Source organism: Miniopterus natalensis, chromosome 3 (assembly GCF_054644295.1).
Source record: "Miniopterus natalensis isolate mMinNat1 chromosome 3, mMinNat1.hap1, whole genome shotgun sequence".
NCBI lineage: Eukaryota > Metazoa > Chordata > Mammalia > Chiroptera > Miniopteridae > Miniopterus > Miniopterus natalensis.
The window spans coordinates 76329968-76390915 of NC_142083.1; the positions used below are offsets into that span (position 1 = coordinate 76329968).

At 53.6% G+C, this 60948-nt stretch overlaps 1 protein-coding gene across 4 annotated transcripts; it reads left to right on the forward strand.

The window, feature by feature from the left end:
• The first annotated feature begins 26249 nt into the window (after positions 1-26249).
• Positions 26250-58001, forward strand: ELN (elastin). Of its 4 annotated transcripts, none has more exons than XM_016199022.2 (36): positions 26250-26470; positions 32414-32488; positions 33624-33650; positions 34183-34215; positions 36294-36317; positions 37646-37678; positions 38178-38273; positions 38517-38573; positions 38656-38724; positions 39368-39415; positions 40333-40404; positions 40742-40771; positions 41290-41361; positions 41924-41965; positions 42379-42438; positions 42703-42750; positions 44045-44161; positions 44245-44304; positions 44824-45036; positions 46063-46116; positions 46638-46781; positions 47011-47049; positions 47467-47523; positions 48456-48512; positions 49594-49653; positions 49738-49797; positions 50350-50460; positions 50853-50891; positions 52296-52367; positions 52453-52512; positions 52785-52874; positions 53589-53624; positions 54261-54305; positions 54701-54736; positions 55312-55362; positions 56767-58001. In XM_016199022.2, exons 1-36 carry the CDS (start codon positions 26389-26391, stop codon positions 56808-56810), a joined length of 2313 nt encoding a protein of 770 aa, XP_016054508.1. In that variant the 5' UTR covers positions 26250-26388; the 3' UTR covers positions 56811-58001. The 4 variants fall into 4 exon arrangements, with proteins under 4 accessions (XP_016054508.1, XP_016054510.1, XP_016054513.1 ...); XM_016199024.2 differs by having other exon boundaries at positions 44824-45021; XM_016199027.2 differs by lacking the exon at positions 55312-55362.
• The last annotated feature ends 2947 nt before the right edge of the window (positions 58002-60948 follow it).

Consider the following 60948-nt stretch of genomic DNA (forward strand, 5'->3'; position numbering starts at 1 on the left):
CTTGGCCATGGGAAGTTGATAAAACTAGAACTAGCCTCAGGCTAAGGACCAAGGCTCAGAGCTTGGGGACAGTGAAAGGAGTAGGAAGGATTTCTATGTGAGGGCCCAGTGACATGGGAAAGCCCAGAATCGGCCTGGGGCTGGGGTCAGAGGTCACTGCAGGCCTTGGGCCAGGCCTGAGTCTGGAGTTAGGGTCAAGATTCAATCTGGGGGTCAGAGAGGGCTCTGTCCAGAATAGGGAGCAGGTGGTTAAAACAGGTCAGAGCCTCACACCCCTGGGGTTCACCCTGAGGTCAGGGTACAGCCTCTAGTGCTACTGAGGTCAAAGGTGAGCTCGGCCAAGCACTCAATCTCTAGGTCTCTGACCTGGCCTGGCTCCCATTCAAGAACCCTCCACCCTGAGGGGCAATGCTGGCCCAGACCTCACTCAGCCTTCAGGCCAGAAGGGCCTCCAGCCCAGCCCACCCTCCCCTGAGCTGGGCATGAGCCAGAGTCTTGCCCCGCCTAGTCCAGGGTGAGAATTCCGGCCACACGTCTCTGTGATGTGGTCACGTTGGAAAAATGTTAATCAAATATTCTCCTCCGTGTTTCCTTTCTTTCCCAGGCTGGATTCCTAGAAGACAGGAATTTATGGTGTGAGAGCTCCAGCCCCCGCAAACCCGAAGCCAAGGTCAACAGCGCAAGGCGGGTAGTGCTGCCAAGCCAGGAGGGGAGCAGCAACTTTGGGAGCTGATATCACAGAAAATCAAAGTACATGCATTTAAAAAATCCTTTCTCTCCCTCACATTCCCCAACTGGGGGCTCACACAGGTCCCCCAGACTGGCCCAGACGGGGCCCCTTGTCTGGGAAGAATGCCCCACTCAGAGACAGGGTCTGTGAAGCAGCCAGGGGAGGAGTCCGTTGGCCCTATAGAGGGTTGGAAAGTGGCCTCATCACTGAGACCCAAGTGTGGCAGCCCCTATCTGGCCTCGGGGGGTGGCAGGCAGCTGCCCATGGTGCCCCCATCCTCTTGGCCAACCAAGGGCAGCTGTGATCGAAAGAGACACCCTGGGCCCTGTCACAAAGCCCCCTGAGGTGGCAGCCAGATTCACCCCAGTCTCCCCTCTGCCTTCTGAGGTCTGCGGTCTTGACTGCCCACGCACATTGAGTACCCAATGCCCAGGGCCAGGGCTCCCTGTCACAGGCCCAGACCCCTAGGTCTCTGGCAGGAGAGAATAGCTTATTCCAGCCTCCTGGGTTAGCTGAGGAGAGGTGAGAAGGGGCCTGGAGACTACCTCAATTCAAATCCCAATGATTTGGTGCTGGGAACACAGCCCCTGCCCTGGTCTGAGCCCCTGCAGGTGTAGCAAACATCCAAGAGTCATCCAAGCACCTGATATTTGCTGAGCCCCATGGGATACCAGTCACCTGGGAAAGAAGAACAAAGCAGCCTCGTGCCCCAAGTGGGGTGGAGGGAAGACTAATGTGGAAATGGAGAGTGATCTTTAAGTGAGGGGCTGTGTGTCCCCCTAGAAGAGAGTGACTGCCCCAGGGTAGGAGGAAGGACATTGGTCAGGGAAAGCCTCCTGAAGGAGATGCCCCAAAGGATGGCTGGAGTTCACCAGGCAGACACAGAGCAGGAGGCGGGCCTGGAGGAAACATTCCAGCTAAGTCTGCAGCATGTGCAAAGGCCCAGAATGTTTATACCTTGGTAAGACTTTTCATATAAATAAATTCTCAAATCCAAAAAGAAAAGCCTCTGGCAAACCGCATGTCTGTTTTTCTTGCTCAGAAAATTCGGCTCTGCTCTGCCCTGCCCTGGAGCTGAGACCAGCAGCAGAGACCGTGGCCTGATAGCCCTCAGGTTCCCGTAGCTTCCACTCAAGCCCCCAACAGCACCACACCACACCATGTACCCCTAAGGGGTCTGCCTCCCACCTGCCACTGCCTGCTTCCTCCCCATCCTCTCCTGCCCAGGCCCAGGTACCACCTTCTGCCTGTTCTCCCGCCCTGTGCCAGGGTGGGAGATTGGGGAGGCACCCCAGGGTCTTTCTCTTCAGGCCTCTGCTCCCTGGATGCCTGGGATAGAGGGAATCTGAACCTCCAGTTTATATTTTATTTTTTAAATCTCTTTTTGGTTCTTGAGCAAAGTGGTTTTACTTACGTGGTCCCATTCCCTTTTGGTCCCATTCCTCTCCCCCCACAGGCAACTGTTCCAATGCACGTCCTTTCGTTTGCATGTGTTCTTATAAAATGTGGACAGCGAGTGACTGCTTAATGGGTTGGGTTTCCTTTGGGGGGATGTCGAGTCTTGGAAGTAGATAGAGGGGGTGGCTGCACAACGTGGTGAATATACTAAATACAGCTGGTTTACACACTTTAAAATAGTTAATTGTTCATGTTATGTGAATTTTGCCTCAATTAAAAAAAATGTGTATCACTGTTTTGGGGGGATTTTTATTTACATGAGTGGAATTGGGCTCTGGGCCATATTTCTTTCTTACATTTTCCACTCAGTGCTCTGTTTTTAAGATCTAACAATATAGTCTCATCTTCACCAGGCTTGTTGCTTTGAACTGTTGCATGGTATCCCAGGGTGGGCATGGCCACATTTTTCACCCACAGCCCAGTGCTGGCCACCCAGGGGCCCCTCTCCCTGCCACCACAAATAGCACTGTCATGGCCATCCCCTTGTGGGCCTAGGTGGTAGCACCTTGGGGAGGAAACCAAGAGAGGGGTTTTAAGGCAACAAAGCACTTCTAGATGGCACTCAGCGGGGCCGCTCCTGCCCACATCCCTGCCAACACTTGGCATTACCCAGCTTGCTAGTGCCTGGCAGTCTGGTGGGTATTAACCAATATCTCATTATGGTTTTAATGTGCATGTCTCTGATCATAAGTGGGTCTGAGTCTCTCTTTCATGCTCTCTAGTTGTTTAATTTTTCCTCGGCAAATTGCCCATTTCTCTGCTGGTTGTGCTGCCTTTTCCTCCTTGTTTTGCAGGCATTCCCCGTATATTCCAGATCACAGCTCCTCATTGCTTTAAAATGACAAATAGCACCACCCTCCCATCTGTCACTTTGTCCATGGCCATTCATTGAACCAAAATCCTTAATTCCAACTAAATATTTTTGAAGAACTTAATGAACTTCTTCTAAAATATATATAGAAGAATACAGATTCATGGATGGATAGGTGAGTGTGGAAAAAGAATGAAGAGGGAGAGCTTGTCCTGCCCGATGTTACTACAAAGGCGCTGAAAGGGAAGCAATACGGTGTGAGGGCAGGAACAGACACACGGGCAACGAACAGAGGCGCAGGCGCCGAGACAGCTGAACACACCACAGGCCCGCTGTTAGTGGGGTTGAGGAAATGTGTTCCCTTTATGGAGAAAAATGGCAATTGGACTCCTACCTAACATCTTATAAAAAGGTCACTCCAGATGGATTACAGTCAGACCCTAAACGTGGAGGGGATAAAAAAAAAAAGACTGAATTTGTTTTAATAAACTGTTGGAGAATATCTTTGTAACATAGGAGTGGGGAAGGACTTCTTAAAACAAAACCCCAAATGCACAAACCATAATGCAAAACCGGTGGGCCTCTGGACCTCAGGCCTTATCCACAGGAAGTGGCTTTTCCTCCCGGACACCAGCCCGGGCCCTGCCCACCTGGTGAGTCATGGGCACTCTCGAGGCTGGCGGCATGGCCCGCCCTTCCCGTCGGTACCCAGGAGAGAGCCGAGTGCAATGCCCGCCTTATCTTGCCCTCGCCCAGGCCCTGCAGACATGAGGTCAGGGCTGGAGATGTGGTGAGGGTGGGAGGCAGGAGGGAGACAGCAGAGGGGTCAGGGAGAGGTCAGGGGTCGCTGGCAAAGCTCCTGCTGCCCTTTGGAGATGGGGTGGGAGGCAAAGCAGGCCCTTGTGGGGCTGAGCCAGCCTCCAGGGCTGGGGGTGCTGAAAGGCTCTTGTCATCAGGGGGTAGCTAGGGTGAGGGGAACAGGGACATGTGAGCCAGATTAGTGGAGGAGAGGGCTCCAGATTAAGATCTCATATCTGGGACTCTATCCGCACACCCTGCCCCTCCCAGAATCCTCTCCGGTTTCTCTAACGGCTCTGGAGCCAGCCGCTTCCAGCCAAGACACACCAGACTGAGACACTGTCCAGAGAACAATCGAGGGTGTGTCTGCCTCTCCCTGCGTGTGTCTGTGCTCCACCTGGGTGTCTCCCTGGACCGCTTTAGGTATCTGTGTCTCATCCCCTTGGGTCATCCGGCAAAGGGTCACCTTGCAGGAGTGCCAGCCCCGCCCTGGAGACACTTTGAGTCAAGGATGGAATGAGACCCTCTCAACAGCAGGATAAGTGCCTGTCTTTGTTTCTGGGTCCTATGGCTCTGCTATTTCTCTGGTTGCCTGACCCCCGGATCCAAGCCTGGTGTGTAAGGGTCCACATGTGTGTGTGATCATGTGTGTGCAAATGTTCAACCGTCTGTCTGTCCCTCTTGCCTTGTCCCTGACTCAATGCTGGCTATGCAGACTGCTCTTTTTTCTAGAAGGTCCTTAATAACTGGGGAAAGACAGTGTGTCCTCCAGCCTGTCTCTGAGCATCCTGACCAGTGTGGGACAACAGAGTGTGCCCAGTGAGTTGGGCAGCAGTTAGTCAACAAATATTTATTCAGGGATTCAGGGGTGGGTAGCCTGAGGGCTTACAGCCTGGTCTGTCTCCATGTGCCAGCTCTTAAGGACTGAGAAGGTGATGTAAGTCGACCCCTCTGACCAGGGCCACTGTCTCTGCAGCTAGAGAGGACCCAGAGCCCTTCCCCTTCCCCAGGGTGCAGGTCTGTGGGGGGACATACTCCATAGTCAGTACCTCCCTCCACTCTACCCCAACAGAGAACCCAACTGTGTTTTAAGAAAAAGCATTAGCATAAATATACAGATATACAGAGATAGATGACCGATAGATGATACCTAAGCATAGATTTGTATATACACACACATACATATTTACACATACATATATTAAAATACTGCCACTAATTTTTGAACTTTTTAATCACACTATTATATTATTTATATAGAGAAGGCCACAAGTCATATGTGAACATTCATCAAATCAAATGTGAATTTTCACAAACTGAACACATTTGTGCTGACAGCACCCAGATCAACATATAGAACTCTGTCCAGACCCCCTGAAGCCCCTTATACTCCCTTCCAGTCACTACTCTCCACCCAAGATAACCACTCTTCTGACTTTTCTCACCATGGACTAGTTTCGCCCATTTCTGAATCTGACGTAAGTAGAATCCCAGAGTGTATAGCCTGTATGCCTGAGACTCTTCACAGCTGTTGCCTGCAGTTGACAGTGTTTGTGTTTGATGCACACAACACCTGTGCCTCCTCCATCTGCCCCGACCCCTCTGTCCAGACCCCTCCCGGACCCCACAGCCCCTTCCTCAGTAACCGACCTGAGTTCTCAGGAGCACACCACCAGAAAGATTCCAGAGGGAGCTTTTTGAGAGAATAGACACTTAGGACCTGCAGTCCTCCCAGAGATGGGAGTGACCTCAGGTCTTCGGCTAAGCTCCCAGACTGATGCCCCTGACACTGGGCAGGCAGCAGGGACTGAGAGCCAGCAGGGAATAGGCCCCAGGCCCTCTCTGGGCCTTTCCAGAAACATGTAGTGGGAAAGTAAGCCAGGTACAGGTGCTGGGGGCCACCTTTCGTGCAAGATGGGGATCCTCCTCAGAGCTGGGTGGGTGTGGATGGAGCACATCCTAGGCACAGCAAGACTCAAACCTCTCACTGCCTCTGTCCAAGAAAGGACACCTTTATGGGCCACTCAGCTAAGGCGGGCTCCCTCCCCAAGCCCTGTACCTGTGCCAGGTGCAGGGACAAATGGGGGCCAGACACCACTGTCCAGACATCCTTTTGCTCCTCTTTTGAAGCCCAGACTGAGCCATACCTCCTCTGAGAAGCTACCTCAACCCTCTGCCCAGACCCCTCCTGGACCCACAGCCCCTTCCTCAGTACCCCTGGTGTGGTGTCTGCACATAGGAGGCAGTGCCTCAAAGGTCTTCTAGGATGCAAATCTGATCATGTAGCCTCTCTGTTTTGAACCTCCCATGGCTCCCATTTACCTCCTTTGAACCTTTCAAACTCCTTCACCTGGCATTTCATGCCTGGCAGGATCTGGCCCCACTGGCCTCCCCACCTCGTTTCTCTCCACTGTCCTCTCTAAAGCACCCCACTCAAAGTCTAGCCTGTTGTCTTGCTTTGTGCTTTCTGAATTGTGGTTACCCTAATTGCAATGCCCACTGTATGCCTTTCAACTAGCAAACTTCTCCTTGTCCTCAAAGACTCTGCTGAAAAATATCCCCCTCTCCTCTGCCAAGAAGTCTTCTCTAACTGCCAAGGCAGGGTCAGTACCTCCTCTGGGCTCCCACAGCCTTGTGCTCCCCTCAGGGCACCCCATTCCTCCATTGTAAGAGCTTCCCCACTGGACTTTGGGCCTCCAAAAAGAGAGGCTGGCACTGAGGAGGGGCACTGTGTGGACATGTGGCAGGTGGGCCCCTGAGGACATCCTGGTAGAGACATACAGACATATTGTGCATTTGGATCTGGGGCTTGGGAAAGACATCCCTTGGCTCTGTGGGAAGGCTAATGGAATTAGGACTATGGCCCAGAAAGTGTGGCACAACAGACAGATTTGGGACTGTCACTAGTATTAGTCCACGTGGCCTGTGTTGGCACAGGGCTCTGGGTGGGTCCAGTCATGGGAAGATGTTAGAGCCCTAATAAGGACCGTTTTCCCAGGATGAGCCAGCCTCTCCTCCAAGCTGCCAGGCGGCTGTGAAAGCGGCTTAACGTTTTGGATCAGAAGCCAATCTTGGACAGCACCTCTGATCTGCACCTCCTCTGACTCCTCCAACTGCCCCTCAGGATTCCACAGCCCCCTAACAAGGCTCTCCACCTCCCCCGGCCCATTCTCCACATGGCAGTCGGAAGGTACCTGCTCACATGCAGATCTGTGATGTTCTCTGCTTCAAACACTCCATGGCTCCTCAGTGCCTCAGGGCAAAGTCTTTTGGCCTGATTCCCATGGTCTGCTGACCTCTTCAGCCTCATGTCTCAGCACCCATACCTCATCCCCAGTACTTTACTTCATCAGAGCAAACCATGGACAGGTCCTCAAACGGCCCCCTGCTCACTGAGCCTTTGACTCTGCCTGATCCATTCCCTCCATGCACCCACCCAGCCCTAGGTGCTCTACAAATGATCCTGTTTTCTCAAGAGGGGACTGACTGCTCCATCTCAGTCCCCCTGCTGCACCCCTCGCCATATGTCCTAGGCCATGAGACACTCTGGGCTCTTCTCTATCCTCACCTATCATCCCCGCTAGACTGTGGACTCAGCCAAGGCTCCGCTTGGTGCATCTCCATGCCTGGGGCCTGGCAAGCAGTATGGTTGTCCCCCCTTAGCCACAGGGATACATTCCAAGACTCCCAGTGGATGCCTAAAACCACAAACAGTACCAAACAACATATACAATGTTTTTCCTATGATAATTTAATTTATAAATTAGGAACAGCAAGAGATTAACAACAATAACTAATAATAAAATAGAACAATTATAACAATATACTGTAATAAAAGTTATGTGAATGTGGTCTCTCGCTCTGGTAACCAGTCTGATAAATGAGACAGCTACTAAGTGATTAACAAATGGATGGCCACTGGAGAAGTCTTTTGAGACCTTTGGGGATGCTTCCTGAGAACCAGGTCACTCAGGACAGCTGCTCTGCAGAGCCAAGAGTTCCTGGACAGGCCCTAGGCTCTCCTCTGGGCCCCTCTCTGCCTCCCACGCAGGATGGGACTCAGGGCGGGGTGGGCAGCCCTGGGAGGGAGTGGCATGAGCTGGGAGACAAGGGGAGAGGCAGGTTTGATTTATGAGGCAAGCAGTGATGGGACCACTTGGCAAGGTGGGCACGCACGACAGACCCTTGGAGATAAGAGCCCAGAAGTATGTGAGCGATGTAAACAGCGGGAGGTGGACACCCCAGCTCCCCAGTACCAGCAGGAGACATCGAGACCAGGGAAGGCTGAGACAACCATCTTGGACAGAAGGAAACAATCAGGACCTTGCCTGGCCGGGCTTGGCTCTGCCCACCAGCAGACCTGGACCTCTCTTTCTTCTCCACATTGCCACCTTCTCACCACTGCTCACACCATCCCTTCCTCCGCATTGAACCCTGCCCAATTTGGCATTCTCTCTCAAGGCAGACCTGCTCCAAAATTTTTCCTGACTTCCTGTCTTTCCTTTATTACTGACTGGTCAGGTCAGTCTCTCCTCCTTTGTGGCTCATCACGACCCTTCTCAAGCTCAGCCTTTCTGACCTGCTGCACTTCCCTGAGTGTGTACCACTCTTCCTACCACCTTGGGGACTTTGCACACATGATGCCTTAGCTCTAAAGTCCTCTTCCACTCTGATCTACTGGCAAACTCCTACTCAACCTTCAAAACCTATCGCAGAGTTTCCTTCCTCCAGAGTCATTCTTGCCTCTCTAATGGATGTCCTCAGTTCCCACAACCCCCACCCCATCCCAGCCTTCCCAGTCATAGTACTCAGCATTCTTGCCAGCCTTTTATGGGGGCTCTCTGGGGCAGAGACCTCGTGTGTGCCCTCTCTGTATTCCTGACTTCCACCTTGGGCCTTGAGGACTCAGAATCTTCCTGGTCAAGACTAGAGGCTCCCTTCTTTTGTGAAGATGCCAAAAGATCAGACCTCCAGCATAACTCTCACTAAACCCAGTCCTGGGCCCAGGGACATTGCCCTTTATCATGACCACAGTGGTCATGTGAAAGATATGACAAGGCCCAATTAAAGAGGAAGAAACTGAGGCAAGGGGCCTGGAAGGATATATCTATCCGAGCCCTACTCCAACAGTGGTAGAGCCCAAGCTGGTTGACTTAAATTACCCTACATCTAAAGTAGGTAGAAGACATGCCCACTTGAAGTACAGTGCAGGGCACACACCAGCTGGTGTCTTGGCAGGACACAGGGAGGGGGGGAAACACTGGTGTGTGCAAGGGCAGGGGCTACATGGGCTGCCTGCTCAGGGCTAAGGACACGTGTAGGCAGGCTCATGACACTTGTCCATGTAGGGCAGGGATAGGTACCAGCTGAGTGCCCGGGTCAGGAAACAGAAGAGGCAGGACATCAGCTGTGTGCACAAGGCTGGTGTCTGCTCTCCTGTGAGGGCAGGAGCACAGCTGTGTGCCCATGGCACGGCCAACAGGTGCTGCGTTCAGCACAGACTCCCTTGGCTGTGGGCACAGCCCAGGGACCCACATCTGCAGACTGGACTCTTCGTGCCGAAGCAGAGCCCCCGCCGCTGCAGACAGCCTCGACCCCTCCTCACTGCCCTCCCACAGGAATGCATGACTTTGGATGGAGACTGTGTCATCCAAGAAACATTCCATGTTTTCCTTGGTGCGTGCTCTGGGAACGTGGCGAGAACGGCTGTCCACCCTGCCGTCCACATACTTGGGCAGCTGCCGGAATTCCGCTGGGCTGCCCAGGCCAGCCCAGTCTAGAAGGCCTGGCCCCTGGGAAACCATCCTCCTTCCACCACCACCTGCCTGGGAAACCAGGTGGAATATTCTGGGGCTGGGATCTTGGGGGCTGGGCAAGGGTAGTTTTCAAAGAACAGAGATCAACTGCCCTCGACCCAGGCCCCAGCCCTACTGGTCAAGCACTGTCATTGAGTCTGAGAGACAAGGACATGGATGCCAGTTCCCATACGGACCACATCCATGTGACTTGGGCAAGCCACAGCTCCCCCTGAGCCTCAGTCTTACTCACCATACAATGGGTTACCCCAAGGCCTTCCCAACTCTGAGAGATCTGCAGTTAGAAACTCTGGGTCTTGGCCTGGGCAGCTCACACCAAGAGAATAGAAAGGAGCCCACCAATATTCCCACGCCCATACCCCAGAACAGCAGGGACACATCTGCCTTTGTTCCTGATGGCGTCTTATCACCCAAAGTATCTCTCCTTCCGCTCACTTTGAGCACAGAAGCCAGACACAGGGCCTCCCTGGGAAACCCACTCTGATTCCTCATCCAGCTTCTCCCCTCCTCCAGGGCTTCTAATCTCACCTGTCCCTGGCCTTGTGCTGCGGGTGACCTAGGGGTGGGGGTGGGGGTTGGAGCTGCTGTCTGTATTCCTCGCTCTCTAATGGGGAACCCAGCCCAGCCCTCAGGTGGCTCTGAAACATTGCTGGGGTGGGTGCACTTCCCTGGGACCCCCAGCAGGGGCAGGAGAGAGTCAGAGGCCCAGCAGTTCTGCAGACCCTAACCCTTCCCTCCTTTGCCCCCACCTTCCTTCAGAAAGGCCTCCACCAAGGCAGCAGGTCAGGATGTCTCTGGGCCCAGGCAGGAGGTTGGCTGACACCAAGCACCCACCTGCCAGCCAGTCCTGAACATGCCGGCCATGGAGCCACAGAGGGGGCAGCCCTAGGCCTTGGCTGCTCTGCAGGAGTTTACAGCAGTGCTTTTGATTTGGACGTGGTGGACAGAGCTTAAGGGTTTTCATGTTTCCTTAAATATTTCTGGGCTGGAGCCTGGGGCAGGGGCTGAGGACAGGTGACTCCGGGGCAAAGAGTCAGGCACCATCTGCCCCTGTCTGGTAGGCCTCAGACAAGGACAGCAGACCTGGGGTTGTCCTGGCCCACAGGTTCGTGGGGTGCCCAGATCCAAAGGGTGGTAAAGCCCAAAAGGCTTCTTTAACAAACAACGAAACTGAGGTCCACTCAGGGGAGGAGATTTCCCGCAGGGCACAGGGCACAGAGCCAGGATGAGAGCCAAGGCACCTGCCCTGGGACTGAGTAGCTTCTGAGGTGGCAGCTCTAAGGAGGCCTGTGTCCTGGGGTTCGGAGACCCTGGCTGAAATGGGCCTTTCCTTATAAACTAGGCCTTCTCCTCCCTCCCTGGGCTCAGGCCCCTGCCATTGGGACACAGGTGTATGTCTGGGGGAGGCATGTCAGGGCCATGCCCTCTGACTGGTGTTCTAATTTGGGAGATTCTGGATCTATAAATCTAACAGAGAATGACCTCTCAGGGCCCAGTGCCCAACTCTCAGGCTCAGGGCCTCAGCTGGAACCCTGGAGCTAAGAACCAGGCCAGGGTGGGCAGGGCCTTGGTCAGTCCTTGGATCCCCTGACCTGCCAGGCCCATCCTCCCTGTCTGCCCTCTGTCCAGTCCGCGTTTGCCTTGGCCTGCCTCTCACCCAGCCCTGTGGAGACCCAAGCGCCTGGATTCGGTCACATCCGGCCCAGCCGTCTAAACAGGCCTTAGGGCCTAGAGCTTGCTGAGCCCAAGGGGAGCCCAAAATAACATCTGAGTCAGCGTCCCTACAGACACCACCACCCGCCTGGGCTCACAGGGAGGGGCCTAGAGGCAGCCCAGACAGGGGACTGGGCCAGGTCAGACAGCCACCTGCTCCAGTGGGGCCCAGCCAGTGATGGGCCCAGCCCAAAGGGCAGCAAGACTATCAGGATCAGGAGAGGGAGGCTGGGAGCAGAGTCTTGAGGGAGACAGAGATATCTGCAGATGGTGGCAGTGCAGTGTGGTCAATGTCATAGCAGAAAGAGAAGTAGGGGGCTGGGGAGCCGGAGGAAGCCTGAAACCCAACTTAGGGTTAGAGAGCACCCCCAGGGGCAAGTAGTGTGGAAGGATGAGCTGGATCCGAACAGAACAGGGACAGAGGAAACACACCCCAGGCAGGGAAGTAAAATGCACAGAGCCCGGGGTACTCGGGCCTCATCCCAGAGCAAGCTGGGAACCTCCGCTCCTCTGTGCAGGCACAGACAGTCCAGGACAGCTCCTGCTCCAGCCCCCTGACGGCAATCCACCCCTCACACCATGACTCAGGGCTCGGCTTAGGAATGGGGACAGGAGCTAGGCCCCTGTCATCCACAGTTTAGTCTAGAGTGGATTCAGAGCTTGGCCTGTGCTGGGGGAGGGGGTACTCTAGGTTGTGAGACCTGGACCTATTTGAGGCAGGGGGCTGGAGGCATGTGGCCTCAACTCCTCCCGGAAGGTGATCCCCCAATCCATCTGGCCCACGTGGTGCTGTGTTCCCACATCCCTGGGTGGGTGGCTCATGTTAGTCCCTTTGTTTCATAGCCTTTGGCTGCTGTGAGGTCATCCTGCCCCTCATCTCCAGGCTGGGGCAGGAGGCGGATACCTGAATCCCCTCAGGCCTGCAGCTTAATCCCCCAGCTTTCCTGAGAACGGCTCTGCTGTTCTTGGCCAAGGGCCTCCACTGAGCCTGGCACGGCCCCGGCTTGGCCCTCACCAGCGAGTGAGGGTTTGGCAGGGGCCCAGCCAGGGGGGTGGACATGAAGAAATCACAGAACATGGGGCCCAGGCAGGCAGCAGGGACCCAGTAAGGCTCTGGTCAGCAGCTCTGCAACAGGGTTGGGGCTCAGCTCCTGGGCCCCTCTAGTCCAGTGGAGGCCCCAGCTGCCTTCTCCCAGCTTACCTGGTCCAGAAAACATTCAGACCCTCCTCCTTTATGTCTCTGAAACAAATTAGGGCTTTTCCAGAGGGAGAAAACCAGAAGATTGAGAGCAAAACCCTGGTCCTCCCTCCATAATGGGTCTTGATTGCATCTTTACCATGTCCCCAGCTCAGCACCAAGCTCTGGGTAGGGGCACAGAGATACATTTTCTAAGGAACCCTGAGGCCAGGCCACATACCTCCTCACTGCCCCAATTTCTTGGAATAGCCCTGAGCCAGTGACTTCAGTGGGGGTTATAAGGAGGGCTGGAGCTGACATTTGTTGGGCAGCTACCCTATGCCCCACATGTGCAACATGCTCCTTAGCCCCTCCCCACACCCCTCTCTCATAAAGGGGGAAACTGAGGCTCAGGGAGGGTAACTTGCCCAAGGTCAAATAGTTCAAAGTGGGACAGTAGGAACTTGAACCTTAGATATGTGAGCCCAGAACTTGGCTTTTAACTACTATGCTGGTGGGGGGGTGGGGGTGGGAGGCAGAGGCAGAGAGAAAGGGTGAGAGACTTTACATATGTTTGTGTCTATGTGTATTGTCCATGTCCATGTTTGCATGTGTCTGTGTCTGTGTTCGTTTGCGAGTGTGTGTCTGTGTGTGTGTATCTCTGTGTGTGCACATCTAGGAAAGTGCAGAGAGTCCTGAGGCCAGCTCAGAGGGAGAAAGGCCAGAACGGTGCCCAAGCAGTCCCTGCACAGTCCCGTTTTAGAAATCCCAGAGCCCCTGGTCCGTTTCATCAGCAATTAGGGTTTTCACACTCTTGTTTACAAACCTCATTTGTGACCCTCTTTCCTGCAAGTTACTTGGAGAGAAACATTTCAACTATAGAACCCTGGTTACCTATCAAGTTCTGTTTTTGTTTTTGTTTTTTAATTGTACAATAATCCTACCCCAGGGACTGGGGCTGGAGGTGGAGGAATGAGCAACAGCAGGCTCAGCAGATGATGAATGACCATCACGAGACTGCTGATTCATTCATTGTATATATTGAATATTGGCATCAAGGAAGTCATGCGGAACCTGTGATAGACCAGACTAGGTTTCATTCACCATTGTACCTCTGTGCTCAGTGCTGAAATACAATAAGTGTTCAGTCAGTGAATAAGTGCCTCTGTTGAATGGATAATACCTGAGCTTCTAAACCATCTCAATTAATTAACAGCTGAGTGCCCTTGAATGAGTCATTTAAACTCTGCTTTGAATTAATTCTAATGAGGGACCTAGACTAGATGGGAAGCATTAAAGGCACAACATGCAGGGCACAGTGCCCACCTCTGCTCCCAGGCAGACATTACCAAGCATCTGCTATACCTGGATATCCTCAGAATCCTTTCTAACACCACTTCAGGCAGCCATTGCTAATCAAATGTGGTTGGTGATGGAAACTGTTTGCCATCCTGGGAGGGGACGAGATCCTCCAGTGCATAAATCTATGAACAAGTGGAGAGAAGCAAGGAGTGGGGTAGGATCAGGTGAGGAGGCTACTTGGAGATTCTTTGTCCCAGTCTGAGGACCCTCAGAGTTGTATGAATGGGTGAGCTGGCCCCACACAGGAGGGAAAGAAAGTACATATGGAGAGAGATGGGGACCCCACTAGCTGTCTGAATCCTGACAGATTAGAACCAGCACTCGGCCTGAAAACCACAGGGAGCTCAGAGCTTTTATTAATTCTGAGGCCGGAGGAAGGGCTGGGGCCAATGAAAGAGGTAGTGCAGCTGGCGACTCAGAAGGAAAGAAGTTCCCCACCAAGCCTGGGGAAGGGTTCGGGAGGCAGGCTGAGGCCTGGCTCTGCTGAGATTTAAAATGCTCTTGTATCAAAATAGACCAGAAACTTAAAAGTGAAAGGTAAAATTATAAAGCTTTTAGAAGAATATCTACATGATGTAGGCAAAGATGTCTTTTAACAGGACAGAAAAACACTAACCACCAGAGAAAAGATTGATAAATTTGACTTTATTACTTCATTAAAATCAAGGATGTTCATCAAAAGACAACATTAAAAGAAAGGCAAATCACAGAGCAAAGACGAGGTCTTTCTAATATATATAACTAACCACAGAATTGTATCAGCATATGAGAAGAGCTGCTACAGGACAATAGGAAGATACCAAGCAACCAGATTTTCAACAATGGACAAAAGACTTGAATAGACACTTCGCTAAGATATTCAAATGCCCAAAAGGCATAGGAAAAGGTGCTCACCGTCATTAGTCACCAGGAAAATGAAAGCCAAAACAAAGTGAGAAACCCCTATATACCCACCAAAATGGCTAACATTTAAAGACTGACAATTCTGTCAACAAGATGTGGAGCAACCGGAACTCTCTTCCACTGCTGGTGGGAATGTAAAAGGCTGCAGCCACTTTAGAAACTGTCTAGAAGTTCCTCAAAATGTTAAACACATACGTAGCATTAAACCCAGCAATTCTACTCCAGGCTCTGTACCCATGAGAAATAAGAACGTGTCCCCCAAAAGACAGAAATGTTCCTAGCAGCATTATTCATGATAACAAAAAAAGGAAACAACCCAAATGTACATTAACATTAGAATGGGTAATAAATCCTGGCATGTTTCTAAGATGGAACATTGCATAGCGGTGAAAAAGAAAAACACATGACATGAATAAATTTCACAGACACGAGTAACAGAAACCAGACACGAATGAGTACACATATTGGGATTCCATTTACATGAAGTTTGTATTAGTTCCCTGGTGCTGCCTTAACAAATGATCACAAACTTGATGTCCAAACAAAAGAAATTTATTCTCTCACAATTTTGGAAGCCAGAGTCCAAAACCAAGGCGTTGGAAAAGCTGTGCTCTTCTGAAGGCTGTACGGAAGAACACTTGTATGCTTTTTTCTAGCTTTTGGTGGTTAATGGCCGTCGCTGCTACTCCTTGGCTTATAGGTGATTCACTCCAGTCTCTGCCTCGTCTTCACCTGGCCATCTCCTCCCTGTGTATCTCTGTGTTCCTGGGTCTCACATGGCCTTCTTGTGATGACACCACTCATGGGATTTAGGACCCACTTTAATCCAAGATGACATCATCTTAGTTTGATTATATCTTCAAAGACTCTATTTCCAAATAAGGCCACATTCACAGGTATTAGGGATTAGGCCCTGAATATATATGTTGAAAGACACAATCGAACCCACGACAGAGTTCAAGAATAAATGAAATTAATCTGTGGTGAGAGACATCAGCTGAGTGATTGTCTCTAGTGGGTGCTGACTAGGAAGTGGACACAGAGGAGCCTGCGGGGCTAGAAATGTTCTGTGTGTTGATGTGGGTGTGGTGCTATGCGTTACAGACTTAAAACTCCTCAAGCCGCACACCTAAGCTTTGTGCACGTTACTCTGTGTGCTATTCTTGCTTTAAAATGCTCTTGTGGAGCTGAGTTAGCTGTTGGGTAAGCAGATATCATTGTGCAAGTCAACATGACAACACACACACACCACATATCCACAGACAGACTGAAACAGACACGCACACGGACCTGCTCGCTGTCACCGACACTTCCTGCGCAGCCTCAGTCTCCTCCTCTGTGCTCAGCGGGGCTTAGCAGCGGGGCCATCCAGGCTGCTCTGGTGATTTCAAGTGTGGAGCATGAGGCAGAGGAAGGATGTGTCTCCCCCAGAGCTGAAAGCTAAAACCCATGCCGGGGAACACAGAGACCACCCCACCGGCCACACTTCCTCCTCTGGGGTCTGGAATGAGAGTTCAGGCAGCTGGGTCTGCTTAGGATAAACAACTTAATGCAAACCAAGGCACTGGAGAGCCTCAGGCCCTGCAGGAATAGATCCCCAAGAGGCAGAAGAAGATGCCAGCAGGAACATGGAGAGACTGGTGGGAGAGAGAGAGAGACACGGGGGGTGGGGGGGACGTGGAGACAGAGAGGGAGAGAGACGGAGAGCAGGGGACAGAGGACAGGGAACATCCATGCATTCACTTTCTTCCTGACCCCCAGATGTGTGCTCTGGGCCAGGCCATGGCGGTGCTGGGAGCACAGAAGGGCTGAGACAGCACCAGCCCCCAAGGATCTCCTGGAAAAAGGAAACTGAGATTCCAGCTATTCAGAGGGAGGGGGCCAGGCTTAGGGCAGGTCTGCTGCCTCCTCTTTCAAGGGGGTTTGTGTCTCATCTGCCTCCCTCCAAGCCCCCTCAAGAATCCAGAAATCCGGACTCTGCCATTACTGGCTGTGGAACCTTGGGTAAATCACTTAACTTCTCTGAGCCTCAGTTTACTCTTTGAAAAACTGGAGGAGAATGTTTTAAAATATAAGTTTTATATTTAGGTATGGTGAAGCCAACAGACAACGGCCTTTGAAAAGATAGCTTGTTACGGATCCTAAGTGAAGGTGGTGGCCACGCGCACAGGGCCACGCAGGGAAGCACAAGGGTTGGTCAGGAGGCAGAGGGAAGGGGAAACATGGGCAAGGGCCTTTATTATTGCTTCTGTGGGGAGGAATGGGCGAGGCAGGGTAAGCAGATTTAGGGTTGGCTGGTTTGAATAATTTCAAACCCTGTGGGCTCTTCAGCATAGGGATTGTCCCTGGCTGTCTGATGCCTGGCCTTAGGGTGACTAGGGCAAGTGGGGAGTGGCCCTAAGTGTGAGAGCCCATAAAGGAGGTGGTTTGGGTGTGGACTCTGGGTGGTTGTTTTATATATGAAAAGAATGCTCCCCAGCCAGTTGTTTGATTTCTCCAGGACTTAGGTGGCCCTGGGAGGGGCAGTCCTTCCAGAGTCAGCAGGGCCCCAAGACGTCAAGTCATCAAAACTACAGAATAAAAAGGTATGATTAATACAGGGGAATAACAGCACCTCTGCGTTTGTTTGGAGATTAAACCAGTTATTGCTATGGAAGCCCCCAGCATGGTGAGCAGGTAGCAGAAGCACAATACAGGCTGGACTCCAAAGCCCCTTCTCACCTCCTCTGAGAAGCCTTCCCAGACTGACTCCACTTGGCATCTCTTCCTCTTGATGCCCCTGGTTTCCGATTAGCACTGTCAGGCTTTTTTCTACACCTGTGAACTCTTACACACATGTTTCTGGGGGACCAGAGGTCTTACCAGGTTGAGTTGATGGGAAAAGAGTGGGCAGCTCAGTGTGAATCAAAGAATATTTTGAAAGAAATAGATGAGAACAGTCATACAGCTGCTTGGATACTCAGACCACCTGGCAATACAATGTGACCAGGAAAGACCCCTCAGAGAAGTCAGTGCAGGGGAGGGGTCTTCTCTCCTATATGGGGCATTTGCATATTGTTTCAAGAAGTGCACACACCTCCTCAAGCCCACCCCTCAATAATCAGAACCAGGAGGGCTGCTTTCAGGTGAGCAATGAGCTTGTCGATGGTCAGAAAAGAAACCGGAGAATCTGGAGGGCTTAGTTCCAGAATGTTCCCTCTTCTAGGCGCCCTCCAAGTCCTTTGTTATGAACTGATTTGTGTTCTCTCCCCCAAATTAATATGATGAGGCTCTAACTCCCAGTACCTCAGAATGGGACTATATTTGGAAATAGGGTCTTTAAATAGGTAATTAAGTTAAAACAAGATCCTTGGGTGGGCCCTAAACCAATGTGACTGGTGTCCTCATGAGAAGAGGAAATTAGGACAGAGACACAGAGAGGAAAGACCACGTGAGGACACAAGGAGAAGGGGGCCACCTGCAAGCCAAGGAGAGAGGCATCAGGAGAAACCAACCGTGCCTACACCTTGATCTTAGACTTCCAGCCTCCAGAGCTGTGAGACAATAAGTTTCTGCTATTTAAGTTACTCTATCTGTAGAATTTTGTTATGACAACCTGAGAAAACCAGTATACCCTCCAGAAACCTCTGGTGGCTCTGTCTTTTTTCCAGAAGCACAGGGACACAGGTGACACAAGGACACAGGTGACCTTCATGCAGAGGAGTCTGATGGCCAAGGCTAGGCCAGTGGTTCTCACGCTTAAGTGACATCAGCATCACCTGGTGGGCTTGTTAAATCCCAGGTCGCTGGTCCCACCACAGAGCTTCTGAGCCAGAAGATCTGGGGTGGACCTGAGAATCTGCATTTCTAACAAGTTTGTTCTCATGTGGAGCTGATACTGCGGGTCCAGGGACCACACTCATTTGTTCACTTATACATTGACTCAGCCACACTGTGGTGCCTACTTTAGAGCAGGCCTCCTTCCCATTAGCAGGTCAGCAGCCCCCAGTGGAAAGGGCAAAAACAATTTGTAAACAGTCATTGCAATTGTGTCTTTCAGACTTTCTGACTGTGACATACAGGAAAAAAAAAAATTCATCATAATCCAGTAGTCACATGCAAATATGTGTAACTCAGACAAAAGGTTCAAGACACAAGGCTGATTTGGTCACATGCATTACATTTGCATCTATTTTATTCTATTCCCTCATTTTAAAATGCTGTTCCTTACCCACTAAATTAATTTTACACCCTACCAACAGGTCATATCCTGCAATTTGAAAAGTGCTAGAGGCATGTGAAAGGCTGAGCAGGAAAGGCCAACATCCTCCCAGAGTCAGTTGTTGGGGGGGCCTTAAGCAGGGCAGGGACAGCTGGAATCTGTGCTTTCAGGAGCTTGGAAAAGAGCAGGCAGACTGTGGGTGGCCTGAAGGGCAAAGACCAGCCTCAGTCAGGGCTGCCTTCAGCCTTCCTCCTTTTGCAAGCACTACCCGAACGTATCTTCCTTTGAGCGAAGAGAACAGGATTCAAATTGGCATTATCTCCTCCAGGAAGCCTTCCCGATTGCCTCCCCTTTCCCAGGACACTGCAGGTGCCTGTGTCCTGTCTGTACCCCCTCCCAAGGCCAGATTCCCAGACAGACAAGGCAGCTCAGAAATGTGGAGAGCAGAATAAATGAGGGAGTAGATAACCCAGACCCAGTGGGAGCCCCTGGCCCGGCCTTGCCTGCCTCCCACCCTGCATCCTGGCAGCTGCCCTCCTGGCCCTGAGGGACCCGCCCGGCGCCACTGGGATCAGGCCAGCTGAGGGTTCCGGGCATGGGTGGAGGGGTCTATCCAGGGCAGGGAGTGGCCAAACGTGGTGTAGGGATGGAGACCGGCTGAACCCTGGAGGAAGAGAGCTCCCTGCCCAGCAGTGTTCCCAGTTCAGGCTCTTGGAAGGGCTCCTGGGCACGCAGGCTGGGGGAGGGGAGGTGATAAGAGAGAGCAGGAGGGAAGCACGGCTGTGAACAAGGCAGAGGGAGCATGGCCAGGGCGGGGGAAGGGGAGCATGGACAGCTCTGCTCATCACATCCCAGAGCCAGCACAGAAACCCTTGGGGTGTCCAGGCCAGGGAAGGGAGGCCCTGCCCTCCAGGTGTTGAGAATACCCAAAGCTGGGGCCACTGCCCCATAGGAGAGCAGTGCGGTTGGCAGGATGACATACCCCAAAAGCCTCAGCTCCAGGCCACAGTGACTTGGGGTGGCTTTGGGCTAGTTTGTGTGTTTCTACAAGACTCTGTTTCCTCACCTGGGTAGCAGGATGATTTATTAAGTCATGAATACCTGTGTGTGTCCAACCTGTAACCTGCCCCTCCTATAGCTCACCAGGCTGCAAATCAAAGCAGTCTGAGCCTTTTTTCTTTGAGAGACTATCCTAAAGGGGCAGGAGACTCAGAGGGAAGATTTCTTACTCTGGGGAGGGGAGAGTCCCCTGTGGGTCCCATGAGCGGATCACTCCTTGCAAGCATCCAGACAGCCCAGGCTCCAGGCTCCCTAGCCTCAGCAGTCTCGGGGTGCACAAAGGCACAGAGGCTCCAAAAAGGGGGCCATTGACCAGGGCCCTTCTGTCTCCAGGCCCCACACTCTCAAGACGCCTGGATTTTGGTCAGGGGTGGAGGCAGAGACCCAGTAACTGGGATGGAATTTACTGCTGCCCCATGTGACAGGGGCTCAAAGTTAAGATTAAATAGATCTAAAGGAGATACCGAGAGTGCTCTTTCTGGCGGCCAGGGTTTGTAGACAGGGCTCCTAACCCTATGTTTATAAACTGGGATAATAATATCTGTGATCGCAAAGGGAGATGTGCTTTGTAAACTGTCAAGTGTCAAATGAGAGGCGTGTTCTGGACTCTTCATCCCAAGTCCCCTGGGGAGGGGTGCTCAGAGCACCCGGCTCACAATGTTCCCCCCAGACTGCAGCGGACAGCCCGTGAGGCGATGTGGGAACAGCACAGGGCAGAACGACCAGTCCAGGACACCCACCCCCCACCCTGGCTTACACCCGCCAAGGACCCAGACTGACAAATGACTTAGACACGCAAACACCCTGGCCTGAGCAGAGGCAGTGACTGTGCAGAGGTCGCTGGATCAGAGGCAGCTCAGGGGCTGAGGTATCCCAGGATGGTAGGGGAGCTGATCCTTGTGGGAGAGCCTTCCTGGCCCCTCCCCCAGCCTCAATCGTTTGCTTTAGTTGCCTGAGATGGTGTCATGGGCCTCATACCATCTTTGAGCACTTGCTGTGTACCAGACTTTTAAGACATGAGCCTTCAATCTTGAAGGCTTGTGAAAACCCCATCTCCAGAAGAGGAAACCAGGGCTTTTTGGGTTAATTACTGTTTATGCCACCATTATCAGGCATAACTAGGTGATCTGCTATTTATACTAATCAGTGTTCATCTTCGTCACAACAATGAACACTGGCTCCCCTCCACACTTCCCTGCACCCCCCCCACCCCCTCCCAGCACCCTAGCCTAGGGGTTGCAGAAGCAGCTTATACAGGAATTCCAGCCCCCATCTCAACTTCTACACCCTGCTCCAAGCACAGCCTATTCTTCCCTCAAGCCAGTCCTGCTTGATGAAGTGCAATTCAAGTGGCCCAGACCAGCAGTGTCCCATCTCTTTTCGGCTGCAGACCCTTTACCTCCAATGAAGTCTGACACATGCCCCGTTGCAGGTCCCTTCCTTTCCTGGCTTCTTGCTGTCAGAGGAGTCCTGGCTGCCTCTGGGGGGACATGAGCTGCAGAAGGCCTTCCTCGTTTTCTAGCCAAAGTGTTGGCTCTGGGCTGATGCTGCCTGGTACCCTTCAGTAGGCGGCACCCTCTCTGGCTCGGTCACCAGCTTGAGGAAAGGGCTTCTGTCCCTGAGCTGTCTGTCGTGTGTGTGCTCAGGCCTTTCCCTGCCAGCCCTCAAGGATGGCCCTCCCTTCCCTCACCCTCATGCCCCATCTTACCTGTAAACTTTGAGCAGCAGAAGCCCCCATTTGGAGTTCCCTCCTCACTTGTTCTAAGTCAGGTTCATCCTCACCAGTCCCCTTGTGGTCTCAACCTGTGCTGTCCACTCCAGTGGCCACTGGCCTCATGTGCCTTCTGAGCACTTGAAATGTGACTAGTCCAAACTGAGATGTGTTCTAAGTGTATCTTACATACCAGTTTTAATACTTAGGATAGCCCAGCCACAGTGGCTCAGAGGTTGAGCATTGACCTATGATTCAGGAGATCGAGCGAGGTTTGAGTCCCAGTCTGGGCACATGCCCAGGTTTCAGGCTCAATCCCCAGTGGGGGGCATGCAGGAGGCAGCTGATCAATGACTCTCTCATCATTAATGTTTCTATCTCTCTCTCTCTCCCTCTCCCTTCCTCTCTCTGAAATCAATAAAGACATTTAAAAAAACAAAACAAAACAAGACTTAGCACAAAACAGAATGCAAAACATTTCATTAATAATTTTCATGTCAATTACATGTTCAAATGATAATACTTTAGATGTATTGAGTTAGTATAACTTATTACTAAAATTAATCTTACTTTTTTTTACATTATATGACTACTAGAAACTTTTCAATCAGAGGAGAAGGTTCTGGACCTCTTTTTTTAAAAAAATATATTTGTATTGATTTCAGAGAGAGGAAGGGAGAGGGAGACGAAGATAGAAACATCAATGATGAGAGTCATTGATCGGCTGCCTCCTGCACTCCCCACACTGGGGATGGAGCCTGAAACCTGGGCATGTGCCCTGACTGGGAATTGAACCTCGATCTCCTGGGTCATAGGTCGATGCTCAACTCCTGAGCCACACCGGCCGGGCTGGCCTTCTTAATGTCTGCAGTTGGATCTCATGGGTGATGGTGGGTGGGTTGGGGGAAGGTGTGAAGGGATCCTTCACTCTACCTTGCTGCTGATTCTCTCCTGGAGAATCACTTGAACCCATGCTACCCAATCAGCATTAACTTCTGTCCCAAATCTCACTTGGGTCCATATGAGAAATTCATGTTCCTCTCTCACTCACACAGAGGTATAAATGACTGACGGCAGAGACTTCGGCATTGGAGGGAGCACAGCAGGGTCCTGGATCTGGCTGACACCAAGCTCTTCCCAGACTAGCCAGGCAGCCCGTGCTGATCTCTCTTTCTGGTCCAAGGTTCCATGCAGACAGGGCATCCTGCACTCAATGGATAAAAAGACCCATGTGTAGACAGGGGAGAAAACAAAACTGCACCCCCAGGATTCTGGAGGTCTGTCCCCATCTTCTGAACAGCACATCTCTGCTTATTATCTGACATTCTTGGATGACGGGGGAGACAGAAGCGATTCCATCCTCTGGCTGGCTTCAGTGATGGCCAGGCCAGCAGAGGAAAAGATGAAGCACCGAGCATCTATGGGGATGCTGAAGGCACAGACCTGCAGGGAGGGAAGCTGAGACCAGGGAACCTCAGCAAAACGGTCCACCATCCAGCCCTCTAGGACAAGCTTGGAAGCTGGGGAGCAGCTGCACCAGCCAGAAGGGAGGCTGGCCAGCCAAGGGCAAGGAGAGTGACAGAGAAGTTGAACTGGGTTGTGCAAAAGCCTTGAAGGCCATTCTCAGAAGTCTGGACTATATCCAGAAGGCAACTGAAGGCTTCTGAGCAAAGCAATGAGCTATGTGGAGGCTGGCAGCTCTGTTCTTCCTAAGCAGGTGCCATTGGAGGGGCTGAGGACAGAGATGGCTGTCAGTGACTCACCTGGATGCCCAGCAGATGAGGCTTGTCAGTGATAATAGTGAAGCCAGGCTTACCCAGCATTCGGTGAGTCCTCTGTGGAAAGTTCTGCATTTATGACCTTATTTAATCTGTACAGCTATGCAGGGAGGTGGCACAGAGCAGCTGAGGACTGTTGGATTCTTGAACGTATGAGTGAATGAATAAATGAAAGTTGGTTGATAAGTGTAGCCCCCAGTCCTTACATTATGTATTGAATGCATTGTGCTAAATTGCACTGGATAATCCATTTAATGGGCTGGATTCTGAACCGAGGCCCCCTTTGGAGGTGCACAGAGCCTTGTTGGATACCAGTTAATGGACTCCTGCAATGAACATGGGATGCTAAGAAGAAGGGGGAACACAGGTTGGGGGCAGGACACAGGGCTCTGGTCCTACAGAAGGAGGCCTAGCCCAGCAGCCGCAAGTCTATCCCTACAATCGCCCCTCCACACCTCTCCTGGATCCCCCCACAGCAAACCCTCTCCAGCTGGCTCTGGCCTCTCTCCTGGTCCTGGAATTAATAAAGACTCTGAGCAGACTGCGGTTTGTAAGTCTGAAAGCCGGTTCCTGCCCACGTCATTGCCCTGAAAGGAGTGGGGCCCAGCTCCTCCCCAGCACCCCATTCTTCCCCCTTCCTTGGAGGGAGCAGGCATACCGATGCACCCTCTGGTCTCCCCTCCCCACCTGCAAGCACATCCAGGCACTGAGCCTCAGACCTTGACCCTGAGTAACCCCTACATCCCCGATGAGGGCTGGCTCAGGCTCATGATCTCCATCAGCTACCCCAAAAGCACCCCCAAATAATACACCCTGGAAGTAAGAGCTGCTCACTTGCTGTGTAAACACAGCTGCAAGACAATTCTCCTGGCACACCCACCCCTTTCAAACTCCTGTCGTGCCCATCACCTGAGAGCAGAAAGAGGAAGGGATGGGCCAGGGTCCCAAGGCGGCCCAGTAGAGAGCCCAGCCTAATAGTTACCCTGCAAACAGGAGCGGAGCTTGCAGAACTCGTGGTAGCAATAATGGCATTATTACCAGTACTCGCACCAGATGCGTACAGAGCATTTTGGACCTAGCAGGCGCAGTACGGAAATGTATGACCGCCTTTTATTTATCTTTGCAATAACCTTCCTAGGTAGAGATATTAATAACCATTTGACAGATGAGGAAATTGAATCTCTATGAAGAGGTAACCCCACTAGAAAGTGCTAGAGCTAGAATTGAGGCCTATCTTCCCCTGAGTCCATTGCCTGCCTTTGGCATCTCCGCTTTTGGCCACCCCTGGTAGCCCTCCAGGCTGCCACGGTGCTTCTGGCTGGAGGAGGGATCATTTAACTCCTTCCCTTGAAGCAGTGGTTGTGTCCCCCCTCATTCTCCATCTGGGTGAGGGAAGAAGGAGGGGCAGAAGTTCTCAGTCTTTGTGGCCTCGACTTTCTCCTCCCAGGCTGTGATAAGGGCAAGTAGCAGTTCCCCTCTCCTACCCCCTGGCTCCCAAATTTCTTCCCCCCTTCAGCCCCCCAAAAATCCCCAGGGTTCTCATCCTGCCCAGTTAGGCGGGAACTGTCCCAGTCCTTCTGGAAATGCTGGTCCCAGCTGTTTCAGCACAGGGCCGCCCCCTCCTGGCCACTCCAGGAATGTCAGTCCTCAATGTTCTGGGGCAGGGAGAGAACCAACAGTCTGGAAGCTCCTATGTCTGGTCTGAGTGCTCCAGTGCTTAGTGTTGGGACAGGTGGGGGCCAAGTGATAAAGGGGGGATGGGCACCCTATTAGTCTTGGTGGGCTCCCCAAACCCCTGTTCTCCCACAGGGCCCCTTGGGGATCCAGCCTGACCTTTGCCAGACACTGTGGCCTACACAGACCAATGTGTGGGACTGTGACCTTGATCCATGTAAATGGAACCCCTGTGGTGTGTCAGGGTCTCCCATATGTCCTCCAGATGCCCCAAGAAACACTACCAACATGATCTTAGCTCCCAGACCATTCTCCAGGTGCAGTCCCTCGGCCTCTGCAGACCTGCCAAACCCTTTACCCCCACCCCATCTTCAAGCAGGAGGTTGTGACTTTAGCCCCTGCAGGATGGAGCCATGTAATGTGTCAGGGTCCCCCTTCCAGTTCCCAGATGCCTCAGGGGACAATGACAACATGATTTTACCTTCCAGGCCATTCTGCCTGTAGCAACCTCAACCTCTGCAGACACTGGCCCTGGGCCCCAAGCCCTCAGACCTGCTCAACACCCCACTTCCCCAGATTTAAGCAGGGCTTGTCTCTGGCCAGGTCTGGGGGTGTTGGGGAAGTCTGTAGGGCCAGGGTGGGGGCAGAGGCGCGGGACAGCTGGCCTGTGTCCCCACACTGGGCCCGGGGCCCAGCCGGAGGGGCGGGGGCCTGGCCACTCAGGCCTTGGCTGGGGCTGGATTTTTGGCCGGGCTGCAGGGCCCTCCCTCCCGCTTCCTCTCCCGAGGGCTGTCCTGGCAGAGGCCCCCCTCACACTTTCTGGCGGGAACAGGGCCAGCAATGAGAGAACAGCCACAGAGGGAGCGGGAGAGAGATGGGGAAAACTGTGTGTGTGTGTGTGTGTGTGTGTGTGTGTGTGTGTGTGTGTGTGTGTGTGTGTACGCGCACGCGTGAGCGACTATGTGTTTTAAGGAAAAAAGCCCACAGTCCAGTCCACTCAGACCCAGCCTGGGAGGCTTGTGAGCCGGCCTTTCGTAATTGCCCCCCTCCCCTCAGCCCCCTCCCCCAGGCCTCCCCCTTCTCAGGCCCTCCTGCCCGCCCTCTCTCCCTCCCTTCTTCCCGCAGCCGAGGAGGCAGCAATTACGCTTTGGGGATAAAACGAGGCGCGGAGAGCAGGCTGGGGCATTTCTCCCTGAGATGGCGGGTCCGACAGCTGCAGCCCTGTGGCCTGGAGTCCTCCTGCTCCTGCTGTCCATCATCCACCCCTCGCAGCCTGGAGGTAGGCCTCGCCCCGTTCCCCGAGCTGCCCGCAGCCCCCCATCCTCCCGGCCAGGTGTCTGGGCTAATGGACGAGCATCCTCCTGGGGTTCCCAGGCAGGAGCCTGCCAGTCACTGGATCCTGGGAGCTGCCCCTCCCAGGACGCAGCCCATGCTGAGACGAAACCTGTCACATAGTTACTCCGCGATTTGGGATGATCCCAACAGTGCCCAGGTTCTGCTGCCCTGCTCTGCCCCTAGTGCTCTCCCAGTGGGGGTGTTGGAAGCATGCTGGGGAAGGGCCAGTCCCATTAGGTCTGCAGGCACCGGCAGTTTGCACACCTGTGGACTGAGCCCAGTGGGCACACGTGCCCTGCGGGCAGGCGACCTAAGCTAGAAGCCAGCCAAAGTGAGCTGTGTGACTTCAGCAGGTTCCTTGCCCCCTGGGAAGTCAGGAACCCTTCTGAGGAGGGTCAGGGTTAGTTGATTATGGGGTTGCCAGTTGGAAAGCTGCTGCTGTGGTGCATCCCTGGTGAGAAGGGCTGGGACTTCTGAGTGTGTGCGCAAAGTATGTGTGTGTGTGCACGTGCGCACACATGCATACATGAATGAGTGTGTTGCATGCTATTGCACAGGTGTGCATGAGTGTATATTCCCAAATATGTCACCAAGTAGTGGAGGAGGTTTCTGGAATAAATGTCTGTTCACAGGTTCATCCCGAGACAGGTGTATGTGTATGTGTGTTGGTGTGTGTATGTGTTTGTGTGTTTGGGGGGAAGATGTTGTAGGGTATGTGAAAGTGCCTGTTGGCATGTGCAAAAGTCTGCCACCTGAGCCGCTTGTACACATGGGAGATCAGTATCTGGGTGTCACTGGGTGTAGATTGTCACTCTGCATGTCACTGTGCATGTGAGTGTGTGAGTGTGTGTGTGTGTAACACAAGGGAAGACAAGGAAGCTGGGCAGTGTCCATCTCCTGGCAGAGGGTGTGTGGCCCATGGCAGAGGCTGGGGTTGACCTTGGGGCAGTCCTGCACCATCTAGGGTGTGTCCTGCTGCAGTACCCCTGTGGGACTGCTACACATCTTGGGGGGCCCTGGGAGGGACCTACTGGGAACCCCTGAAGGTGCCCCTGGCCATGGAAAAGGGAGGTGAAGGTTCATAAGGCATTTGGTGGGGTGCCTTGGGTGGGGTGTGGTTCCTGTAGGAGTCCTTGCCGTGAGAACCAGAGTGGGGACCAGTGTGGGGGTGCACAGGGTGGAGCAAGGCCACGCAGAAGGGCTGGAGCAGGGGCCCAGGCAGGAGCAGCAGCTGTTTCCGTGAGATTGACTGTCTGGGCAGCACTGCTGGGAACAGGGGCTTCCTGCACAGAGGTCACCAGCTCCTGGATGTGAACTGGGCTAAGGGACGTGCGCACCATCAGGTGGGGCCCGGCGGGGGGAGTGAGACAGCCCAGAGGACCTGCCACCCTGCTGTCTGAGAGCAGCAGCTCTGGACCTGCCTGAACCTCCCCCTTCTGAGGTATGGCCCCTGAACATCCACCTGTCTTCCCAGAGCTCCTGCCTAGAGCATGGCAGTTAAATCCCACAGGATTACCTTAACCCTGAGAGTTAAAAATTACTGTCTTCACTTTACAAATGGGGAAATTGAGGCTCAGGCAGGCTAAGGCAGCCCCAGGAGCTTTAGTACCAGTCAGTTCTCTGCCCTGGGAGAAAGGATAAGGGGGTGTGGGCCAGGCGCCAGGCAACATTTGGGGAAGTTCAGGCCTGGGGCTGAGTCCTCTAGGGTGGGCAACCTTAGGGCAGCATGCACCCTCTCGTCTCCTCAGTGATACCTCGAAATGCTCAGCTGGCCTTGTTCTTTCCTTGCAAACACAAATCACAGCTCTGTCCTAGGTGATAGAGTACTGGGTCCAAATAAGGGCTGTGTAAATTGATGAGGTCTTTAGGGGTTTGTGCTCAGAGCCTACCAAAGTCTAGAGAGGTCAAGGAGTGAGAGGGGCCAAAGACACACACACACACACACACACACACACACACACACACACAGAGCCATCTAACTGGCTGTCCTGGGGGAGCCCATCTTCCCACCACCCCAAGAGAGTATCACCCCATGAGTTCCCCAGCTACAAAGAATCATGTTGCTAGTGGAAGCAAGAAGGAGGCTCCCCGGGATGACTCTGTAATGGAAAGGGCTGTCTAGACCCAGTTAGGATGGATCGAAAGTAGCTTTGAGGACCAGCTGTCCCAGATGCCCAGATCATTTAAAGAGAGAGAGAGAGAGAGGCACAGAGAGACAGAGAAAATAACTAAATCAGGCATCTCCCCACCCCCCAGAAATATCAGCAGATTTTTTTCTGATTTCAGAACTAAGGACAATTTGGAAGAGGGGTTTTCAACCCTGGTTGCCATTGGAGTTACCCGGGGAACTTGGAACAATTCTGATGTGGAGGTCCCACCCAAGAATTCCTGCTTATTTGGTCTGTGGAAGGACCCTGACAAGGAGGTTTTGTCAAGTGTGACTTTAATGAGCCTCCAGGGCCAAAGACCTCTAGTTTAGGGGTTATTTCTGCTCTCTGTGTCCACTAAAGCCAAGGCAGGAGCGCAGACATGCCTGGCGGGGGGGGGGGGGGAGCCACCCACTGGAGGACAGATTGTTTTTGAAAAGCCCTTGGCAGCCTTGCTCCATGCAAACAACAAACAGCTTCGTGTGGTCTTATCTGTTCCCCAGGCTGGCCCTGTGGACTTGGGCTTGGCATAGCCCCCTACCAAGGACCGCTGACCCACTGCTTCTCCCAAATAACCTCTCCCAGATCTTTGAACTTGGGTCCCAGGACCAGACAAGAGGCCCTGCGTGTGACTGGGTTCAGCTATGAGTCCCAAGCCAGGCACTTAATTTCACTGGCTCTTGGTTTCCCTGGCTGTAAAATGGGGAGAAATATCTCTGCTCTACTATCTCCTAGGGCTGGTGGGAGGCTCCAGCAGTGAAACATCTGCCAAGAATGTATCAAATAAGTGGACTGTGGGAAAGTGAATTTTTTAAATGATGTATCTTCTTATTCAGAATTTGCTAACTTGGGCTGATCAACCCTTGTAATTAGTGCACGTTTATAAGCTTTAATTTCCCTCTTGCTACTCATGCCATATTTTGTTTAGTGGGGAGCAGAGTGCAATGATGGAGAAAGCAGACAGGACTGAGGCAGAGGGTGCCTGGAGGAGTCCCAGGAAACCGAGGAGGGCTTCATAGCAGAAGTGACATTTGAGTTAGACTTTTAAAGAGAAGTCAGTGTTTGAGGAGCTATACTTGGATGATAGGTGAGCCTCAGTCTATGGGGCTCTGGGAGGCAGAATTAGAGAGGAGGTGGGGACAGATTCTGTCCCGATAGGAGGAAGACCTCTCTGCAGGTAGAGCTGACAGCATTAGGAGGTGGTGATTTTCCTGTCACTGGAGGTGTGCAAGCAGGAGCACCAGGAGATGTTTGTAGAAGGAATTTCAGCCCAGGTCTGAAGACTGTTGTGATCCCTGAGAGTCTAAGATCATGATTCTAAGATGCAAGAGACAAGTTCACCCTGGACTAGCCGGTGAAACAAGCCAAACCCACATAAAACAAGACAAGTGTGCTGCAGGCCAACTGCTTTGGGCCAGCTAAACAGTGAGAATCACAGGCTCAGGGAAGGCAGGAGGGAGAGTCTGAGCTTAGACTTGGTAGAAGGGTAGGACTTGGAGAGAAGAGAAGGCATTTCTGGCAGGAGAGACTGCTCAGGCCAAGAAGTGAAGATAACCTACTGAAGCATAAGAGGTGACTGCTGCCTTTTTGAAGGCCCTTGACTGACTACTGTCTTATATTCTCACCTCTCCTGCACTTGAAGAGAGAAGGCAGGGCAGGACACCCTTTACACCCACTAAGTCTTCTCCATTTCCTCCGTGCAAAACGGGGATCAAAATCCATAGCTCCCCAGGCTGTCATGGTTCAGGCACGGAGTTTGGCACATGCTGTTGGGATTTGAATCGTGGGGGTGGAGAGTGGGGAGAGGAGATGGGTAGGCACTGGGGAGAGAGGAAGCAGAGGAGGAGCTGGCTGGTCCAGGAGGGGCCTGGTCAAAAGTGGGCGTGGGAGATCAGAACCCCAGGAGAGGAAGTGGGGGTGCAGCCAGGCCCGAATGCTAGACCAGTCCAAGGTGAGAGACTCCTAGGCTAGTTGGGGATAAAACAGGTGGGACCCAGACCCACAGGCAGCATTCTTGCCTCCTCTCCACCTGATTCACCCATCATTTATTGAATATTTACTATTTACCTGACCCCAGGCCATGTGCTGTGCAGCAAAGTGGAGACGAGGGGTCACCATTTTTTTTTTAATTTTTTTTTTTAGAAATTACTATGTGCCAGGTTCAGAGCAGGACAGGTCTCTTACTTGAACCCTTTGACAACTCACAACAAGTTTGCAAGGCAGTGGTTGTAAGCCCCACATTGCTGAAAAGGAAACCGAGGCTCAGAAGGGTTAAGTGACTTGCCCAAGGTTACACAGATGGTAAGAAGTGGCACAGCCAGGAGTAGAGGGAGATGGATCCATCCTGAGCCCCTTGTTCCCTCCCCTCCCCACGCTGCTCCTGCAGTCCACTCTGGAGCCTGAGAGGAGGGAGAGGCCAAAGCAGAGAAAGGCCTGGGGTGCACCAGGGAAAGGCACATAAGAGACAGTGCTCAGAGCTGGAGGCCAGAGCCAAGGAAGGCATCAAAGGCTCAAGAGATGCCATGTGTGTGCTTGGCAACGGATGACAGGGCCGAAGCACTCATTTTCAACAGGCCCACCCTCCTGGGGCCACCACTTCGAGCCCCTGAGGCTTTGTGACCAAATTGCTTGCATGCTCTAGGCCTGGATTACAGTTCCTGGGGGACTGCAGGCCCTGGGGGAGGGGGATGGCGCCAGGACTTTGGCACGGAGTGGCTGTGACAGCTTGGCATCCTCTACCCTGCTGGGCCCTGGTTGAAGCTAACAGGGCCCTGGGGCCAACAGACCCAGCTGTGCAACATTGCCAGGCCAAAGAGGCCAGATGTCTGTCCATGAGGCCTCTGGTTATACTGCAGAGCTGACCAACACTGTCCCCCAGCTCTGCTTGTGCCCTTTTCAGCGGGATGGTATTAGGGCTTGGGCTAGGGCATTGGCAAGGCAGCTTGTCAAGGTTGGGACCATTCTGTGGTGGTGGAGTTAGGGCCTGGTCTGCACCAGGATCATCTGTTGCCATGACCAGGCATGGGTCTGAGCCCGGCATCACAGCGTTCCCCAGTGAGAGCTTCACCAGTCGGTGGGGACTGAACTCGTGATCTTGGCTGGGCAGACAGTCCCTGGCCTGGCCAGTGAATTAGCTTTTCCTTAGGAAACTATTCACTTTGCTCATTCATGGTGTCCCCCTCTGGGGCCCGGCGCCTCCTAAGACAGCCCTGTGTCAGACAGCCAGAACCACACCCTTCCCCTGTTGCCCAGTGCCTGAGGACGCTGACCTCACGCTGTCCTATCAGTGTGGGAATGGCTGCATTTTTGCTGGCAGCGGCTGCATTTCCTTACCACTTACTTACAGCCCAGCCTGCCCTCCCACAACCCTGGCCCCTGCTCCTGCTGCTTGGAGCTGGAGAGAGCTGGCTATCCAGCAAAAGACGCTCAGACCCAGCCTCAGGGCAGGCCCTCTCCAGGGAGACAGGAATTGCCTGGGTTTGAATACAAGGCTCCTTCTCTTTCCCTCTGTGTGGCCCCAGGTACATCCTTTAACTTCTCTGAGCCTGATTTCACATCTATTAAGATGAGGATAGTAATCCCAGCCCTTCCCACCTTGCAGGGCCACTTTGCATAGCATAAATAAATACTTTAAAAACAAAAATTGCTTTGTGTACGTACAATATCATCAACATCATCATCATTGTTACCATGTTTTTATTAGTTCTGGCTAATGGAGGACTCTACCTACTTCCTCCCAGGGGTCCCAGGGGCTATTCCTGGAGTAGTTCCTGGAGGAATTCCTGGAGGAGTTCCTGGAGGAGCCTTTTACCCAGGTAATGTACATGAAACTTCCACACACCCAGGTAAGGCAGACTGTGAGCACCTTCATGAGAGGTGCACCTTTAAAAAAAAAAAAAAAAAAAAAAAAATCTTTATTGATTTCAGAGAGAGGAAGGGAGAGGGAGAGAGAGAGATAGAAACATCAATGATGAGAGAGTCATTGATAGGCTGCAGCCCGCAACCCGGGCCTGTGCCCTGACGGGGAATCGAACCCTGATCACCTGGATCCTAAGTCGATGCTCAACCGCTGAGCCCGCCCGGCTGGGTGAGGTGCACCTTTTGATAGTGCACAAGGGAAGAACATTGCCAGGCCTACCACAGAGGACCCACAGGTCACTCCTACTTTGAAAAGCAGTTTAGGTGACACTGTTTTACATCTATTAAGAGTGTAACCTTCTGAAAGATGGATCGATGCTTTTGAGGCTAAAGGAAACTGGGTGCCTTCACGCATTCCTGCCATTCAAGTCTTCCAACCATTAACCCCACTCTTGGAAATCCATTTAGAGGAAATAATCGAAAAGAAGAGAAAAGGAATGATCTGCAACAAGGTGCATAGGAGTGTGGTGTTTGCAAAACGGTAAAACAAGAAACCCACCTGACTGGAGGGTGTGATTAAGTAAACTCTGAAATATTACCCAGTTACTAAAAAGTACGAATATGTTATCTGTTGTGCAGTGTGGTGAAGTGTTTTTCAAGTAAAAATAATATAAAAGCAATGACCATGTGTAGATTGGGAGGCCCTCCCACCAAAAGGAAATGGGCAGAATGTTGGAGCAATGCCATTAGGGGCCATACTTTCTTTTGATTTAGAAAAATGCATAATGCTTTAAAGTAGATTGAAAAAAATCAAAGTAATATTTTCAATACTTAAAAAAGTATTTGAGTGTTCAGAACTCACATGGAAGTGAGGGCAGCTACCAGCACACTCTTGGGCACAAACTAGCAAAGGGCTATTGGCCCAATGAGACAAATGAGGAAACTGAGGCTCGCGGAAGTTAGGGCTTGCCCAAGGTCATGTAACCAAGCAGTGATGGACTTGACCTTAGGTTGATGGGTGGCTTTCTGACAGGAGCACTGATCTGATAGGGGCACTGATCTCTCTCTCTATCTCTCTTTCTCTCCCCACAGGGACTGGTCTCGGAGGCCTGGGAGGAGGTGAGCTCAGAAACCAAATTTGGTTCCTCATTGATGGGATCTAAATGCCACTCTTGCCCACACAGGTCCTTAAACCTCAGAACCCCAGAAGGTCCAGGCATCCAGAGCCCCCTTGTTTTATAGACCAAGTGTCTAGTGGGGAGAGACTTGTCTGAGAACTGGAACCTACTGGCCTCCCAAGCCCCTCTCTGGGGCCTTTTTCCCCGTGGCCCCTGCCTTCTTTCACATTTCTTTTGGTCCTCCACAACATCCCTGAAATGCTGGCTGAGCAGGTGTCATTGTCCCATCCAGAGGCTGAGAAACTGCGCCTGAGAGAGTAAAAATCACAAATCAGGGCTGGAGCTAGCTTCCCAGCAGACATCTAGACCCCGGGCTCCCAGCAGCTCCCTGTCCAAGGGAAGGGCTGTCCCTGACAGTCCTGTGAGGATGTGGAGAGTAAGCCCCCATGATACTCTTGCTTTGCCCTGGGGGGATAAATAGTAAGACAAGTGGGCTGGGGCCCCACATTCACGACCCTCTCTTCCATCTGCAGGTCTGGGGCCTGGAGGCAAACCCCCCAAGCCAGGTAAGACCTGAGGTCTTAGGGCACTGAGAGTGGGCCAGGGGGCAGGGGAGGGGGACCCACAGAGCTGTAGGCCTAGCAAGGGAGCCACTGGCAAGAGGCAGGAAGGAAGTGGTGGGCAGTCCCAGTCCCACAGTTATGAGCAGGCTGGGGCCAGGCCGCAGGGCTCCAGGGACAGGAAGTTGGCAGCAGCTTGTGTGAGGAGTGTCCAGCATCTGTCCTACAAGCACCTGTGTGCCCAGCTGTCCTGTCCCCTCTGCACAGGGTCTCAGAAACAGCCCTGGTGCTCAGGGAAAAGGTAGGGATTGGTGTTTCAGTGACCACCAAGTCTGTGGATGTCATTCTGGGACTCAGACACAGATGGTAGGCTCCAGACTCCACCTGGATGGTCCCTTGACTCCAGACCAAGCCCTCTCTAACCCCAGGCCAAGACCCTCAATATCCCTGACCTTGATAGCTATCTGAGCCCTTATCCTGATCCCAGGCTGGACCCTGACTCCAGACCAAGCCCAAAACTTAACCCCAGGTTGGACTCTGACCCAGATGAGCAACCTTCTTGATCTCAGGCCCCTTCTAGCTCTTTCCAGATCATGGAGTTTTCCGGGAAGGAGATATGACTAGATTGTCCTGGTCTTACCGAATCTGACACCAGGGTCCACCATCAGTTCCAAAGAACACACCCCCAGGAAAGAGGGAGGGCATGTCCCTCCAGGAAGCACTGGTGGATATGGAGCAGGTGGAGGAAATGGTGTCTCTGTCCAGATTTATGACCCCATTGGCGTGAGATACTCCACATGTGGCCTTGGCACCCCCCACCCTGCTCTGTGTCTCCCTGGCTCTGAAGCCCGAGGCTCCAGGACAGTTTGGATGTCCAGCAGCTCTTACGAAACCCCGCTGTTGGATGATCCAATTGCAGATGAATCTGCAAGACCCAGATTCCCTTTCCTTACAAGCCCATCTGGGTTGTGAAACTCCAGGGCTGGGGCCAGGTCAGAGAGAGGCAGAAGGGCAGGAAGCTAGGGCAAGGGGTTTCCTGGAATCTGGGGTTCTGCAAGGCCAGAGCCCTGGGAATTCACAGTTTATCCTGCCAGAACCTGCCTTCTGCCTCCTTGGAGGGAACTTCACAAGGTCTTTCATGGTAGAAAGAATGGAGGGAAGGACTAGATAAGCCAAGGTATAGAAGGAAGTAGGTCTGTGCTTAGCCAAGAAGACCCAAACTGCAGAGGCTGTGACTGCAAAGCTAGAGGGAGAATTGGCTGATCCCATTGACAGCAGGGACCACGTGGCAGGTTATGATTAAACACAGGAGAAAACTGCGTAGAGCCCCATAATGGACGGTAGCTAAAGTGAAGCTTTTATTAATGATTCAGTTTCAACTTCCAAAAGAACTTTCAGGTCAGCGTGAAGGAGTAGAACAAAAAAAATTCTGAGTATCTCCTTCTGATGAAAAGGACTGGATCCCGCAGCCTCCCTGAGGTCATTTTTTAGCCTCAGGACTCTGGACTACAAAGCCCTGGACAAAGCCACAGCCCTCCTCCCTCCCCCGGGCCGCTCCCCACATCCATCCGGGCCACGGGGATGTCCGGGCCTGCCCAGGCAAGATGGAACGGGGCACGGGCAGTGTGTGTCGTGCTTGGGAACAATTAATCCCTTGGCAAGTAGAGGGTGGGTGGCCTGGCAGCTGCTCCATGTGGGCCTCGGCGGACTGGCCCTGCCTGGGCTCTCAGCGGGGGACCAGGCAGCTGGGAGCCAGCAACACCCACACCCTTAGCACCGGCTGGAGGCCAGCCACCCACTCGAGAGGACCGGAAGGAGCAGGGCACACCCATCACACACTAGGTGCTTTCTGCTCATGACCTCATTGGTCCTGGGAAGGTCAGGGACACAGTGGCCATTTTGTGGGTAGGGAAACTGAGTCTCAGAAAGGTGAAGTGATTTGCTTCTACATGCATAGACTCGGCAGGGGCAGTAGTGTTTGAATTCAGAGCTCTCTTATTCCAGGAAGAGAGAGGGCTGGGCTGGCCAGGCCCCTGGGCGCCCAGCTGTGGTCAGCATCTCATCCCTCTTTTCCTCCTTTCCAGGGGCTGGACTCCTCGGGGCATTTGGTGAGTCCAAAGGAAGGAGGGCAAACAGGAGTGGGGCTGGTCATGCTGCAGGGCGGCGTTGGGAGGAGTGTGCGAAAAGGACAGATGGCTTCGGAGAAGTTGCCTGCGCCCACCCCCACCTGCCCCAGCCTCTTCTCACTTCCTGTTCAGTTCCCATCTTCTCTTCCCTGCCCCTCTGTGGTCAGGAAAGATCCCAGCTAGCGTGTCCCCTGCCCCGCTGGAGCTCAGGAAACAGGCCTGGCTTGAAAGGAGCCCCTGACAGAGCTGGGCAGGGGCAGGGACCACAGTGCTGGGAAGTGAACTCCACACGCCCGAGGCCGGGCCTCACCCACAGCATGCGTGCCTGGAAGGGAGACTAGCCAGAGTCAGTGACCCCTCTTACAGAGGGGCTGGCTGAGTTTCAGAAGGGGCCAACTCACACAAGTAGGAAATAAGCGTGTGGGGGGTGAACCACACCCAGTGAAAGCCAGGTAGACCCTCCAGGGCTTGGCAGTCCCCTATGTTTGGGGTCAGTCCCAAGAGAGGGCTTCCCTGGGCTCAGGACCCTGGCAGCCACGACTGGCGCTTGCAGGAGAGATTCTCACATAATTGGAAACAAACCCGGCACGCTTGTGAACTCCAACCTGATTGCCCATCAGTCCTGGCCAAAGCCATGGAATGTCTCCTGGAGGGGGAGAAGGAGCGATTGGGCCCAGATGTGCAAAGGAGAGAGCCAGAGGGACACATTTGACTTCTCATAAACATTTTAGCATCCGTCTGAAATTGAGGAGGCTCCTGGACTTCAGACAGGCTGGATGGACAGATAGACAGATGGTGGGGACAGAAGGGTCTCCAGATAAAAGGGAGAGGGGATGGGCTGAGCCAGGATACACCTGCAAGGAAGCAAAAGAGAGGTCTGGGGTGGGAGCTAATGTGAGAGCAGGGCAGGGCCTGACCTGGGTGAGGTCTTGCTGGCAGACTCAATTCGGCTTCCACGCTCACAGAAAGCCCTGCTGAGTCCCCCATTAGCTGGCAGGCCTTTTAGGGGAAGTAAGGCCTGGCTTAGGGGCATTATAAGGGGAATGGCGGGGGCGGGGCAGTCAATGCAATTACACCTACATGGTACATAGCAGCTGGTTGCTAAATGGTAGCTACTGTTTTATCAGGATCAGCCCCTGAGTACCAAAGGCTTAAGTCCAGCTTAGGAGCCCCAGTGGCTATACACTGACCACAGAACTGTCTAGGTCCTGCCTGCCCCTCATGAGACCCTTCCTACCCGGGACCCAGGAATGATGCCTACACATCAATCTCTCCTCTCCTCACCTGGCTCTGTCTCCTTCTCCCTGCAGGTCCTGGAGGGATCGGAGGTGGCCCTGGGGCAGGTTAGTGTTGACACCCAATCAAGATGCCCATCTAGGGGCCAGAGCCAAGCCCAGGTCATCTGTCTGGTATGTGGGCCAGACCAGTCCTGGGCACTGGTGTGGGAGTGATGCTGAGACCACTTCCCCCAAGAAGCTACCCAGGACACAAGGAAGTCACCGTTGCATCCTGGGTGTTATTATAACACAGTACTAAGAGCTGGTAGGGAGAGGCTGCAGGGGCCAATGGAGCCCAGAGGAATTGCTCAACTCAGCAGGACTTCAGGAAGGCTTCCTGGAGGAGGGAGTGTGGAAATTTGACCCCAAAAGATCCCTGCAGTTTTTTTGTCAGGCTGAGCAGAACCATCTGGCACATATTGCTCTCCAACACTGATCCTGGTGCTGGGGGCAGAGGCCGCGGCTTGGCTTGGAAGTCCTGCAGAGAGTAAAAGAGCCACCTCAAATGTGCCTCCTGTGCAGGGCTGGGTGGGCTCAGGACCTTACCTCATCCTTCCCTCCACAGGGCTCGGGGCCTTTCCCGGGGGCGCTTTCCCGGGGGCTCTAGCGCCTGGTGGAGCGGCTGGTGCTGCCGCAGCCTATAAAGCTGCCGCCAAAGCTGGTGAGTGTGACTGTTTGGGACATGCTGTAAGACCTTCCCGCCTCTGTGGACTCTACATTTTGCAAAGAACATTTCCTGGGAGGCAGGCAGGATCCTCATATCCAATCTACTGGGGCTCAGGGAGGCAACCAGTCTTCAAGTGAGGTGGTGTCAGGATCTGGGCTCTCCACATGCACCCAGGTCCTCCCTGCCTCCCACTGCTCCTTGCATGATTCCCAGCCTCTCCCTCTTCTGGCTCTGTAGGTGCTGGACTTGGTGGTGTCGGTGGACTTGGTGTTGGTGGCTTAGGAGTGTCTACAGGTATGGTGGCTAGCCCTGAGTTGTCCAGGTGAAGGCTGAAGGCCTGGTGACACCCACTCTGATGCTGTCCCTTCCATTCCAGGTGCAGTGGTGCCTGGAGCGGGAGTCGGAGTCGGAGTCGGAGCTGGAGCAAAGCCTGGAAAAGTGCCGGGTCAGTGTGGAGTCCCTGGGGCTGGACAACAGGGCCAGGGAGGGGCTGAGGCTTCTGCTCCCATACCGGCAGGAAAGGTGGTGCTTGGCTGAAGCAGGGGAGAGGTACCCCAGCCTACCTTCTGGGCCATTCTTCTAGGACCTTGGAACAAAAAGAGACCTCAGAGATAGGCTCTGTGGCAGACGTTCGGGTAACAGATGGGGACACTGAAGCTCAGAAAGGAGAGTCAGTGCAGAGGGCCCTTGGTGGTTACAGCAGAGCCAGGGTGGCCAGAGGAGCCTTGACTCCCCATCTGGTGCTCATTCCTCTGCACCAAGCCCTTGAGGAAGTGACTTCAGGTTAAACAAAAGCCTGCCTGAGTCCACACAGCAGGGAGGGAACATCTGGAAGCTGTTAGCCCCGAGGTGGGCTGGGCCGGCCATGTAAACAGGCTCCAGGAGACAAGATAAATCCACGCACAGAAGGGTTTGCAGATGACTTCTGAAACTCATGGGAGGAAGGCGGCCACCACACATGTGTCCCTGGCTGCCCCTGCCGGGCACTGGGGTGGCTGGTTCATGAGCCCTGGAGCAGTGGATGGAAGGGCCAGGGAGGGGTGCTTGGAGGCTGGGTTGCTGCTCATGGCTCCTTCTTTTGGCCACAGGTGTGGGTCTACCAGGTGTATACCCAGGTGGAGTGCTCCCAGGCACAGGTAAAGTCAGAGAGGAGAAGGGGACCCTATAGCAAGGAGATCATCTCCTGGCAGCCCCCTTGGTGACCCTTTACCTCCCTTCAGGCCGAGGCCACTGGAAGCCTTGGTTGGGTCCTTAAGCATCAAAGCTCAGGCTCAGGGACACTGGGCTCCTGTCATCTTTCCTCTCTCAAGCCCTGACCCCAGGCTCAGACCTAGATCATTGTCATAGCCTGAGGTGGGCCCCTGAGGACACACTAAGTCTCCAGTATAACCAGCTGATTCCCAAAAGCCATGAGTCACCAGGGAACCCGCCCAGAGCATCCGCCCTGCAGGAGACCCTCAGAGCTGCCCTCTCACCCTCCTCTCCCTGCCAGAGCCTGGCCACCCCAACCAACATGTGACCTCCTGAATTCCCCCAAAAGCCCAGACTTGGGCTGCTCTGTGAGATTTGCTGACAGTGTCCCTCCCTTGTCCCTCTGGCCAAGGTGGCCCAGTCCCAGGAGAGACAGGAGAGGTGGGAGGGCCAGACAGTGTGGACTTCCCAGCCCCAGCAGATGGCTGTGTGTGCTTGGTTGTGAATGCATGTCCAGCGAGGCCCCGACAGGGCACAAGCTTCCCATGCCAGCTTTTACTGTCTGCCTTCTCTGGTAATGGTGGACAGAGCAGCTGGAAATTCATTCCAGCTCAGAAACAAGGCCAACTGAGGCACAAGGTCACATAGCTAGGAAATGGGATTAAAATTCAGATCTTCTGAGTCAGACAGGGAAGAAAAGTCACCACCAAACAGCCCCTACCCCACAAGAGCTATGTCCGTCACTGAAGGTCAGTGCAGAAGGAGGTCAACTGCGTAACACAGGGGTGGAATGGGTGCCAGGCTGGGCCTTTGAGGCCTGCCTTCCCACTCTCACTGCCAGCCCCCCTTTTCTCCCCTACAGGAGCTCGGTTCCCAGGTGTGGGGGTGCTCCCGGGGGTTCCCACTGGAACAGGAGTCAAGGCCAAGGCCCCAGGTATGTGACCAGTGGGCTGGGGACCCATGGTGGGACTCTGTACCCACCCTCAGGCCCCTATTGAGGGGAGTGGGAGTGGGGCTGGAGACCTTGGGCTCAGGGCCCTCTGGGTGGGCAGCCCTTGTACTCCAGCCTTGGTGTAGCTGGCCAAGATGGACAGAACACCTCTCAGAAATCCCAAGTGTGTGTGAGGGCAGCATAAACCAGGAGCTCTGTGCAGAACTGGTCACTACTTGGGCCATCCCACCCCTCTGTGCTGCCCAGCACCAGCCATTGGTGCCTTTGTGCCCTGTGCCCACGGTGGAAGGACTACAGTGATGATTCCTTGTCATTGCAGGTGGAGGCGGAGCTTTTGCTGGAATCCCAGGTGAGACAAAGCAAGAATCCCTGGGGGAGGGGGAGGGGGAGGGGGAGGGGGAGGGCAGGCCAGCAGGGTGGCCAGCCAGGCAGGGGCTCTTGCCCTGGTACGGGCTGGGCATTCAGAATCCCATCAGGCCTGTCCAATTTCCCTCATGCCTACTGCTTCAGGCCTTGGACTGGCTCAGCACAAAGTGGCATCGGTCACAGGTCTGCTTCCCCAGTCCCCACCCCTTATGTGTAGCAGCCCATACAAACCCAGAAAACCTACCAGTCTGTGCCAAATGTTGCAAGGGCTGCAGGTCCCAGCTGTGGTCCAAGCCCCAGTAGGGAGCCAGTTCTGTAGCTTTTTGCAGGAAATGGCCCAGCTGACTGGTGACAGCAGGTAGGAATGCCCTCAGGCGGGATGGTTTCTGGATGTAGTGGGGCTCCTATCTGAGCAGAAAGTGGAGAGTGAGGCTGGGAGCTCAGCAGGAACTGCTGGCCCAAGTTGCTAGGATCTGATTTTGCTCTCCTTGTTTCCCACAGGAGTTGGACCTTTTGGGGGTCAGCAGCCTGGAGTCCCACTGGGGTACCCCATCAAGGCACCCAAGCTGCCAGGTAAGTCAGAGGAGGATTCCAGAGGCACTTCTCACTGGGTCTCACTGCTGAGGAGGCAGCTTGTGAGGGGCACTTGTTTTGGCCACTGGTGTCTCTTGTGGGGGGTGTTAGGAAACTGAATCCCACTTCTGGTTGCCAGCAAAGGAAAGTGCAAGGAAGCCACCCTGCAGGTGTTAGCCTCACCCACATGCACATCTGAGCACATACATATACGTGCACAGGCACAGAGACCCACAGCCCTGATAGGAAACCATTTGTGTTGATGGTAAGAAACACGATTCATTGGAAAGACCCCTCTGACATCACACAACAAGCTGTTTCTTGTTGGGAAGGGGAGTAAGGAAGCTACTCAAACTCTACGGACCTATCGGTGCCCCAGCTCCCTCTTCCACCAAGGGCCTCTGCTCCCCTGATAGTCTCTGTGAGCTGCTCATGACTCTCAGGAGGGCTCAGGCCTCAGCACTCGTGGGAATAGATCTGTCTGCCAAGGTAGTAGGAGCCCAGCAAGGCAAGTAGGGGCTGCCGTGGGGCAGTGCCTGAGCCCACCCTACCCTCTCCTCAGGTGGCTATGGACTGCCCTATAGCACTGGGAAACTGCCCTATGGTGAGTAAGGCCCTCCTAGACTGGTGGGCTTCCAGCTCTTTCCAGATGCAGCCTCCTAGCAAAGGAGCTGCAGCCCCAGCCCTGGGCTAGGAGAGCACCCAGCTGGGGGCAGGATGGAGTTTTGGAAAGGGAACACCCTAAGGAAGGAACATGGAACTTGGACTTAGACAGCTTGGTTCTCAATCCTGGCCCTCGTGCTTGGGAGAACCAACTTCCTCCCTGAGTCTCAGTGTTGTCATCTGCACAATGGGAGTAAACCCCCCCCCCCATACACACACATATTTGAATTTGTTGTAACTCTGTCTAGGGGCAACAGGGTGGAGACTCTGGGCAGCCTAGCCCCTGAAGGACAGGGCAGGGGGCAGCTGTGGTGAGATATGCATGGATACCCACTCAGCTTCTTTGTTTTACAGGCTATGGGCCTGGAGGAGTGGCTGGTGCTGGGGCCAAGGCTGGGTACCCAACGGGGACAGGTAAGAAAAGCCTCACCTCCCTGCCAGCCAAAGGGGCACTGGTCACACAGGTTCCAGGGCTCTGGGGCTGGCAAGATTTCTCCAGAAATCAGGCCAGCCAACCCTGCATTCAGACCCCAGTCTGAGCCTGGAGAAGGATTCTGGGTGGCACAGCTCTATCAGCCTCTGTTGGCTATGAAACCCCCCACTTATGCCAACATGGAACAGGAAGGCTCTGGAGATTCAGGGTCACAGTTTTCAGTCTCTCCCCTTTCCCTCCCCCAGGGGTTGGCCCCCAGGCTGCAGCAGCAGCAGCTAAAGCAGCCAAGTATGGTGAGTATCTCTGGAGTTCCTAGCTCCTAGCCCCAGCCCCCCAATCTCTCCATCCCTGTTACCACTGAGAGCCTGCTTCACTGATAACCAAGGCAGCCTATCCCGCTTTGTCCAACATTTTCAACACCACCCATTCCTCCTTCCATCCATCCATCCATTCATTCTTCCCTCCATCCCTTTCCCATCCATCCATCCATCCATCCATCCATCCATCCATCCATCCATCCACTCACCCATCTAATTATCCCTCCCTCCATTTTAGAGAGAGACCAGGGACAGATAGAGCTCTGCTGGAGACTGTAGGTACTATTGTGGGAGTCGAGGAGAGGGAAATATTATTTCCACTGAGGGAAGAAAATCAGGAAGGCTTCTCAGAGAAAATGACATTTGATTGAGGCCTTAAAATATAAGTGGAGTTTGCCATGTGGTTAAAACAGGAAGAAGGAGCCTGTGCAGAGGGAATGGGTACTATGGTGGTTAAAATGATCATTTTTGGTGGAACCTATATGAGCATTTAAAATTTTTAATAGTTTAGAATCAATTTAGTGTGTACTATAAAATTTTTAACTGGCTCCTCAAGCTCATGATTCCTTGGCTGGCACACATGGCATGGTCTTCCCTGTGCCCATGCAGTGAGCATAGTGAGCATCTGAACCCCTGTCCCAGGTAGTCCCAGTTCAGAGTCAGATCACTGGGGCTAAAGTCCTCACCTTCATCCCTTGTGCCAGGGGAGCCCTTCCTGTAGCCATGGTGGGGCAAAAAAACATCTGCCCACCAGCTGAGGGGCCAAGAATGTGGAGGGAAGCACTGAACTAGAGGCCTGCCCTTAGGAGGCCCCACAGGCCCTCCCTCTAGGCCCCTAAGGGTGGAATGTGGGAGCAGGAGATCAGGGCGGCGAGGGGCTGCCAGAGCCAGGCAGCCAGGCGCTTGGATTACAAACTTGGCCCAGTCTTCGGAACACAGGGAGAGGAAGCCTTGAACATTCCTACAGGGGCCCCTCTGGCCCGGGGAGCGGCCGCTTGTGGTTTCTCAGTATGTGGCAGTGATTAGAATGGGATTTGTCTGAAAACATACAAGTCCCTTAATGAGTGTGTTGAAATGGACACTTTGGGGGTGAGTCAATGAACAGTGGGGTGGGGGCCTTCTCAAGCAGGCCCAGCCAGAGATGCCTGGGCCTCATTCCCAGAGGACATTGTGCTAGTTAAAATGCCAACATCCAAGTAGTCTTCCTTCCCAGTTTCAGGAGGGGCCCTGGGAGCTACATCTTCACTGTTCACTGTCCCCATCCCTGCAGGTGCTGGGGGAGCTGGAGTTCTCCCTGGTGTTGGTGGCATTCCTGGGATTGGAGGCATTCCTGGGATTGGAGGCATTCCTGGGATTGGAGGCATTCCTGGGATTGGAGGCATTGCAGGTAGTGTCTGTTCCAGCAAGGGGTGAGGGTGTCCTGGAGAAGGCCACCGGGAGAGACCTCACTCTCTGTGGCTCTTTCTCCAGGGGCCGGAACTCCAGCTGCTGCTGCTGCCGCAAAGGCTGCTGCTAAGGCAGCTAAATATGGTGAGTGCCCCCGGGGAGGCAGGCCTGGGACTCCAGCCTGCCCTAAGACCATTGGAGCCTGCCCAGGCCTCTGCAAGGAGCCCCCAATCCTCTAAGGCTGGATGGACTTGCCCTTCATCCATCTATGGAAACCTCCCTTCCACCTCTCCAAACATGACTCTGCCCATTCTGGCCACTCTGCCTGGTCCTCTCTGTTGTTCTTCACTGATTGGCCCAGCAGAAGGAGAAGGGGGGGCCAACTGTAGAGCACCTGGCTCCTCTCACCCTACTCCCAAGGCCAATCCATAGCTACTGTACCAACTGCCTGGGTACTAGTGGTATGTTCTGAATTTGCTTTAGACATAGACCATATTCTTCCTATCCATAGACCAAAATCCTTAGAGCTCTGTAGACAATGCCAGCCCATCTGGGATCCTGTACTCAGGACCTGCTACTCCAAAAGCTCCTCAGAACCATGCCCTTGGAGGCCCTCTAAGGTTCCCACAGGATTTAGGCCAGAACAATCCTTTCTTTCCACAGGAGCTGCTGGAGGCTTGGTGCCTGGTGGCCCAGGAGTTGGAGTCCCTGGTGTTGGAGTCCCTGGTGTTGGAGTCCCTGGTGTTGGGATCCCAGGAGTTGGAGTCCCTGGTGTTGGAGTCCCTGGCGTTGGAATCCCAGGCGTTGGAGTCCCAGGCGTTGGAGTCCCAGGCGTTGGAGTCCCAGGCGTTGGAGTCCCAGGTGCTGGAGTCCCAGGTGTTGTGGACAGACCAAGTGTGCTTGGCTCTGTGTGTGTGTGTGTGTGTGTGTGTGTGTGTGTGTGTGTGTGTGCGTGCATGTGTAAAAGAGAAATATTGACAATATTGCCAAGGCTTTTGGATTCTCACTAACACTTCACTCATCTGTCCTCTTCTCCCATACCCTTGACCATGAATCATCTTCTCTCCCTTGGGCTATAACAACCTCCTAACTAGTTATTGCCAACATCATCTTCTCCAACTCACCTTCTGGCTGTCAGTGTGCTCCTGGGGGAAAGAACCATGTCTTTTTCACCTCTATGTTCCCAGCCCTTAGCAGAATAGACAGATGCTCAGTAAATGGTATATGGGTGGGGTGGGTGGGTGGATAAATGGATGAATGGATGGATAGATGGACAGATGGACAGCTAGGTATGTGGGTGAATTGTCTGTGGATGAGTAGAGAAGTTGATGGATAAGAGGATGAATGGGCAGATACAAGGATGGATGAATACACAAATGAATAGATACATGGGTAAAATTGTGGATGGAGAGATGAGTGGGTAGATGGAAAAGCAGGTGAGAGACTAGATAAGTGGTTAGAATGGTGGATGGATGGATGGATGGATGGATGGATGGATGGATGGATGGATGGAAGAATGGATGGATGGTGGATGGTTGGATGAGCAGATGAATAGATGGGTGGGTAGGAGGCAAATGCAAAGTGGATGGTTGGATAGATAGATGAATGGGTAGATGAGTGAATAAATGGATGGGTAGATGGGTGCATGGATGGGCAGAGAGATAAGTGGTTGAGTGGTTGGATTAAAGTCTAAGGATAGACAGACAAATGGAAAGACACATGGGTAGGTAAGTGGGTAGTTAAGTACACAGATGACTAGATGGAGATGTGAGTGGGTGAATAGATGACTAGACATCCATTGGGCTGACTCAATAGAACGGAGATAGACTGGACAGCAGGATATATATTGAGCATCTTTCCTCCATTCTCTCCTGATCGTTTGTGTACCCTTGGTCTCTCTAGGGGCTGTGTCACCAGCTGCAGCTGCTAAAGCAGCCGCCAAAGCAGCCAAATACGGTGAGTGTGCTGATAGTTCTGCCTGGCCCTGTTCTGGCCAAAGAAGGGGAATGACTTGCCCAGGGTTATACAGCAAGTCACTGGCCCAGCAGGGAACTTGGGCCTGTCTCCCCCAGTGGTCTCCCATCATGAGGACACAGGGCTGAGTGATGGGAGAGCCCTCATATGGCATTCCCAGTGGGGACAGTGTCCCTGGCCCTCCCAGCCCCAGCCAGGGCCCCTCTCAGAGGAGCCCAAGCCTGGCTGGGGAAATGGGACCTCCCCGCTTTCTCTCTATAACCAACAAATGAGCCCTATCCCAATCAGAGAAGAGAGGGGCTGGGGAAATGCTGAGGGAGGGTTTCAATAAAGGGTTCCTGGAAAAGGTTTGTGGGGGCCCAGGCATTCTATGGTTTCCTGTCCTTTGAGGACCAGGCTTGGGGGAGGCTTGTACCTACTTCCCCAGTCCACTAGCATCTACCAGGGCCCTCCCAGCCTCTCTCACCGAGATCCTTTTCAATCTAATTCTTGTCCCTCTGCAGGGGGTGGAGCTGGAGTGGGAGTTGGAGGCATTCCCACTTATGGGGTTGGTGCTGCGGGCTTTCCGAGGTTTGGTGGTATTGGAGCTGGAATTGGAGGCATCCCTGGAGCTGTCCCTGGAGCTGTCCCTGGAGCTGGCATTTCCCGTGAGCCCTAGTTCCATCTGGGGAAATAGGGAGAAGGCATGGGGGCTTCTCTTCTGTAGAGCTCTAGGGGTGTGGGGGAGTGTTGACTGGACTTCAGTGTGCTCAGGAAGGAGCTAAGGAGCATGTAGGGAGGGCCTGCAGTGCCTTTGGGGCAGGAGAGCAGTAAGCACCGCTCCACTGAGGTCCAGCAAGGTTTCTGAGGGTCTCTCTCTTTCTCATTTCCTTGTAGCTGCAGCCCAGGCAGCCGCCGCCAAGGCAGCTAAGTACGGTAAGTGCCCCCACCCTGCCTGCTCCCAAGCCCACAGCAGTGACCTTACCTCCTGGGCAGTGCCCTCCCCTTCTCTCCACCCCCACCTTGCTCTGCCCTAGGGCCCAGGCTCTGAGCTCTGAGCAACTGTCAAGCATGAGGACAGAGCAAGTTCACACTCAGGCCTCCAGGGCTGAAACAGCCTGGGCCAAGATCTGAAGCCTCTCGCCCCATCTCCCAAAGCCGCACTGAATTTCCCTGCCCTTTTCAATTGCCCAGCATTAGGATGATTGGTGCCCAGCTTATCACCCCACCCCAAACCAGCAAGTTGAAGGTGCTCACTTCAGCAGCCATTCTGTTCCCCACCCCACCTCCACCCTCTGCTCCCTCGGAGGAGGAGCTTCGAGGGGCAGAGCTGGATGCTCTTTTCTCCTCTAGGTGCTGGAGCAGCAGGAGGGCTGGTGCCAGGTGTGCCAGGCGCTGGAGGGGTGCCAGGTGAGCTGTGTCTCCAACTCAGAGATGGGTTCAGTTTGTCTCATGGAAGGGGCCCTGGAGTTGACCCAGGCCAGTGCACCATTTTATAGATGACAAGACTAAGCCCAGAGATGGGGAGAAGGAAAAGCAATGTCCCCGAGTTTGGAGGAAAGGCTATGGGATTCCAGTCTGATGAATGAACCTGGCAATTCCCTCCCTCAGGGATGCTCAGGACATCTGATGTCAGCCAGCTGGTTGGCGGAGCTCTGCTCTGTAAGGATTGGGTGGCCTCATTTACTTTAGGGCCCTCTCTGGTTCTGATCAGGCGGAAGGGCCTATACCACCCTTTGGTGCCCCTGAACTCTTTCTCTTCTACCAGTCAGAGGCCAAAGGGAAGAAATTAAGTGTCATAATCAGATTAAGTTACAACCTTCCTTGGTTGTTTTTTCCCACCAGAAGATTTCTCTCCTATATTCCTTCTTTCTGGGAGAAAATTCCCCTTTAGAGTTTCCCTCCAAATGAGACAGTTCCTCCAATATAGGCACAATTAAGATTTTTTAAAATTAATATCACCTTTAGCAGAAAGCTTCACAAATCTTTTAGACAGAGGCTTGGAGACGATCTAGGCCTCTGCCAATCACAGCTTTGGGCTCCCACCACCATAGTCTGAGCTAGACCGTCAGTCTCTGAGCTGCTTTCAGGGAAGGGACGTGCCCAGGGCAGCTAGTGGGCCTCCTCAGAGCAGGCCTGGAACCCAGGCAGCCTGCCTCGGGCTGGGCTCTGTGTGCTTCCCTCTCTGTCTACAGAGTGAGGAGGCAGCGCAGAGAGGGCCTTCTGGGAGAGGGGATAGTTCCCTAGAGGTGGACTCCGGGAGGTCTTTCCACAATGCGGGTGGGGAGAGTGAGGATGGGTGCAGGGGACCCCTCCCCAACCTCCTCTCTTCACCTCTCCAGGAGCTGGGACCCCAGCAGCTGCAGCCGCTGCAGCTGCTGCCAAAGCTGCCCAATATGGTAAGTGTCCCACCCCAATTCTGCTCCCAGTGCTTATCCTATAGCACTGCCCTCTCATGCCCTCTGGTCTAGGGTCTGGCAGACCCCTCAGGCTTTCACATTCTCACTGTGGGCCTTTGACCCATCTGACCACTTTCAGGGATGTGGGCCAAGTCTCTGATTAGGAAAGCAAAGCGAGGACAGGCCCTGGTGAGCCCACCAGAACCAACCTCCCCACCCTTCCCAAAATCCCTGCTGCCCCAAGTCTATCTGGACCTTCTGGACCTCAAGCTGGACTCCTCTAGGTTCCCACTGGACCTCAAGCTGGACTCCTTTGGGTTCCCACTGCCCTCAATGGCAGTATTTCTTGCTCCCTGACAAGGTTCTCCTCTCAATATATCTGAGGGCCACCCTGGCAGCCCCAGGCACCCACACCTTCCTGAGTATAGCAAATGGCAGAAGTCCCACCTTAGAGCTCAACTGTCTACCAGGCCTGGGCCAGGGCATCTACATGCCTTGGCTTTAGGGACTCGTGGGCAGAAAGATTCAGATCATAAAATTTAGGGCTCTCTAGGCCAGAGAAATCTTAATTTCAGGTTCACTGACCCCCGAACCCACATATGACAAATGACCCCTTTTTAGTAAAGCTGCCATTTGCTGAGGCAACCCTTACAGCAAATTTATGAAGTTGGTACCATCATTCCCATTTTACAGAAGTGGAAACTGAGGTTCTGAGAGCTTAAGTAACTTGCTCAGTCACATGGCTATATGTAGCTGAGCTAAGCTTTGAACCCATGTCTGCCTGTCTTACAGAGCACCCTTTACTACATAACTCTGCCTCCACCACCCTCAGAAATTTCAAACAGGTCCTTGTCCCTCTAAAGGTTAAGAACTGATCCTACACATGCCTCATATTAGGGATGAGGAACATCAAGGGAAAATAACTGGTCCAAGGCCACACAGCAATCCTGTGGCCAGGCTGGGATGAAAAGGCTCCTGATTCCCTTCTGTTCTTTCCTTCTGAAGCCTGCTGTTCTTTCCATTGGCTTCTGTCCTCCTTGGTTGGGACTGGGTTAAGGATTCGTTCTTCTCACTCTTGTAGGGTTAGGCCCTGGTGCTGGCCTGGCTCCTGGCTTTGGCGTTGGCCCTGGCGGTGTTGTAGGTGAGTTGTGTGAGAAAGTGGGCCTGAGGAGCCTTTGAATCCTCCATGGGTGACATCCCTGATGCCCCCTTCCTCTCCTTCCAGGTGCAGGGATCCCGGGTGCAGGCAAATCTGCTGCTCAGCTGGCTGCCAAAGCCCAGCTCCGTGAGTGCTCGGCCTGGCTTTCTCTCCTCACCCCACCAAGCGCAGGCTAGCCCAACAAGACCCAAGGGGGAGTTGCGCCCCATGATATACAGGCTCTCAGGCCCACCATGCAGACTTGGGGGTCCCCAAGGCAGTAGGCAGAGGGGTTGGAAAAGCAGATTTATCATAAGAGAGACCCAGGTTTGAATCCTGAGCCCCACACTAGCTGAGCAATCTCTGAGTTTCCTGTCCTCGTGTGCTGATGGCATCTGCTGCAGAAGGTTGTTGGGAGAATTAAATGAGTTCATCCCGGAGGAAAGAGTGGAGGTTCAGCTGGAAAGGAAAGTGATGTGGTGTAGTGAGTGTGCAGCCCTGAATGCCGGCGGCGGGGGGGAGGCTGAACTTGGTGGTCAGTGGGAGTTCTAGGAAGGCCATTCTGGTGGCAGCAGAAAGGATGGATTAAGGGGCTTTGGTCTCCTTCTCTTGGGGCCTGTCTCGGCTCCCTGGGCAGGACACCCCCACAGGGGCATGCTTCCTGCCTGCTGTAGCCACCCCCCTGCCCATCTTTCCCAGGGGCTGCGGCTGGGCTTCCTGCTGGCGTTCCTGGATTTGGACCTGGTGCTGGCGTTCCCGGATTTGGACCTGGTGCTGGTGTTCCTGGCTTTGGGGTTGGTGCAGGTGCAGGTGAGGGGCCTTCTAGGCTGGGCAGAAATGACCCCTGAGCTTGAGCTCAGAAAAGGGAGATCTGTCCCCTCCTAGCACATCTCCCAGCACCTCATCTGAGGGCTCATGGTAAATTCCCCATTAGGTTCCCCTGAGCAGTCAGAGATGACTAGGGTAACAGATCGGGGGCAGGCCCGGCAAGGAAGCCCCAGGCTGCCAGATGTCAGAGTCGCTGCCTCTTCATCAGAGGGGTCACAGGGCTCCAAACTGAAAAGAAGCCCACCATCCAGGGAAGGAAGCTGAAGCCCCTGGGCTGCAAGGAAGGCAGGGAGGACTCCCAAGAGGAAGCAGTACCCCCCGGCACAGAGCTCAGCTGCTGACCACCCCACTTTTCCTTTTTCCTTTTTCTGCAGTACCTGGATCCCTGGCTGCAGCTAAAGCAGCCAAATATGGTGAGTGGCCCCACACTGACCACCATGGTGGGTTCCACTGCTGCCCCAACATTCCTGACAGCACCTGTCACTCATCTCCCCTCCCTCTGGGCCGGGGCCCATGCCCAGAGCCTGCAGCACAGGGCTGGGATGGTCAGGATGGAAAAAGGCAGTTTCTAGGACACATTCATGACAGCTTAGCAGACCTGGCTCCTGCCCACTAAATGCCTATTGAGCCTCCAGTCCTGGGACAACCAAATATGCCCCCACATTTCTAACCTCCCTGGTGGCATTTCCACCTTGGTGAAGACCATGGTCCCTAAGGCACTTCTGGCCCCCAGAGTTTTGTGGACCTAGGGCCACAGAGGGGCCAGGTTGCTGTCAGCGAGGCAGCATCTGCCTCCTAGCCAGCAGAAGCCCGGGCCCCCTGCCCACCTCCCTGTCAGCATGACTGCGCCTGCCACGAGCCACGAGGACGTGGCAGACATGCCTGCTCCTCCACTTGGCACTCAGCAGCCCTGGCTGGCCAGACCCACACTGTCTGTGGCCCCTGAATTCCAGGCCTTCTGGGAGCCAGGCTGGGACCTCTGCCAGGGAAACACCAACCAGCTCCGGCCAGTCCATTTGGGGCCAGTTTCCACCTCGGAAAATCCCGGCTTCCTCAGCCCCCACCCCTGGCGGGCCTGGTGACCCACAAGCCCTTCTCCTGTTCCTTGCTGGCTGTTCTGCCAGCCTGAGTCTAGCAGACATTGCCAGGGAAACAAAACCTTTAAGGGCACAGGCTCCAGAGCCATTTCCTGCCTGTGGGACCTTGAATATATTGCTTAACCTCTGTTGTGCCTCAATTTTCTCATCTGCAAAATGGGGATAATAGCACCCACCTTTCCTGTTGCAATGAATAATATGCAGGCGAATCCATGAGAAGCACTGAGAACTGTGCAACTCATGCTGCTGCTATTCTTAGCAGCTCTGCTCTGGACAGCAGTTCAAAATCCAGAGTACGTTCCCAGATGGTGTGCTCTTTTACTCTCCAAATACCTGTAGGGTGAGTGGGGTAAGGATCATCATCTCCCTAAAGGGGCACTGGAGCTCAGAGAGGTGACAGCCCTAATGAGTGGATAAACCAGGATTGGAACCCAGGGCTGTCAGTAGTCTTCCCCCCTCGGCAGCTTGTGGCCACCTGTGGCTCTAGTGCTAGACCAGGGGGTGGAGGAAAAGATGGGCAGGCCAAGGCTCAAAGGAGCCCGCTCTTGCCTGATTGGTCAGGAACATGGGCCCAGGTGTCCGGGTAGGGACTTCTGTCCAGTCCTCCTTCCACTGGGTCACATGACCTTGGCCACCTGTCTGCTTGACTAATGTCCCCGGGTCAGGAAGAACCTTGTCCTTCAGAAATGGGGGAACTGACTCTCTGGCCCCTCTCCTCAGGAGCAGGAGGGCCTGGTGGTCTTGGAGGGCCTGGTGGTCTTGGTGGAGCAGGTGTCCCAGGTGGTGTGGCAGGTGAGTCGAAACCCCAGGATGGGCTGGGCAGGGAAGGAGACACACCCATGAAGAATTGCTCCCTGAGCTCCCTCTGTGTCCCTAGGAGCCGGACCTGCTGCCTTGGCTGCTGCCACCAAGGCTGCTGCCAAAGCTGCCCAATATGGTGAGCACTGTGTGGAGGTGGGGGCTGCCACCAGGCCCCAGGGTTTGGGGGGCCTCTGACCTTGCACCGTGGAGCATTATTCCCTGACCAGCCCCTAAGGCGCTCAAGGGCATTGTCTCCCCAGGGCCCAGTCCACCTCCTGGCCCCATTGCATCCACTAAGGCCCTGGAAACTCAGGCTCCACCTGGGTCCTGGGATGAAAACTTCAGCTCTTCACAGACAAGTAGTGGGGTTTTGACTGATGAGGTTTTAACACACAGCTCTCTCCACAGGCCTGGGTGGAGGAGGACTCGGAGCCGGAGGACTGGGGATTGGAGGGCTTGGGGCTGGTGGACTTGTCCCAGGGGTTGGGGCCTTTGGAGGTAAGAGGTTGCTCTGGAATCAATGAGTTTATGGGGTGGGTGTGTGTGTGTGTGTGTGTGTGTGTGTGTGTGTGTGTGTGAGAGAGAGAGAGAGAGAGAGAGAGAGAGAGAGAGAGAGAGACAGAGACAGAGAGAGACAGAGACAGAGACTTTCCTTCCAATTTTGCCATATCTTGCTCCAGCTGTCTTCTCTGTCCCCACCTCAACACCACTTCATTTGCCACTCAGGGTTTGGTGGGCCTGCCTACAGCATTTAGAGGGAGCCTTGAGTAAGCAGAAGCTAGGGCTATTTCTTGCAGCTGGGATCCCAACCCTCTCCCTCTTCTCCTTCAACCCACATGACCACATCAAATGGGAGCTCATTAAGATAATGCTTATGCCCATTTGCTAGAGAAGGAAACCAAAGCTTGGAGGGAATTACTTTTCCAAAATCTCTGCCATCCTGGTGGGCCTTGTGTTGACATTTCACTCTTTCTTGGGTCGTTACTGTATCTCCCTACCTAAACCCACCTCAAGTCTCTTCCTGTGTGCACCACAAAACTGGCCACACAGTAGGAGCTTAATAAAGACTTTTGGGAAGATGGGTGAAGGAGGGTGGAGGGATGGTGGAAGGATGAGACAGTGGGCAGATGGTAAATGGTGAACAGGTGAGAAGAGGAACATGACTGGGAGGGAAGGGCTATTCCTGAACACTTATGCACCCTATCTCCCCAGGTGTGTCCCCAGCTGCAGCTAAAGCAGCCAAATATGGTGAGTGACTCCCTGCTGCTCTCCTCCTGCCCAGGCCTGTAGGCTGCTAATACTCCCCATCCTGAGTGCCCCATCCCACCCACCTCAGGCCTCAATCCTGCTCAAAGTACCCCTGACAGCCTGTACAGGATCTCTTTGACCCCAGAACCCAGAGGAGATGCTCAGGGCTCCTTACACTTTGCCTTGTTGCAAACCCCATCTGCCCACTTCTCAGGTGCCCCTGGCCTTGGAGGTGTCCTAGAAGCTGCCAGGCCATTCCCAGGTGGAGGTAGGGGCCATCTCTGCTGTGAAGTCCTCAGCTCTGCTCAGGTGTAGAGAAATCCTGGAGCTGCAGCTAGCGCAAGGACATGAGAGAGAAGGCAGAGGGGACAGTCCAGGAAAGGAAACAACCTGGGCAAGGGAGCAGGCCTCAGGGTCAGGGGTTGCACCATGGGCCTCAGGCACCAGGCTGACAAGCTGAGGCTATGGGGCCCCACACCAGGATGCCAGGCAGGGGCAAGATTTGTGAAGAAGGCCACTTTGACTATGGGCGAGGGGGAGAGGGAGCACTGGGGAAGAGGTGGTCCTGGGCAGAGAGAAAGAGGGGATGGGGTAGAGTGGGGCCTGCCCCATGCCAACCCCAAGTCTCTCCTGCAGGAGTTGGAGCAAGACCTGGCTTCGGAGTGTCTCCTCTTTTCCCAGGTATGTCCCAGCTTCCTGCCCAGGGCCCTGTACTGCAGCTCTGGCCCCATCCTTCCCCTTCCCTCACTTCATCTCCTGCTCAGGGGGGCTGGGTCAAGGCCCAGGATGGATCCCATAGCCTCAGATTACACTATGCTGGGCACCCCCTTATTCTTCTCTTCCTCCCTTGCAAGGCCAGGGAACATCAGCTTCTAAAATACCATGCTCCAGATGGGGCAAACTGAGGTTCATAGAGTGCCAGGGACTTGCCCAAGGTCACACAGTGAATGAGACAGAGCCAGGGCACCCAGCACCCAAGCCCAGAACTTTGCCTCTCTCAGGCAAGGCCAATGCTGCCAGGAGGCCTTGGTGGGCTCCCAGAAGTGACACTCATAGCCCCTCTCCTTGCCTTGCAGGTGGAGGAGTAGGAGCTGGCGGCCTGGGAGTTGGTGGTGAGTTTGCAAGGAGGGGCCTCACTTCAAGCAAGGCCCTGAGCTCCTTTACTGGGGTGGGAGGAGAGTCCTGTTGAGGGAGTGGCTAGTATGGCCACAGCCCTTGGCTGGCCCTCTCGTGTGAGGGCTTGAGGGTAGTCAGAGAAGCTGAAAGTTCAGCCCTGGGATGTGGGGACAGGGGCCAAGAATCCTGATTCCTGGGGCTCCCAGCCTGACACTTGACTGGCTGGGCACCAGGAGTGAGACAGGACCCAGGTCACCCGGGGTCTAAATGGAGAGACTGACAAGTTCCCATAGAAAAAGAAAGAAACTGTAAGGGAAAAACAAGATATATTAAGCAGGTAGCTAGGGAGGGCAAAACTTCTGACCCCAGTATTAGCTGGGGCAGGCTGAAGCTGGGGTCTGGCTGTAGTGGGAAGGGGCACCCACCAAGCTTCTCAGACCTCTAGATGCAGGATATGATCCAAAAGGCCTTCGGAACCTGCTGTGATAGGATCAAGGCCCTATATGGTGGGGGTTCTGGGGGAGGTGGGAAAGTTTGGCCCCTTCCCCAATCCCCACCTTTCCTTCCACAGGCAAACCTCCTAAACCCTTCGGAGGTGCCCTGGGAGCTCTAGGATTCCAAGGCGAGTAGAGCCCCCATCCCCAGAAGAGAGCAAGGAGGGAGGGGCAGAGACAGAGGCAGAGGCTGGGGCCCAACAGTCTGGGAAAGGGGGAAACATGTTTGGACTAGACCTGGCAGGGAGTGGGGAGGCTGGAGGAGCTGGACACCTCATCCACCCCTTCTTCTGCCTCCAAGGCAGACAATCAGATCTGGGAGTGGGCCCAGAACCCTCCAAGCTCACCCCAGCCTGGCCTGGCCTAGCAGTCCCTTCCTCCCTGCTGCCCACAACACCCCCTTCAGGAAGGAGCCAAGTGAAAGAGAAGGGAGAAGGAGGGAGGAATAACTCAGAGGAGCAGAGACAGAGAGAGAAAATGGATGAGACAATAGGAGCCCTAGAGTTAGGGAAATCTGAAGGGTGGGCAGGGTGACCCAAGGTGCCCAGGCTGGGCAGAGTGGGCAGAGGCCACTACCTGGCACTGAGCCCCACCCTTGCTCAAAAATGCATACATGCTTCTGGAAGTGTGAAGGTTGGGTCCTGATCACCACCTGCCAACTTCCTCCCAACAATACCCAAAGGAGACCCAAAGAAGCCCCAGCTCCACCCCTGTGGCTGCTCAGTGGGTTCCCTTCTACCCCCACCTGCTTCCCGCTACACAGATGAGGCCGCTGAGGCAAGGCCAGGGCTGGGAGGGGCAGAGGCAAGACCAGCCTGACCCTTCCCAGGGTGATGCTTGTGGCCCTATCCCATTGCTTTCCAAACACCCTGGATGAGCTTCACAGAGATGCCTGTCCCTGCCCCACTTGACTTCTTGCTGCCACCAGGTGGCGGTAACAAGCCATGCCTATCTCCCACAGGGGTAGGAACTACATCAGGCCCTACTACCAGCATGGTGCCTTGATGATTAGAAACAAGATTTACCAATCAGACCCTTCCCAGGAGAGGGCCGGAGTCCTGGGTTCCATTCCCAGGTCATCCACTAACTGTGAATGAGTAAGACTCTCCCTCTCTCTGGGCCTCAGTTTAGTTATTTGAGGCACTCTCATGTTTATCACACCATTTCCTTTGACGAGGGGCTGCTGTGAGTCACTCACTAAAGGCTTCCCAGATGCAGTGGATTCAGAGTAGAGAGACCTTATCCAGGCCCAGTCCTTCCTGGACCTGGCCCCATGGCCTGGCCTGTTCCCTTCTCTGAACCTTGGTTTCATCAACCACATCTTAAGCCCTGGTTCCACCCACCTGTCCAGTGGGAATTTGTACAAGAAAAGTTTGGCCTGGGGTGGAGCCCAGGCTTCTGGAGGCTTCTAGAGGCTCCTTGGAGCCTCTGCTCCCCCACTGTGATGTTGTTGGTGTTGGGCAGTGGACAGTGGCCTGAGCAGCAATGGGGAGGGGCCTGACTGACCATTGCATGTGCCCCTTCCCACCCAGGTGGGGCCTGCCTGGGGAAATCCTGTGGCCGGAAGAGAAAGTGAGCTTCCCAGGACCCCTGACTCACGACCTCATCAACGTTGGTGCTACTGCTTGGTGGAGAATGTAAACCCTTTGTGACCCTCCCCCCAATGCCCCCTCCTAAGTCCCCACCTCTGGAGGGGACAGGGCTGGCCGGGCGGACTTGGAAATCCACAGGACAAGGAAATAAGAGAACGGTGGCCAAGTGGGCCCGGGGAAGCCCCCTACTTCAGAGGCAAGTGGTGGATGGGCTTAGCTCCCTCCCCCACCCCCTTCCCACCAAGGAGCTCCCCCTCCACACACTCTCCATCTCCAGGGCAACTCGGTGCTAAGTGCTGGTGCTTTCATCTTCCTGGGGGAGGGAGGAGGGAAGGGCAGCCCCTCGGGAAGCCCCCTCCCTGGGGCTCCTCTGAAAATGGTGCAGATACTTCCTGGGCAGTCCCACCTCCCCCTGCCCACCAGGACCCACCCCTGGCTGTGGTCCAGTTGGTACCCAAGCATCGAAAACCTCAAGCTGGATTCGGTCACACCATCTCTTAGCCCCCTTTCTCCCCACCAATCACTATTCCCCATGTCTGGGGCACCTTCAGATCAGAAGAACCCCAATGGGAATAGCCCTCTTTCTCTTGTGGAATTCATCCGCCCATCTGTCCATCTATCCATCCATCCATCTTTGTCCTCAGTTGACTGCCTGGTACCACTAGCTGGCTGGGCATCCCCACCATCAACTTGGTTAACCTGTATTGGCAGCCTATGCCCTGCCTTCGCTCCACCACACACACCCCTACAAAGGGGCCCGGGGTGTGAGGGGCTATGCCAGCTGGGGCGGCAGGAATCTCCTCCCTAACCTGGGTCCCCCCCACGCAGTACTGTATCCCCTGTCCCTCCCTCGAGCCACTGTACTTCACAGCATTTCCCACCCCTGTCCCACCCATCTCTTTGTGTCTCGCTGTGATAGATCAATAAATATTTTATTTTTTGTCCTGGATATTTGGGGATTATTTTTGATTGTTGATGTTTTTCTTGATTTTATTTTTGTGGTTAATTGAAAAAATTTTTTTTTCTGATCTGGGGAGCTATATCCCCAGTAGAAATGTCATTTTAATCACTTTGGTATAACTCTGGATGAAACACACATTTTTTTTTTAATTAAAAAAAAAAGAGAATTAACTGCTTCAAAAAAAGACTAATAAATGAAAACATTTTAAAGGAAACTGTGTCTTGGCCCCCTTTGTAATCCCCTCATCTGCCATCCACTCCTGGCCCAGGTAGGGAACAGGGCTCGACCTTGGGGAACCTCCACTGTTCAAAATGTATTTGGGAGCTGCTTACCAGAATCCCCTGCTGTTGGCTTCTGGTGTATGATCCTTCTCCAAGTTCAGAATGTCCTTTAACAATGAAAGCCCCTTTGTAGGGGAAGCAGGGCTGGCCAGCTCCACACACACCTGCCCACAGTGGGTCTCCTCTGGAAGTGGGCTCCCCTACCCAGCAACACCTTCCCAGCTCTCGTCCCATAGGACTAAGGGGAGCACAGGGCCTGGTGGGCAGCCTCTGAGGGTGCAGCTGGAGGGATGGAGTAAACAAAAGTGACCCTTCTATCTAGACTAAACTCTTGGCCTTGGTGAACAGCCATACAGAAAGGAGAAAATGGCCCTATCTAAGAAAACGAGAAGACGTGTTTTCCTCTAAAACATCCACCTCACACACGGCCATGTAAGGCACCGCTTCACTTCTTTATAAAACATAACAAATGTCACCTGCAGGTGGCCCTGGGAGATTCAGTACCACTCTTAGATATGCCCAACCCAGGGACATCCCCCTCCCTTTGGCGTCAGAAATCCATGGGACCCGGGGACATGCCTACAACTCCCTTCTAGACTACACTCTGCTACACTCTGGATACCAGATTCTGGAATTCCTTCCCCAAGTCCACTTCCAGGGACCACATGGCCTCATGCCTGCATCTGACCTCCTGAGGGAAGACCCCATGGCCAGTGACACACCCCTAAGTCAGGAGGGGGCAAGGGAGCTGTTTGTTGGGAGTGTGGGTGGAGTAAGCAGACTGTACTGTCTGGCATTTGTTCGCAAGGACCCAGGCAGTGCCAGAAGAAATTGGGATGAAAAGAGAAAGGGGATGGGATGATGCTCAGAGACAGCTTTCTAGAGGATAGTAGAGCGCAAAAAGCAATTTATCAGGCAAAGAACAAAGCAGGGATGAGGGGCGTGCTTTTCGGGCAGGGAGAGCAGCCTGTGTAAAGGCCCAGAGGGCAGGACAGTGAGAGTGCCCAGTGAGACGGGGCAGAGCTAAGGAAAGATGGAGGATGGATATGAACTTGGTAGAAAGGTGGGTTCATGGACACCCACGGGGGGCTGCTGTGACAATCAGTGAGGAGCGACAGCCTGCCCAAGAGTCGTGGCAAAGGAGATTCATTCATTCACTTATTCCTTCAACAAAAATATCCCTTGCTGGTCCCTCTTCAGTTCTCTGGCCTCCAAAAGTTGGCCAGTCCCCACTGGGGCATCCCTGCTTTGGTTTCTTATAGTTCATGGCTTTATTTACCACCTATGAACTGGTGACTCCAAATTGGCCCCTCCAGCATCAACCTCACCCCTGAGCTACGGACTTGCACACCCAAGGCCCATCCTTGTGTCTCCACCTGGAAGTCTCATGGGCATCCCTGAATAGCATGGTTCCCCACTCCACCCCCTATCCTCACCTTCCTCAGCTCAGTAAATAGCACCTCCAGTGGGTCAGGCTGGTAGCTTGCAGCCATCTCTGGGTCCTCTCCTCCCACTTCCCCTTCACAGATTGGCCAGCAAATCCTGTGGTGAATCTACCTTCAGAAGATATGCAGAATCCAGCCACTTCTCACAACCTCCAGGGGCCATGCCCTGGTCCCTGGATTACTACACAGCTTCCTAACTGGCTCCCTGACTCTGCCCTGGATCTCCAAGCAGCCTTCTCTCCACACAGCAGCCAAAACAATTCTCTTAAAACTTAAGTAAATTCAGGTCATGTGCCTGCTCAAAATCCTGCAATGGCTCTCATCTCACTCAGGCCCAAAGCCAGCAGCCTTTCAATGGCCTAGAAGCCCCTACCTGAGTTGCACCAGCTATTTTGACTTCACATCTTGCTACTCAGCTCTCCACCAGACAATGCTCTCCTTTCTGTAGGCAGCAGGCCCCCACTGCAGGCCTCCATGTCTGCTGTCTTTCCTGACCAGAAGGCTCTTTCCTCAGCTATCAACATGCTTGGCTCCCTCATCTCCTTCAGGTCTTGACTCAGATGTCACCTTCTCAGAAGGTCCTTCCCTATCCCCTTTCTAAAACTGCAAACTGTACCCTTCCCTGTGCACCACTCTCTCACCTGCCCCTGCTTTCTCTTTCTCCAGAGCACCCACATGGCAAAGTAGATTTCCTTCTTTTTTTAAACTCTCTATATGAGAATGTAAACTCCCTGAGGATAGACACTGTTTTAAGAACAAAATCAATAAACTCCCTGCTTTCATTAGTTATACACTCTGGTAGAGAGATGATAAACAAGTGTGCTGTTACTAGCCCAAAGATATCCGGTGCCTAATCCCTGGAGCCTTATAAATATTACTGTATTAGTCAGCTTGGGCTGCAATAGCAAGGTACCACAGACTGGGTGACTTTAACAACAGAAATTGATTTCCTCACAGTTCTGGAGGCTGGAAGTCCAAGATCAAGGTGTTGGGAGGGTTGGTTCCTTCTGAGACCTCCCTCCTCGGTTTGCAGATGGCTACTTTCTCCGTGTATCTTCACATGGTCTTCCCTTGTGCATTTCTATGTCCTAATCTCCCCTTTTTTATAGGGACACTGGTTTCATTAGACTGGGTTCCATCCTAATGACCTCATTTTAACCTAGTTTAAAAACTTTATCAACAAACACAGTCATATTCTGAGGTACTGGGGTTAGGACTTCAACATATGAATTTGGGCGGGACACACTTCAGCTCATATGTGATTATTTAAGAATCTCGAGCTGGGGGAGATTAGCCTATATTTTCAGGGTGGGCCCTAAATGCAATCACACGTATTATTTTAAGAAGCTGAAAGAACTGTATGCCAACAAATTGGACAGCCTACAAGAAATGGATAAATTCCAAAAAACATATAACCTACCAAGACTGAATCATG

Bases quoted from the DNA above. Each gene is read 5' to 3' on its own strand.
- ELN (XM_016199022.2), top strand. From the start codon at position 26,389: ATGGCGGGTCCGACAGCTGCAGCCCTGTGGCCTGGAGTCCTCCTGCTC. The intron at 41,966-42,378 runs GTGAGTAAGGCC...TTTGTTTTACAG, and splicing joins CACTGGGAAACTGCCCTATG to GCTATGGGCCTGGAGGAGTG. The intron at 49,798-50,349 runs GTGAGTGCTCGG...CATCTTTCCCAG, and splicing joins GGCTGCCAAAGCCCAGCTCC to GGGCTGCGGCTGGGCTTCCT.